We start from the raw sequence: 72089 nt of genomic DNA on the forward strand, positions 1-72089 counted from the left end.
TCTGATGTAACAAGCTGCTCACGCTTAGTCCAGCGCTGTGGGCTTACTGCCCTGCAACCGGCGAGCCAACCGTGGGCCTACCTCAGCTACAGCCAGCCTTCTACCCTAGAGCCCTTGAGTTCGAGCCCAGGGCTGAGCAGCCGCTTAGTCGCCTTCAGATGTGTGGGTGAACTCCTCGCTGGCTGCCTCTGTTCGTGTGGGCAGACACTACTGCTGCTGTGGGGGCCGTGTCACCAGACTGGATCAACGGCGTGATTCTGCGCTCCTTGGCGCGCCCCGTTCTGCGCAGCCAGATTGCCTCTAGTTTGCATCGTGGGCCGCCACTCGCTGCTGTTGTCAGCGTCTTGCCGAGATGCTGCCGTCATTCACTGTAGGCCGTAAGATACTGCACACCGCCGCAGCCACCTGCTGACGGCCGCACCTCTTCGCACACCACCTACCGCATATGTCCATGGGCCGTTGGCCTCTCCGAGTATCATCACGATTGTTGTAGTGTTTCAACAATGATGTTTTCATGACGGAACGTGGGACGACTACCTGGCTTCACCGCATCGCTCCACTGGTGGACTACTGACCTGCTGACCTGCTGACCTTTGCCAAACTGGTTCGACCACCCACCATAGAGGCCAGCCGCACCAGACGTTATATCACACATGAATAGGAGGCTGTTTCAGTTCAGGAATAAACTTCTGAGGTTCCCATCTAGCAGACACTTCGTGAAATTGGAGCACAGGACCATGAAAAGTTAAATGTGACTAATTTTTACAGTTGATACGATGTTCTCGAGCGTCGCTCGGGATTTTCACATCACGACGGCTCCAATGGCTGCAGTATTCCTTGGCGACAAAACACTACGTGGCTGACACGAAAGAAAGCGTAACCCACAGACGTTATATCACGTGTGAACTTCGTGCTTCATTTGTTGATTTAGTATTGCGACAAACTTGCATTCCCATTCTGGATCTTAAACCTGCCTTGAAATTGAATAGGTTTCTCAGCATCAATACGCAGAAAATGAATAACAGAATGCTGACAAGTTGTTAGTCGGGCGGTCACCTCTACACTGTTTCCGTGTCAGTGTTTGCGCATCTGTGCAATGCTGCCACTACTGTACATCCAGCACACCGCTAGGACGATGCTTAGCAACTTATATGCTAGTGCCGCCATTTTATTACACATTGAAGATTTTCGTTTGACTCACTCTCATACATACTGAGCAGGAATTGGTGCACAAATCCTTCACTATAATATATACGTATGTTGTTGATCGTTATTTAAACACTCTTTTACTTTTATTCTTTATCCCGATACCTATTTTGTCATTTTAAAGTCCCATAATATCGTATCTTTTAGTTAACGTTATTGACATACCAACAGTTAACACTGAGGGAAATAGTATACAAATGACCCATAAACAGAAATTTAAGAAGCAATGAAGAGATTGATGTTAATGAAAATACTGTAGTTTCTGACTGGCTAGAGTAGATCTCCTTCTGATTACTTGCTAGCATTTTCCGTACCGGTAGTATACGAGTAGTAGGTGATCGCACCGGCCCAGGTACCTAGGCATGTTAGCTGTTGCAAACGCTGTACCTCCCTGGAGGAAAACCCCAGCTGTTGCGATAATGGGTGATGATTCCTAACATTAGGTACAGCCCCAGTTCGAATGACAGCTTTTAGGAAGCAGCTGATTTTGAAACAGCTCCATAACGACGAAAGTCACCAAGGTCACTTGGGCGTCTCCGAAACACAGGTCAAGCTCTTCTACAGCTCCTAATAACACATGCGTACGGGCGACGCCTTCCAAATTGCTGACAAGGAGATCGCTAGTTGGAAGTCCAGCTACACGACAATTGGCGAGCGCACTTACCTTATGGCGCTTTCTACATATCTTTCGGAAAGCAAATTATACCTAGCAGTGGGATAGTCAAGAATTCATGTCTACGTAGCTTACGGCAGTTTAGTGGATCCGTAAATCACGATTGTATACTTCATTTGCTGGCAAATACGTATCAAGTTTTGATAGGCGAATTTAGAGTCATTTTAGACAGCTCTATCGGTTCCTGTAAATAATCAAGATCTGATTTAGGACTTATCGCTAATGGTATATCACAAAGTTGACTATTAGGCCTCTCTCGTTCTTATTATGCACTGATGTGCAAAACGTAAGGACTAAAGTAACTTTCGCATGATGTGTCACTGCCTAGTAACATAGCTCAATGATACTTGGACAATTCATATAAGAAACTGCTACAGTATAGCACTGAGTGTACCGTGTCCAAAGTGGAGGTAAGTACGTGTGTTCAATGTTATGCCTCCCCACACCATAACTCCTGAACCACCGAAACGATCATGTTCGAAAATATTATACCTGAAAAGAAATACGTAATGAGACGAACAGAAATGAGCATTTTATTCAATGATAATAATTACATTGAGCTCACCGAGGTTCATGGTGGTACCCTGGACATTATAAAAGCTGGGAAATGGGTCTTAATAGAGTCTGTGACCACACGGACAGCAATGCAAGCTCCTCCGCGTGCTTCCGTGCTGGCCACAAAGCTGGTAAGGAGTTCTTGTGGTAGGGAGTTTCATTCTCCAACCAGCGTGGTTCCCAACTTCTGGATGGTCGTTGGTACATATGGACGTGCCACAATATGTGTCCTCAACATATCCCACACCTGCCGGATAGGATTCAAGTCAGGAGATGCTGAGAGGTAGAACTCCAGTTGCTGTGCAGGCTGTACCATCGTGCCCTTACAGCCAAATAACGACCCTCTCTTTCTGATATCACACATGGCCGGCCCTGCCCTGCTCTTCGGGATCCAGTTTTGGTCTCTATAAACCGTCGCCACATCCGAGAAACAACAGAACGATTCAAATTAAGCCATCGGGTCACATCAGTTTGTGACTGTCCAGCTTCCATTCTTCCTATGGCCCTGCACCACAGAGGGTCTGGTAGGTGTCTTTTCTGTGACACACTGCACCGTCTGTGACTGTGTACACAGTTAGATGCCCTGACGCCATCGTTGACGTGGTTGTCCGTTGACTGGAATGCTGTCTTCCGTGCAGAGCATCATCCTACATACATCAATTGACAGTTTGTATGTTTACATCGTGAATTAGACACAGGACAGGAAAAAAGCGGTTTGTTGCTTTAATTTTGGACACCAGTATATTTAAGCAACTAGCATTCTAGCAACAACCTAGTAATATTTTATCTCCTTCTTAATTATGTTTTTCATTGATGTGGTCACAGTCCGAAAACTGATAGGTACTGCCATACTAAACAAACAATTGAATTCATTCTCTCTCTCTCTCTCTCTCGTGTGTGTGTGTGTGTGTGTGTGTGTGTGTGTGTGTGTGTGTGTGTGTGTGTGTGTGTGTGTGTGTGTGTGCGGGTGTGTGTATGAATGAGGGAGTGAGTGAGAGAGAGAGAGAGAGGAGAGAGAGAGAGAGAGAGAGAGAGAGAGAGAGAGGTCAACATATAGACATAACTCCGCTAATAATATCTACACTGAAGAGCCAAAGAAACTGGTACACCTGTCTAATATCGTGCAGGGCCCCAGTGAGCACGCAGAAGTGCCGGAACACGACGTTGCATGGACTCTACTAACGTCTGAAGTAGTGCTCTTCTGAATAGCACGTTGCAAGGCATCCCAGATATGCTCAATAATATTCATGTCTGGGGAGTTTGGTGACTAGCGGAAGCGTTTAAACTCAGGAAAGTGTTTCTGGAGCCAGTATGTAGCACTTCTGGACGTGTGGGGTGTCGCATTGTCCTGCTGGAATTGCCCAAGTTACAACACTGCACCTGCATTTACGTAGCTTATGTAATCAAATACCAAGTTTGGATTATTACGTAGTGTGCCCCAACAGAACAAATAGTCCTGTCACGGAAGAGCCACGTATAACACTACCGTCCGCTACAACTATCCATAACCTTAAAGTTGAAGGCAGGTCGTGAAATAAAGCTATCTTGTTAAAGCAGTTATGGTACAACGCAACAGAGCAGTGTTACCCTCTGAGAGGAATTTTGTTATGTTGACCGTGTTGTACCTAATGGAGGTGGCTTATCGGGAGTGAAAGTCAGAATCACGTAAATGTTTAAACAGTAACAAACAATATTTTACCTATCTGCACCGTTCAAAGAATAAAGTAAACGGTCGCCAGCCTAATTAGGCAAGAGAATGATTGGCATTCTTGTTCAAGAAAATAAGTATGAGTAACTTTAACGGCAATCACAACCTATACTTTGCCACACGCGAGTGCAATGAACTCTGACACCTACATATGTTCACGGTAAGATTGGACCTGACAGATCAGAACAAACTATTTGCATAAATATAACAGATAACAGTACACACTATTACTTTCAGTGATTATTCAAACTGAACGGTCTTTATTACATTACTATTAATATTTACTGTAGAATAATAAATTGGACATAGGTTAAGTATTATTTTGTAAACGCTTCCGTAGTTGACATGAAATTATAAATGTAGTTCACTGAAAAATTATGAACTGGTCACAGGTTAAGTCTCTCTCAGCTAAATATTTTCTACTTAGAATGGAAGTTAAATGTATTTCAATAACAAATTACTGCTCACAGTCCTTTGAATAAAAAAGTTATTGTTTTCGGAAATAGTGGAATTTCTGTTAGTTGTTATTTATCAAGAGCATAAAAGATAACCTGTGGATGCTATTACACTATTACTGTGCACTTTCAATACCAAAGAGAAACAAGTGCTTAGCAAGCATGAGTATATAACTTTCCAATATTGTAGTTTTCCACTTTTACTACAGTGAGACACCTTTTGCGATTTACAACAAGCAACAATGCGATCATTTACTAAGCAAACCTTTATACGCCTCAGTTTTATGAAGTTATAATCTTTAAAAGAAATAGCAAATTGTCTTTATTACCACAGTCTTCTACTTCCAAGTAAATGATTAAATAGGTGACTTTGAAACTCCACAAAACTTTAAATTGGACTGTTTCCATCACTGGGAAGCTTTATCAAAACTACATTTACTAACTCCCACAATTTCACTAAATCCACAATAAATCTGAATACTCCCTTCTTACAAAAGATCAAACAACAGTATTTAATTAATTATTTGGCTTTGAGGCTTTCATTTTTTTCCACAAACTAGGACACTCGGTAATCATAGTTCAAATGGAGAGGAACCTGAGAGGTGTTGTGATAGGGAAAAAATCAAGGTAGGCACATAAATTCAGTTATAAGTTACCTTATATTTGTGCACACTAAAACATCCAATAAGCTGATCCTTCACTGATTACTATAGTGCTCCATTACAGTGACTGCGCAATGTGGTGACGATTGCATGTTGGTAGGTGGAATTGCAGGTAGGATTGCTCGACTCTGTCATTTCTTGGTGGCGATGATAGACATCAAGTCCAAGAATAGCTCCAGTTCTTTATCCAGCCATGCCAGGCATTGGAAAGTAGCACGGAAAGCCTCTCTCAGCACCGGCACAATATGCAGCCGTTACATGAGCAATTGACAGTTTGATAGCTCGTCCCCGACTGATTCTTGTTCCATCTTTTCTACCTAGGCCAACCACAACTTGCGCGCGCTACTAAGTTCCGTTCCCGAGGGGAACCACGTTACCTTTTCCATACAGAATAACTAACAATCCTAAGTGAAGGTCAGCAGTTTACATAACAGCAAACAAACATTTTAAATAACACATAACATTTGCATATATTGGTAGTTCTACTCAAAATTATTTAAATAAAGTTTTCCAGTCTCAAAGATAACCAAAGACATTATACGAGGAAGACAAAAGATCATTACGGAGATCATACTTCATTACAGTATCGAATTAATCGTACACTAATTACAGAAATTCAACGATGGGATGGTGAACGAAACAGAAACCTAAATGAATCAACAAAAAGTATGTAATGTCTAAGCTATGGTGTTAGAAAGTCAGTCGAAACGCACATGGACATGAATCGATGCAGGTGATCAGACAGCGTGCTTACGGATGTGGCACCTATCACCGTCGTATGTAGGCGTATCAGGGACAGTGGCGGAAATAGAAAAACCTCAAGGAGGGGCGCTAAAGATATCTTGAGCTACCTTTACCTTTACCGTGATAAAAAATGATCAACACCAGGTTACATTGCATTCGGAAAGTGGGTGTACTCAGAGACTGTTATGTGACTTATAAATTATAGAGCGCAGCAATCAGTCGTCCTTCTTTTTCATTGATTACTGCGCTCTATAGTTTACAAAAAATAATCAAGTCACATGCAAAGTTTAAGAAAGTTTTATTTAAACTGATTATACGCATACACAAGACAATGCCATCTCATGATATAAAAAAGTTACATTTGTGGTTCTCTTCCTTAAATGATGAATTCTATTCTCCTATTCTTCCTGGCAAATTGGTTAATTACATCGTAAATAGGACGATCAATATCAGGGTGAGTGTTTAACAGAGCTAAGCCATTGTCGACGTCAGCTGAGTCTTAGTACTCCGCAGTGTCGAAAAACTTCTTTCTACTGCAGCAATAGATGCAGGAAGGCAGTCAAATATTTTGTACAGCGTGTGCAAAGTAGGATAAACAGACAACGGGAGCATAACAGAATCACGTTCATTAAGGGCGTTTATGCTCATTTACTTGTATTGAAGAATCTCTCCTATTAGTCTCTTTTTAATCACAAAGAGTGATTCTTCTTCAAACACCGTTAGATCAGTTAAGCACTGATTCAGTTTATGTGCCAGATCATTACCGTCATGTTTCAGTAGTTGTTAGGGCCAAAGTATGTTGAATTTTAAATGATAAATGTTTTCTTCAGCAAAACGTTCTCTTGTGTCAGTCGTAACATGGTCCAATGTTGGAATAAAAACAATTTTTTTCTAATATGTCGTAACATCATAGTCAAGATCGCAGTTTTCCCTGTGTCTTTGTCTGCCTGTAAGACGAGGAAGACTCATCTCCACTTCTACCTCTTCCGTAATTGCCTTTGCCTCTTCAACAATACGAGCAAAGTGGCTAACAGCAGTAGCTCCCATGCCGCCGTACACCTTGAGCGTCGAATCTAATTTTAGCCGCGACTTTTCTCGTAGGTATGTGTTAGCTGTCTACACTCCTGGAAATGGAAAAAAGAACACATTGACACCGGTGTGTCAGACCCACCATACTTGCTCCGGACACTGCGAGAGGGCTGTACAAGCAATGATCACACGCACGGCACAGCGGACACACCAGGAACCGCGGTGTTGGCCGTCGAATGGCGCTAGCTGCGCAGCATTTGTGCACCGCCGCCGTCAGTGTCAGCCAGTTTGCCGTGGCATACGGAGCTCCATCGCAGTCTTTAACACTGGTAGCATGCCGCGACAGCGTGAACGTGAACCGTATGTGCAGTTGACGGACTTTGAGCGAGGGCGTATTGTGGGCATGCGGGAGGCCGGGTGGACGTACCGCCGAATTGCTCAACACGTGGGGCGTGAAGTCTCCACAGTACATCGATGTTGTCGCCAGTGGTCGGCGGAAGGTGCACGTGCCCGTCGACCTGGGACCGGACCGCAGCGACGCACGGATGCACGCCAAGACCGTAGGATCCTACGCAATGCCGTAGGGGACCGCACCGCCACTTCCCAGCAAATTAGGGACACTATTGCTCCTGGGGTATCGACGAGGACCATTCGCAACCGTCTCCATGAAGCTGGGCTACGGTCCCGCACACCGTTAGGCCGTCTTCCGCTCACGCCCCAACATCGTGCAGCCCGCCTCTAGTGGTGCCGCGACAGGCGTGAATGGAGGGACGAATGGAGACGTGTCGTCTTCAGCGATGACAGTCGCTTCTGCCTTGGTGCCAATGACGGTCGTATGCGTGTTTGGCGCCGTGCAGGTGAGCGCCACAATCAGGACTGCATACGACCGAGGCACACAGCGCCAACACCCAGCATCATGGTGTGGGGAGCGATCTCCTACACTGGCCGTACACCTCTGGTGATCGTCGAGGGGACACTGAATAGTGCATGGTACATCCAAACCGTCATCGAACCCATCGTTCTACCATTCCTAGACCGGCAAGGGAACTTGCTGTTCCAACAGGACAATGCACGTCCGCATGTATCCCGTGCCACCCAACGTGCTCTAGAAGGTGTAAGTCAACTACCCTGGCCAGCAAGATCTCCGGATCTGTCCCCCATTGAGCATGTTTCGACTGGATGAAGCGTCGTCTCACGCGGTCTGCACGTCCAGCACGAACGCTGGTCCAACTGAGGCGCCAGGTGGAAATGGCATGGCAAGCCGTTCCACAGGACTACATCCAGCATCTCTACGATAGTCTCCATGGGAGAATAGCAGCCTGCATTGCTGCGAAAGGTGGATATACACTGTACTAGTGCCGACATTGTGCATGCTCTGTTGCCTGTGTCTATGTGCCTGTAGTTCTGTCAGTGTGATCATGTGATGTATCTGACCCCAGGAATGTGTCAATAAAGTTTCTCCTTCCTGGGACAATGAATTCACGGTGTTCTTATTTCAATTTCCAGGAGTGTATGTGCCAGACAGAAACGTATAAAATACGATGACACGGGCGTGCGATCTACATAGGAAAGTACAACTACTCCATAACTCGATTAAATCGAATCAGCTGACGAAAGAAACAAACAAATAGCATGCGGGCTGTCTGGCGAGGGCGGGGCGGGTGACAATGCGGTTGGTCCCGCAAGGGGGGGGGGGGGGGGAGGGGCGACCCTCGCTTCCCCATATGTATCCGCTTCTGATCAGGGGTCCCATATCACTCCAACTGCACACTCCCCACACCATTACAGAACCTCCACCAGCTTCAACAGTCCCCTGCTGACATGCAGTGTCCATTGATTCATGAGTTTGTCTCCATACCCCAACACGTCCATTCGCTCGATACAGTTTGAAACGGGACTCGTAAGACCAGGCAGCGTATTTCCAGTCATAAACAGTCCAATGTCGGTATTGAAGGGCCCAGGCGAGGCGTAAAGCTTTGTGTCGTGCAGTCATCAAGGGTACACGAGCGGACCTTCAGCTCCGAAGGTCCACATTGATGATGTTTCGTTGAATGGTTCGCATGCTGATACTTGTTGATGGCCCAGCATTGAAATCTATCCTTATGAACTGCGTGTGTGATGTTAGTCTCGTCCTGTGAACAGCAAGATACCCAGGTCCGTCCCCAATAGAAGGTTCAAATGGCTCTGAGCACTATGGGACTCAACTGCTGTGGTCATTAGTCCCCTAGAACTTAGAACTACTTAAACCTAACTAACCTAAGGACATCACACACATCCATGCCCGAGGCAGGATTCGAACCTGCGACCGTAGCAGTCGTACGGCTCCGGACTGCGCGCCTAGAACCGCGAGACCACCGCGGGCGGCCCAATAGAAGGTATGTGGGTCTAGTTCGGACGTCAACTCCGACCGAGTACCAGTATCTAGGTCGTGTACAAACAATTGTGGGCCAGCTTGCTTCAGGAGAGGATACAAAGGCTTTATGACACTCTTCCAACCGAGCCAGTGCAAGCATCCAGGTCAGAGGGTGTGCAACTTCATGCTGATAAAGGGGTTAATGCTGCCAAGTTCTTTGTAAATTTGACTCAATTTTCTAATCATTGACGTAACATCAAATACCCTCTCGAGCTTTGAAGTTTCATTTTCTTTCCATCTTTCGTTACGGGTGCTTCATATTTTTGTCCGGCAGTGTATTCCTGAAGTGAGGTTGGGGAACAACAGTCGTAGACAGGAACATGTAGTGCTTTTGCGGCAGGGTTTTATTAAACAGACCTCCCTCCACTACTTTTTAATTTGTAATGGCCTCAATGAGCAGTATTCAGATTACTGATCGATGTTAGTCTTGTCACCCTTTGATATCTGCTATTTACGATCTTCTCTCTGATCTTAGTCGTACTACTTGCTCAGTCGTCTTGCTCAGGGTCCCAAGGGATGTGGATATTCCTGGAAACAAAGTCGCCGACCCTTTCATTAGAGAAGCTATTACTCCCATAATATTCGCTTCGACCATCGCACGATCGGATTAGCGGATGTTGTAAGACATATACCCGCTGCTATTCATTAGGTTTTTAATCTTTTCACTTTTATTATTTCGGAACACCTCTCCATCCGGCTAGAAGGAAATGTTTGTTACGTTACATCAGGGAGACACGAGGTCAGACTTGGGTGTACCATATGAGATCTGAGGGAGACCTAGTCTGCTCTCTAGCCTGCCGAACTGTCCGAATCATTTATCTCTCTTGCTATTATTTCACATTTCTGGTACCAATATTCCTTCCGATGCCTCAGTTCTACCACTCGAACATACTATCACAGTTCCATCAGATCCCTGCGTGAACTTAGTAAATCGACATAGAGTATCTAATCAATGAGACACAGATGAGCTCGCTGTTTAGTCCCATAACCACCACTTCCTCCCCGTCCAATCAACCAAATGAGAGGTAGAAGTTTGTTTGAAATTGGTACATATTGTTTTCCTGCTAGGCAGGTAACGTTCAGATATATATATGAGTACTACATATATTCACAGTTTAGCGGCTTTGTCGCTGTTTACAGGAAAATAAAACTTCTAAAGCTGAAGTTACAAAGCTACTGGAAGGTATAACAAGCCAGAAAGATAGGACGTTTTCTGTAGCATGAGTAACAGCGAACGGAAATATAGTTTTGAGATTTCACGGCAAGTGGCTTAAACATACTTGCAGTTATTCAGATTCCAACATATGTTTCAAATGCTTCAGTACTTACTGATATGATACTTCTGCATGTGTGGATGGGAGGGGGGATCACAATACCAGTTCTGTTTCGAATTCATTTTTTTTCTTTTTTTACATTTGCCTATCCATTCGTCTCAGATGGGTACGCCCTTGGCTGCTAACAAAATTTATCACTTACGATACACGTGTATCATCTGTGGATGATCAGCTTTAATTGCTTTTTTCGATTAACAATGTCAACTGTGGGAACATCGAAACGTCCTCGGATTCAGCCCCGCATTGGCAGAGAACAGTATGTGAAGAAAACTGATCACCGTATTTTGTGCTGTCAAAATACACTACTGGAAATGGAAAAAAGAACACATTGACACCGGTGTGTCAGACCCACCATACTTGCTCCGGACACTGCGAGAGGGCTGTACAAGCAATGATCAAACGCACGGCACAGCGGACACACCAGGAACCGCGGTGTTGGCCGTCGAATGGCGCTAGCTGCGCAGCATTTGTGCACTGCCGCCGTCAGTGTCAGCCAGTTTGCCGTGGCATACGGAGCTCCATCGCACTCTTTAACACTGGTAGCATGCCGCGACAGCGTGGACGTGAACCGTATGTGCAGTTGACGGACTTTGAGCGAGGGCGTATAGTGGGCACGCGGGAGGCGGGGTGGACGTACCGCCGAATTGCTCAACACGTGGGGCGTGAGGTCTCCACAGTACATCGATGTTGTCGCCAGTGGTCGGCGGAAGGTGCACGTGCCCGTCGACCTGGGACCGGACCGCAGCGACGCACGATGCACGCCAAGACCGTAGGATCTTACGCAGTGCCGTAGGGGACCGCACCGCCACTTCCCAGCAAATTAGGGACACTATTGCTCCTGGGGTATCGGCGAGGACCATTCGCAACCGTCTCCATGAAGCTGGGCTACGGTCCCGCACACCGTTAGGCCGTCTTCCGCTCACGCCCCAACATCGTGCAGCCCGCCTCCAGTGGTGTCGCGACAGGCGTGAATGGAGGGACGAATGGAGGCGTGTCGTCTTCAGCGATGAGAGTCGCTTCTGCCTTGGTGCCAATGATGGTCGTATGCGTGTTTGGCGCCGTGCAGGTGAGCGCCACAATCAGGACTGCATACGACCGAGGCACACAGGGCCAACACCCGGCATCATGGTGTGGGGAGCGATCTCCTACACTGGCTGTACACCTCTGGTGATCGTCGAGGGGACACTGAATAGTGCACGGTACATCCAAACCGTCATCGAACCCATCGTTCTACCATTCCTAGACGGGCAAGGGAACTTGCTGTTCCAACAGGACAATGCACGTCCGCATGTATCCCGTGCCACCCAACGTGCTCTAGAAGGTGTAAGTCAATTACCCTGGCCAGCAAGATCTCTGGATCTGTCCCCCATTGAGCATGTTTGGGACTGGATGAAGCGTCGTCTCACGCGGTCTGCACGTCCAGCACGAACGCTGGTCCAACTGAGGAGCCAGGTGGAAATGGCGTGTCAAGCCGTTCCACAGGACTACATCCAGCATCTCTACGATCGTCTTCATGGGAGAATAGCAGCGTGCATTGCTGCGAATGGTGGATATACACTGTACTAGTGCCGACATTGTGCATGCTCTGTTGCCTGTGTCTATGTGCCTGTGGTTCTGTCAGTGTGATCATGTGATGTATCTGACCCCAGGAATGTGTCAATAAAGTTTCCCCTTCCTGGGACAATGAATTCACTGTGTTCTTATTTCAATTTCCAGGAGTGTATTTGACACATTTACATGCAAGTCGAGTTCAAGAAAAAAAATGGTTCAAATGGCTCTGAGCACTATGGGACTCAACTGCTGTGGTCATTAGTGCCCTAGAACTTAGAACTACTTAAACCTAACTAACCTAAGGACATCACACACACCCATGCCCGAGGCAGGATTCGAACCTGCGACCGTAGCAGTCGCACGGTTCCGGACTGCGCGCCTTGAACCGCGAGACCACCGCGGCCGGCTCGAGTTCAAGAAGGTTTACTTCTCCAAAGAAATTCACGAGGCACGTAGTTTTGGATATAAATACATGGCTTGACAGTTGCTAAGGAACGACTGACACATGTTAAGAAACAACTACCAACTGCATAGAACAACCGAAAATTTCTACAGAACACCCAACTAGTGACAGTGAAAGGAAATGTAGAGGGCGGGGCGCGTCAACCGCAGCAAATCCTGTACACGAACTGTCTGTATGAGTTCGAAAGTTCGTGCACTACGGTGTTCAACGAAGGCTATTGTGGACCCGATTAACGCTACATTCCTTGCACTACTGCAATGTGTCTGCAACACACCATTTGAGTGCTTATTATCGTGGGCGTGGAGGTGGACGCCTCGAAAATGTTCAAATGTGTGTGAATTCCTAAGGGACTAAACTGCTGAGGTCATCGGTCCATAAACGTACACATTACTTAAACTAACTTAACGCTAAGGACAACACTCACACCCACGCTCGAGGGAGGAGTCGAACCTCCGGCGGAAGGGTCCGCACGATTAGTGACACGGCGCCTCTAACGGCGCGGCCACTCCTCGCGTGCACGCCTCGAATCCAGCCAAAGTGTCACTACTGGGAGCTTAGTAATGGGTGTGTCCAAAAGCGTGATCTCGCGACTAAAAGGCCGCTGAAGGTGGAAACGCTATGCGAAAGCATGCCGGTGGTCGCAGACGGACTACCACTACACAAGAGGGTCGATACGTAGCCCTAGGTGTGGAAACGAACAGTCATCTCACTCTTAGGCAGATCACTGCGCACCTTGCAACCGCTATCGGTACACGTGTTTTTGCCAGAACCATTTCGCGGCGATTAAATCAGGCTGGTTACTATGCTCGGAACCTTATTAAATGCATCTCACATCAACCACGCCATCGTCGAGAAGGAGTTCGTTGGTGTAGGGAGCATGTTACTTGGGGTGAGCAACAGTGGTCCCAAGTGACCTTCTCTGACGAATCCCGTTTAACTTGGGCAAGTGATTATGACCACCAGTTATTGTGGAGAGATGAGTTGGACATATTAAAAAGCGAAGATACTGAACGTATGGAATGGCGTGCGTTCTCTCTGGACCTAAGCTCAATACAAAAGCTTGGTATACTCTTGGCAGGCGTGTTTCTTAATGGAAGCAGTGGAGCAAAAAGGACGTCACCCCACACTACATTGTTGCCAAATTTATTGAAGATTGAGGATCCAAGATGGCGACGATAGATATGGTACTGTCGCAATGACGACATGCCGGAAACTTCAAATTTTCCTCCATTAGGTCACCCGAATGCCACTTCTTTCTAGGAATTGGCTGGAAAAGGACTGAGCCTGTGCTGGATAGGATGGATGTAAGTCTTTGTTTTATGGGCAGTCCTTATTTAAACAATCTGAGACAGTACGTCCATCCAGTGTGTTCACCACAAGGTTTGGAGTCCAGCAGACCTAGTACACAGTACTGCAACCAGAGGACCCCGTTGTCCCTACCATGATGTAATCCAAGGTGGGAGTATGGGGAGGGGGAACATGGCAGGAAGAGGACTCAATCTGTTCTGGGCTGCTGGAGAGAGAAAGGAGTGTATCTTATTTATTTTGTAACAATTTATTTAGGGACAGACTTCACGTAGTTCATTTATTACACTGATACAAAACACTCCCTCTGTCGTCCTTAGGGTAACAGTACACAGCCTACAGATGCGCCAACAACTTGTAAACTGTCGAAATAATACAGTGCACTGATGTACAGACACACAAGCAACAGACCTGCAAACTTCTCATAAATGACTGAAATAATGCAGTATTCTTATGTGCACAAACGCAAAAACTCGTAAATTCTCAAAAACTAATGAATCTAAAAGGCTCTGCAAACACACTCACAGCACTTAAACAGCTGAAAACAATACACTACACAAATACTCATTGCACGTTAGAAAAACGCTTTCAAACTATTGCCAACCGCAACTATTAGAGGCTCCAACGTGTGCACACACAGACGATGACGCGAGCCACAGCTGGATGCAAGCCAAAGGCCGTTGCCGCCTACAGCAAGCAGGTGAAATTACTGTCTATTTTCGGGTATACAGCTAGAGTTCTTCGAGTGTTATACTGATGTCTCATGTCTACGTCTAATAGAGCCTAGTCGTCCTCTGGGCTGCGTGGGCGTGTTTACTGCTGCTGGCGCAAAACCTCCCTGCCCATGGATACTGACGTCACAGGTCACGCTATAATAAACCGTTAGAATGCTACCCAGAATAGCACAGGCTGCATTGTTCCTAGAGATCCTAATGGGACATGCGAGCTGCGTCTAGCTTTACACGCATTTACCAACCAAGCGTGGCTGATGCATGCCACGAAATGCTCGCGTAACTATACACCATCGCAAGCGTATTTAAAAGGTTCTCAGTGTTATACTGATGTCATATGGCTATCTAAATGAGAGCCAAGAGGACCTCTCAGAAACCTTAAGTCCCACAAGAATAGTTAATGGTCACTTTCGTAGGAACTTTCCTAATGTCTCAGCTTATCTGCATGGAAATTCTTGTCCTAACAAGAGCTGTTTACGAAAATAGCTCAGAACAACATCGAATGCATTTTTCCTGATGGTTTTAACAAGGCACCCCATCCATCACGTGTAACCCTTCCTTGAAATCGTTAAGACCTGCTTTCAACAAACATCACTGAAACACAAACATTTTCCCTGCTATGTACAGGCCGCTATGTCCCAGCAGAAAGGATGTCTTGTGAATGAATGGGCCATTATTATTTCCTGCTACTGAATTTACCTGCCAAACTGCTGATGCCATAGGTGTGTAAGCACTCTCCGCCTTTCTTTTCTGCAGACGAGTCTTTCAGCAGCAAAAAAACTATTTTGTACAGATCGCCATATTTCACTGACAATTAAACCCTGCAAACTGACCTACAGATCGTCAAATACATCCCACGTATTCACTGTGCAGTGCCGACGGAGGAAACTACCACCATAAATTTAGCTCATGCCCGCAGCCACGAAAGAGTGTGTCAGCCAGAGAGTGAGGCCAGCCAGCTGTGCATGACCCTACATCCAGCTAGAAGGCTATCAATTCTTTCAGCACAAACACTCATTGTATTGAATCTTCTCAAATTTCCTCAGAGCATAAAGGAGATACATACGGTCCCGTATGCAGCTCAACGCAAACTGGCTATTAGTTCAATATTTACCAACCCAGGGGAGCCGCAAGCCAAATCGTCATAAGCCATAAGCTTTCTCGGACTCTCTGAACTGATGTACAAAGGATGGGGAAGCCCCATTCCGGAACAAAGCCGTTACTGTTTCCGGCCCTGACCTGCTTGCTGGCTGCTATGCTTTCTAGGGCCATTTCTGGGCTCACAAGAATATTGGGAACCAGTGTAACTACAGTTAAATATTTGGATTGCTGCCGTAGTCTGACACCGAGCAGTGTACTCGGTATGTCTCCTCTTTACAGCCGTGATTCTGGAACGAATCTCAATATCTATAGCTCACATAATTTTCCACATCAAAAAAATCTTTCATTCCCATTATGGCTATTAATGTGCTGGATCTATACCTCCCTCACTATAGGAGACGCAATAGCAACCACCGAACACTCGTACACATACCACAAAGATTGTTGTACGAAGGCTGGGTCGGTTTCCCTCAGCACAACGACGTCACTGCTTGTGGCTCCGACCTATTTGCTTGCTTGCTTGCTTTCTACACACATCTCCAGGCTCTGGGATTACACGAACACATGTACTTTCACATGGTTTCCAGAATAATATACCATTTATGCGATAATTCTCGATATCAAGCACATAGTAGTATCGTACCGAATGCTCGAGCAACATAATTCCGAAGATATAGACTTCAAATTATTTCTCTACAAACCCGAAGCTTTAGCAAGGTGCAGCATGCTGTAAACCATTGAGTAACTATAAAATTATCCCGTCTGTGAAGACCTTTACGTGAAAACTCGAAACAAATTGAGGAAACTGATATTTCCACTCGCAAATACCGATGTCGGTGATATAACAGACTCCAAATCATCATTATAATTTACAAAGTCAACTAAGGTGTTTTTCCATGTCTAGAGGATCAGAAAACGTGTCCTCCACCCATCTTACACCTGCTAGATGCACTCAACACACACCACAATCGATGTTCTCTCAACCAAATAAAGACTCTACATAGTGGTGAGAACTTTTGTGTTTCAGAAATGTTCGTTGAAAGCAGAACTTAACGATTTCAAGGAAGGGTAACACGTATTGGATGGGGTGTCTCGTTAGGACCATAAGGAAGAATGCATTTGCTGTTATTATGAGCTATTTTCGTAAACAGCTCTTGTTAGGACAAGAATTTCCATGCAGGTAAGCTGAGACGTCATGAAAGCTCCTACAAAAGTGACCATTAACTATTTTCATTTTACCTTACTGTTTCCGAGAGGTCGACTTGGCTCTCATTTACATAGCCATGTGACATCAGTACAACATTGCAATCGTGTGTAGCTATGTTAACATTTCATAGCGATTCGTCAACCACGCTCGGCTGGTAAATGTGTACACGGCTAGATGCAGCTCGCATGTCCCATTAGGATTGCTAGGAACAATGCAGACTGTGCTATTCTGGGAAGCATTCTAACGGTTTTTTATAGCGTGACCTGTGACGTCAGTATCCATAGGTAGATAGGTTTCTCCCCAGCAGCAGTAAACACACCTGCGCGGCCCAGAGGGTGACTAGACTCTATTTTACATAGACATGTGACATAAGTATAACACTCGAAAAACTCTAACTGTATACCCGAAAGTAGATAAGACTTTCACCTGCTTGCTGTAGGTGGCAGCGGCGTGAGAGCGATGGCGCTGGCTTCTATCCGGCTGTGGCTCCTGGCTACGTCTGTGCGTGTGCGCTTTGGAGCGTCTGATAGTTGCGGTTGATGATAGTTCGAAAGCATTTTTTCTTACGTGCAACGAGTGTTTGTGCAGTGCATTATTATCGGCTGTTTTAGCATTGTGAGCTTGTTTGCAGAGCCTTTTAGATGCATTATTCTTTGAGAATTTGTGATTTGTTTGCGTGTCTGCACATCAGTGTACTGCATTATTTCGGTGATTTACGGATGTTTGCAGGTCTATATGCTGTGTACTGCATTATTTTGATAATTTACGAGCTGTTTGCATGTCTGTACGTCAGTGCACTGCATTATTTAGACAGTTTACGAGTTGTTTGCGCGTCTGTAAGTTGTGTACTGTGATCCCAAGCATGTCAGAGCGAGTGTTTTGTATCAGTGTAATAAATTAACTACCTTAAGTCCGTCCCTAAATAAATTCTTCCAAAATAAATAAAGTACACTCCTTTCCATCTCCAGCAGCCAGGAACAGGCTGAGTCCTTTTCCTGTCATCCTCCCCCCACCCCCCAGACCGCCATCTTGGATTATGTCATGGGAGGAATGATGGCACCCTCTGGTGTCCGTACTGTGTAGGTCAGTTGGACTCCAGACGTTGTGGTGAACACACTGAATTATCTGGGGGAGAGGAGTGGGTATGGGAGGGGAGGGGGTTATGTTAGTGGAGGTAGCCCAGCTGACCTATCTTCCCACCAAAATCTGAAATTCCCACCATGACGTCATTGTGACATTGCCAGATCTTCGCCGCCATCTTGGATCCGCTATCTTGAATAAATTTGGTAACAGTGTAGAGTTGGGGTGACGTCCTTGTTGCTCCACTACTAACGAAAACTTCCTGCCCGACCCGTGCAATAACAGAAAATCGTCTTGATAGAGGAGTGGGACAATATCTCCCAAGGACTTCTCAACACTTTGGTTGCTAGCGTGAATAACAAGTGCAAAATGTGCATTAGTACTTGAGGGTCTGATATTTACCTGTGTCAAATATGAATAATATTTATGTCCGTTATCTTGCTTTCCTATGTGGTGAAATCCGCACCATTTTTCGTTAGAAATATACCACTCCACCTCTTTTACGTATGTACTGTGTTTCACGTCGTCCATCATTGCCTGTGATTATTCTTGTTTAAGAGTGTCTCTGTTCCCTAGAAACTATTAAGCAATGTACATTGCCTAGTCACTTAGATCGTTGAGAGCGTGAAAATATAACTTTAGACTAACATTTAATGCTAATTGCCCGCGATTTCCAAATAACATTGTGCATATATTATTCCACATGATGTGGCTTCGAGCGCGTCGCATCTCATAATGATCATACTTGAAAGTTGCGGGCAATTATGGTTTTCTTATCTAATAAATTTTATGGCCTATCAAAATATTGACACTGAAGATGATTATTTAGAAATAATTCACCCTGTCTTACAGGATACCCTACTATCTGATTTAAAATTCATTTATTGGTATCCAAATCACAGCAAATGGCTTCAGTGATTTGAGGAAGATTATCATCTGTCTCAATATAAAGTTTATTTTGTTGCAGTAAGAGAAGATAAGCTGCTCTTGCCGAGTTCTTAAAGTGAATTCTTAATTGCTTCGGGCACTTTAAAACATTAACAATTTTTGACTGCTTGTTTGGCTCTCAATCACTCTTAATAATGAAGACCGTAAAATATCTAGCACTGTGAGTTCACAACAGTCTTAAGTGTAATGACCATATGAAACTAATTGTAAGAAAGGGTGGAACCAGACTGAGCAAAAATAACTTCCTGGTACATGTATTATGTGAAATGACTATGTCGGTAAAACACGAAAAAATTAGAACCCATCTGAAGTCTTATGATAGCCCTTCTTCCCGCGACTCTAAGACAGAAAAAAAGAAACATTAGTGATACGTGAAGCACGCTGCGATACTCGGAGTTAAGTTGTCTGTGAGGTACAGATGTTGTTGTAACAAATCATTTTAACTGTTTGACGTTGCTGCAAAAAAAAAGATGGTTGAATATTTTGTGTGTCTGTTACGTAGTACCATATATACGCACGAGAGGAAGCTGCACGTCAGATTATAACAAGCGCAGCGACTAACAATTTATATTTAAATTGCTGTGTACTTCTAGTTTACCCTGCGTCACTTTACGTTCACACACAGTTACAAAGAGAGGCTGACGGCAGAGACGAGACAGCGAAACATGAAAGAAGTCGTAATTGTAAGAACACGTTTAGAAACGTTGTGATTTGCATATAAATTGGTTCCTTGGCATCAGTTTCAAACAAAATAGGTTTCTGTCTACGGGTTGGGCACCGATCAAAACTTGCTATTTGTATTAAGCAATGTCAAAGCCTTTTGTTTGATCTCTCTCTCTCTCTCTCTCTGTCTCTGTCTCTGTCCATGAGTCCGTGTCCGTGTGTGTGTGTGTGTGTGTGTGTGTGTGTGTGTGTGTGTGTGTGTGTGTGTGTGGTGTGGGTGGGTGGATGCGTGGGTGGCTGTGTGGACGTGCGTGAGTACGTCAGAACCGTTAGGGCAAACTGAGGATTCATTGTGACTCGTTGACATGTGAGCAAAAGCATTATGTACATCTGTTTTTACACTGGTAACTGCTGCTGACATATAACAGTATTTATAAACTCAAACAACACATCACTTGATTTTTATTTCCCCAAATAGAATGAAGCTGCATAAGACTTTGATAGAATGGGGCAGAAAATCTACCGCTGTTGTTTTTTTTTTTTTCGTGAAATCAGCCAAGCATTCGACTTAACCTTGGACAATACGAAAAACTTAAATCATGATGGCTAGGCGGTGACTATAAAGCCCACCAAATGTGTGAACCTAGCTCTCTTTTTACCATGTGGCATAAACGACTTAGTTAAGACTTGAACCGAGGTACTATTTAATTCTTTAGAAAATCAAAATTACAATCTCACCACAGTTATTTAAAGGAAATAGGGAGTCCGGGATCACTGGTGATAAACAAGCTTGTGATTGTTTTACAATTTTAATTTGACTCAAACAGACTTTATTATAAACTTCAATTCGGACATTTACCTTCTGACTGATGCAACATACATATCTCCTCTTTGATTGAATTACATAAACACGAATAAGAATCATATTATTTTGCATCCACAACCAAAATCATTGATAGTAGGCACGGTGAATAATCAGTAACAAATAATCGTTCATGTTTAACCATGTCTGAGGCGACTACTAACACTATACACAGCCACATAATACCACAACTTCATAAAGAACAAAAAGATCTTAAAGCTTAATAAAACTGAACTGCCCACATAAAGGTCCACTGTGAAACATGCTTATATTAAAAACACAAGGTGGGCCAACTAAGGTCGCAAGACTGTCACACAGGAACACTAACGAGTTGCAAGTTCATTAAAGATACACAAATCATTAACATAAGTGTTAAATAAGATGGGGTAGTCATAACTCAACCAATAAAATGACTTACAGAAACGCTAATAATAACAAGGTGGCCTCACTTAACTAACAGACATAAAGACTCAGATTGATTCCCAAATTGTATTAACTTTAGAGAATAGCGTTAAGACCCATAGCAGTGTTTGGAAGCAATAACACTACGGCCAGCAGGCAGTATGAGCGTTCACTCCCCACGGCTTGTGCACAGGGTCACATAGCAGGCGGCATATATTTGTATATAATCCGACCAGTCCCACAATGAGCGGTCCTGACAAGAATACATAACCGCGCCGACGCCAGGGAGCGATCAGTCTTAAGAAATTGCCTGCAGCACAAATAGATTGCAACGAAAACAAGGTCAAATCACAGCCATACTTGAATGTATAATAATCACTTCTTAAGAAGCAATACTCTAATATTACCCGTCTCCCAGTAAACTAGAAGGAAACTTAGAGATCACTTCCGGTTGCCTTAAGTCACTTTCAGCATTAAATAAACATAACAAATGCTGCCGTGACAAATGATTAAACCATTAACTCTACGGCTGCCGGGCACGTACACAACCGCAGCCAGTCCCAAAGCGGACAATATGTCCTAAAACACGTTAAAATTTGCATGAAAGTCACTTAAAACAAACACTCCACGGATGCTCAAAAACTGAATGAGAAAATCAGCCTCCTTAAAGCAGTCACTGTGGAGCCAAGTTCAAAACCATCTCAGGCAGCTGCCCACGCCACAATAAGTTTCAACAATCTTCTTACTTAAACACAGAATAAAAGTCATACGTAACTTGGAGCTTGCAAATTACGAGCTGGGAAACCGTTCAGCGTGAGACGACGAACCTGCCACAATTTTGCATTTCAAGGCGCCCATTGATCGGAACCGTACATCCGGCGCGCGCCAAAAGACAAGGGCGGCGACCACGGCGAGGCCCATGCACCACGGTTAGAGACGCGGGCTTGTTTTCAACACTAGTTGGCTCGTTGAACGCCGACCGGAGACTCCTTCTCGCGCGTTCACCCGGAAAACCGCATAGGGCATCAAAGATAGGAAGACAGTTGAATATCGATATCAGCGATGCAAGTGGAGCACCCTAGCGCCAGTCGCCACGGCTCAGTACCTGCTGCCACACATATGTTCCTTATCAGAATAACTGTGGATGCGCGTTGAAACGTTCCTTGTATGCGTCTTAGAAGTTGCCGTGGCGTAGCGCTGAGTATCACTCGCGGCTGCGGTCGTTATAGACGTGATCATATCAATCACAAACTACCGACGTATGACATTCCTGAACCATTAGGAAACATTTGTGGTCGGGACTGGGTCATTTGTCACTCGCGCTACATTACACATATTGTGTTAACAAGTGTGCCAGCATCGTTATAATCAACGAGACCATATTAATAGATCTGACATCGCCAGATGAAGCAGATAGCAGCGATTTGTATTTCTTGTTGAAAATTTTAGTAGTCTTGATCGCAATAAAAATAATAATTACAAATCAACGCCAATTGTCCGTCATAACTCTAACACCAGGGTTGGCCCGGGCAAGCATCCACGGAGGTTACCTCCTGATGGTTTTAAACATTAATAGCCATGCTTTGACTAAGTTTTTGCTATTGACGTGCTACACTTGGTAGCGATTATGTGGCCAACACTGTACGCAGTCGCAAATTTCTTATCAAGCATGACATCTTTTTCAAATGTCTGTGTCTTAACACTTCCATAACTGATGCATGTTTTAAAGATTGATAATTTTTCACATTAAATTTATGGCAATTTTCATTTTACTTCTACAGATCTGGGTTACACTTAGGAAGGATGATATAAAGGCCGACAGTGTCCTTTGGTAGGGTAGTGTTGTACCTTGGTACAATTACCAGACTTATGACTCTAGCCACTTCTGCAACAGAAGTATAATATGTTTTCACATTCCTTACAAATGAAGACATTCACTTCTTATTTCTTGCAGTCTCTTTCTAATATTACAAAATTCGTTCTGCAAAATTAAGGCTTTTCCAAAGGTGAAGACATGTTACAAGTTTTATAAAATGTTAAATATAATTTGAAGAAGGCGGTATTGGAAACTAAAACCAATTTCAGTTTATTAAGACAACAAATAAATTCATTTGATTTGCAAGTATCACATGCTCCAGGGTAGAAGATGGTACACGACCGACGAAGACTGTCCAAACCTTATATTAGTAGTTATAGGCGCAGTCAAATCAACACGAGGCAGATCGGAAAAAGTAAGTAAATTGTTACTATTTCAACAGTAATCGCCATAATTGTTAATTCATTGCTCGTGTTCTGAGGCAAGATGGTTAGTGCTTTCACGGAGAAAAGTTTGTGGTCGTCTATGGAACAATGATTGTACCCAAGCGTACACCTCTTCGTCCTTAGCAAATCGGTTGCCACGAGTTCCTACTTACAGGGGACTATAGGCACAAAGTGTAAGGGCTTCCCAGCCAATCTCGCAACTACTGGAGCAATATGTGAGCAAACATTATCGTACTACGATTGGTGCCATCTGTAAACATTCCTGGACGTGGAAACTTTGCAAGAATTGAAGTGCGCCATCAAGTCCAAACGCACATGGATGTTGACGAACAGCATCATTCTGTTGCAGGATAATGCCCACCCTCATGCTGCAAGGTTGTTTCGACTATGCTGCAGAGGTTTTGCTGGAAAGCCCTTACACAGCACCCATACAGTCCCGATCTGTCCCAGTGCGAATTTTATATTTTTGTAGCCCTGAAGCAAGACACTACCGTTGCGTTGCTTTGGACGAACAGGCGCCCGCCTTTGTGCAATAATGGTCCCGTAGGCAACCGCCAACTTTTTTCCATGAAGGCATTGACCATATTGTCTCACATTGGTATAAATTTATTAACAGCTATGGCGATTACTTTTGAAATAATGAACAGTTTACTAATTTTTATTCCATCTGTCATCTTTTCTTTTAACTGACTCTCATACACTGACGGGAAAAATTTGCAACACCAAAAATTTGTTAATGTAGAGTAATGGAATCTTGGGAATACATTTAGCTAGGTAACATATTTAAATATGTAAGTGATTAACACTGGAAGATCACAGGTTAACGTAAGGGCGAGATAAGCCACTGCAAATGTGAAATGATGGTACGTTAATAACGTGTGTAACCACCAGGATATTGAATGCAAGTATGCAAACGTGCATGCATTGTGTTGTACAGGTGTCAGATGCCATTTCTGAGTGGCTGATTTCCATGCCTGTTGTGGTGTCACCGCCAGACACCACACTTGCTATATGGTAGCCTTTAAATCGGCCGCGGTCCGGTAGTATAAGTCGGACCCGCGTGTCGCCACTATCAGTGATTGCAGACCGAGCGCCGCCACACGGCAGGTCTAGAGAGACTTCCTAGCACTCACCCCATTTGTACAGCCGACTTTGCTAGCGAGGGTTCACTGACTTCTACGCTCTCATTTACCGAGACGATAGTTAGCATAGCCTTCAGCTACGTTATTTGCTACGACCTAGCAAGGCGCCATTATCCGTACTATTGATATTGTGAAATATGTACCGTCCAGACCGACGTTCGTCATTAACAGATTAAAGTTAAGTATTCCACCAGTTACGTCCGTTTTTCTCAATTCTAATTCCCTTGTCATGTTCCAGAGCTCACGCCAGCATGCGTGAGCTAAAACGCGTGCATTTCGGCCTCCTTTAGCAATCCTGTGTTGGCTCTCCTGCCAACCACAACACCTGTAACACTTGGTCGGTCAATACAGGGACGGTTAATGCTGGTTGTGGATGATGCTGGAGCTGTCGTGCGCTGATATCCATTATGTGCCCGGTTGGAGACAGATCCGGTGATCGAACATGCCAAGACTACGTGTCGACACTCTGTAGAACATGTTAGGTTACAAGAGTGGTATGTAGACGAGTGTTATCCTGTTGGAAAACACCCCGTGGACTGCTGTTCATGAATGGCAGCGCACTATGTCGCATCACCAGACAACGAGACTAGAATGAGATTTTCAATCTGCCGCGGAGTGAGCGCTGACAGATTAAAGTTTTGTGCCGGACCGAGACTCGAACTCGGGATCTTTGCCTTTCGTGGGCATGTGCTCTACCCTCTTTGCTATCCAAGCACGTGCTCGATAGCTCAGATGGTAGAGCACATGCCCGTGAAAGGCAAAGATCCCGAGTTCGAGTCTCGGACCGGCACACTGTTTTAATCCACCAGGAAGTTTCTTAACAACGGGACTGCTTCTGGTGTCATACCAAACTGCACCCCAGACCAGAACTCTAGGTGTAGGTCCAGTGTGTCTAGCACACAAACAGGTTGGTTACAGGTCCTCAGCTGGCCTTCTTCTAACCACACTCGGCCATCACTGGCACCAATGTAGAACTATCATCCATCAGAAAACACAACAGACCTCCACCCTGCCCTCCAATAAGCTCTCACTTGACACCACTGAAGCCGCAAATGGTGGTGGTTTAGGGTCAGTGGAATGCACGCTACAGGACGTATGACTTGGACCTGTACCGGCCGGAGTGGCCGAGCGGTTCTAGGCGCTACAGTCGCAGGTTCGAATCCTGTCTCGGGCATGGATGTGTGTGATGTCCTTAGGTTAGTTAGGTTTTAGTAGTTCTAAGTTCTAGGGGACTGATGACCTTAGCAGTTAAGTCCCATAGTGCTCAGAGCCATTTGAACCATTTGAACTTGGACCTGTCTTTAAGGCAACTGACTCGTAATAGTACTGCAGATGCAGTACGATGTGCTAGAGCCACGCGCCGAACACGCTCGTCGTTCCCCTTGTGAGGGGTCCACTTGTACGTGGAGGCCGATTTTGTAACACAATTCATGAAAAATGACCTGAAACGATTCTCATATGTAGAAGAGATTGTATTTTTGACACCACTGTACCGAAGATGTTGCCTGAGTGGCACACTCGACTGTAAGCAGGGGCGCGCGGAGGTCAGTCGAAGTTGCCGTTGCACTCTGTTACAGGTAGGATGTAAGGGGTACAGCTAGTGGCTAGCTGTGAGAATTTAATCGTTGGTATATGGACGCAGCATAATTAATTTTTTTATGAGATGAAGTCATGAATGGTATTGTTTGTGCTCACACAGAGCCCGTAAATGTTAGGTTGTAGTTATTTCTATAAAAGTGTAAAGTGCGCATCATTAATTTGTAAGGCTATAAGATTATCAAGAATTGAGGCGATACTGATCGTTAACAATTCTGACCATTGTCCATGGCAGTTAGAGAATGGTAATGAATTGATACGGTAACTCACAGGTAAAGCAACTGGAACAAATTTGTAAGGTAATGAAATTTTGTATATTTAGTACTAAGTAAGCAGCAACGCAACGTGGCTTTCGATGATTTTACAATGCTGACCCTTGAATGTAGGAACCAAGTGCTTTCCATCAGATTTAATGTATAGGTTGATTAGATATACCCGAATGGGTTTTGTAGTCCAGGTACAGAGAAGTGAAATTTTTGAATGCATTTTGCCTAACGACGTTACACTTTTTGTCATGTAACATTCCAAGTGTTTTTAATTACTTCAGTAAGTGAGAATTGTAGAACAGTTGATAAGATCACTGGTTTTGAAGTTAATGTAAAATGTTTGATATCAGATTTTGTGAAGGAGCTTCAGACTGGAGCGACTTCAGTAATGGGTAGGAACTGTGATTGCTGTGTACAGATGCGAGCTGAGTTGGTGAGCCTTCACTCACAGCACCAGGTGGTGTTGGCTTCCGTCACACAGCTTGAGGCTGCTGCCAAGGGGGCATCGCTGCGGGAGGTCGCACGTGGGGATGCGAGGGACGTCGAGAACGTCCCGCGTGTCCCCCGATCGGTCCACTGCAGTGACAGCCCCGGGTATTGCTTGCACTGGCAGGCAGCGAAAGACTTTCCGGGGGCCCGATCGTAGGGCCTCTCCAGTTCATTTGACTAGAAGGTTTCGGGCATTATTTGTGACTGACGAATCTCTAAGCCGGATGCAGTCGTCCACACCGTTCTAAAGGAAGCTTCTCGGCCCGCAAGGTCTGAGCGTTAACAGAGGGTGGGTTTGCTGGTAGTTGGGAGCTCCAATGTTAGTCACGTAACGGGGCCCCTTAGGAACATGGCTGACGAGGAGGGGGGGAAGCTAGTATGGAGTCCGTGTGCATACCGGGGGAGTCATTCCAGATGTGGAAAAGGTGTTTCCGGATGCCATGAAGAGTACAGTGATAGCCAACTGCAGGTGGTGGCTCATGTCGGTACCAATAATGTGTGTCGCTTTGTATAGGAGGAGATTCTCTCTGGTTTCGGGCGGCTAGCGGAAATGGTAAAGACTGCCAGTCTTCCTTGCGAAATTTAGGAGGAGATCACCATCTGCAGATTCGTCGATAGAACCGACTATGTTCCTTTGGTGCAGAGCCGAGTTTAGGGTATTAATCAGAGGCTCAGGCGGTTCCGTGACCGTGAACGCTGCAGACTCTTTGACTTGAGTCATCGGGTGGTGGGTTTCCGGGTTCCGTTTAATAGGTCAGGAGTCCACTACACACAGGACGCTGCTACACCGATAGCGGTGTCTGTGTGGAAGGGACTGGGCGATTTTTAGTTTCGAGAGTCTCAGGAAACCACGGAAATGGCGTCTGTCTAAAAGGGGGCAGGTATTGTCGTAGCTGTGTTGGTAAAGAACAAGAGCTTCAAGCCCTAATAGAAAGAACTGAAGCTCAAATAGTTATAGGTACGGAAAGCTGGCTTATGCCGGAAATAAGTTCAGCCGAGTTTTTTTTCAAACGACCTAACGGTGTTCAGAAAGGATAGAATAAATACAGTTGATGGGGAGTATTTATTGTAGTCAGAAGTAGTTTACCTTGTAGCGAAATTGAAGTAGATAGTTCCTGCGAAATAGTATGGATAGAGGTTACACTTCACAGTTGGACTAAACTATTATTAATTGGATCGTTTACCGACATCCCCCCCCCACTCAGAAGATATAGTTGCTGAAAAGTTGAAAGAAAACTTGAGTCTCATTTCAAATAGCTATCCCACTCATACATTTATAGTCTGTGGTGACCTCAATCTGCCCTAGATACGCTGGAAAAATTCTATGTTTAAAGCCGGCGGCAGGCGTAAAACGTAATCCGAAATTGTACCGAATACTTTCTCAGAACAACCATAAAAAAGAAACGTAAAGTACATCTATTTAATAAAGCTGATATATATTCTCTTAACGCCTTTTTAAGAGGCAGTCTCCACTCCTTCCGATCTGATAACATAAGTGTAGAAAAGATGTGGAATAATTTCAAAGATATAGTATCGACGACAGTTGACACATCTAAACTGCATAAATTAATAAGTGATGGTACTAATCCCCCATGGTACACAAAACTCGTGAGGTCGCTGTTGCATAAGCAACGAAAAAAGCACGCCAAATTTAAAAGAACACATAATCCCCAAGATTGGCAAACTTTTGCATAAGTTCGAAATAAAGCGCGTGCTTCAATGCGAGATGCTTTTAATAATTTCCACAACGAAACTCTGTCACGCAATCTGGCAGAAAACCTGAAGAGATTCTGGTTATAAGTAAAGCACGCCAGTGGCAAAACGCAATCAATACCTTCACTGCGCGATAACAACGGTGAAGACACTGATGACAGTGCCACTAAAGCAGAATTACTAAACACAGTTTTCCGAATTTCCTTCGCCAAATAAGACGAAGTAAATATTCTTGAATTCCAGTCAAGAATAACTGCCAAAATGAGAAACATAGAAATAGATATCTTCGGTGTAGCAAAGCAGCTTAAATCAGTTGATAAAGGCAAAGCATCCGGTCCAGATGGTATACTAGCCAGGTTGCTTTCAAAGTATGCTGATAAAATAGCTCCATATTTAGCAATTATATACAAACGCTTGCTCATAGAAAGACCCGTGCCTAAAGACTGGAAAATTGCTTAAGTCATATTAATATCCGAAAATGGAAATAGGAGTAATCTGCTGAATTACAGGCCCATATCACAAGCGTCGATTTGATGTAGGGTTTTGGAGCATTCTGAATTACCTCGAAAAAAAAAAAAGATTTATTGACACATAGTCAGCACGGATTCAGAAAATATCGTCCTTGTGAAACACAACTAGCTCTTTACACTCATGAAGTAATGAATGCTGTCGACAGAGCGTGTCAAATTGATTCCATATTTTTAGATTTCCAGAAGGCTTTCGATGCCGTTCCTCACAAGCATCTTCTAACCAAACTGCGTGGCTGTGGAATATCGCCTGAGTTGTGCGACTGTATTCGTGATTTCCTGTTAGAAAGGTCACAGTTCGTAGTAATAGACGGAAAGTCATCGAGTAAAACAGAAGTAATATCCCTAGTTCCGCAAGGATGTGTTATAGGCCCTCTATTGTTCCTGATTTGTATTAACGACATAGGAGACAATCTGAGTAGCCCTCTTAGATTGTTTGGAGATGATGCTGTCATTTACCGTCTTGTAAAGTCATCAGATGACCGAAACGAATTGCAAAATGATTTAGATAAGGTATCTGTATGGTGCGAAGAGTGGCAATTGACCCTGAAAAAAGAAAAGTGTGAAGTTATTCACAAGAGTACTAAAAGAAATCCGCTAAAATTTGATTATGCGGTAAGTCACACAAATCTCAAGGCTGTAAATTCAATTAAATACTTAGGGATTACAATTACAAATAACCTAAATTGGAACGATCACATAGATAATGTTGGGGGTAGAGCAAACCAAAGACTGCGATTCATTGGAAGAACAATTAGAAAGTGCAATAGGTCTACTAAAGAGACTGTTTATACCACGCTTATCCGCCCTATCTTGGAGTATTGCTGTGCCGTGTGGAATCCACATCAGGTGGGACTGACGGATGACATCGAAAAAGTTCAAAGAAGGGCAGCTCGTTTTGTATTATCGTAAAACAGGGGAGATAGTGTCACAGACATATACATGAATTGGAGTGGTAATCATTGAAACAAAGGCGTTTTCCGTTGCGACGGGATCTTCTCATGAAATTTCAATCACCAGTCTTCTCCTCTGATTGCGAAAACATTCGGTTGGTACCCACCTAAATAGGAAGAAATAATCATCACGATAAAATAAGAGAAATCAGGGCTCGCACATAAAACTTTAAGGGCTCGTTTTTCCCGCGCACCGTTTGATTGTGGAACGGTAAAGAGACAGCTTGAAGATGGTTCCTTGAATCCTCCGCCAGGCACTTTATTGTGAATAGCACAGTAATCAAGTAGATGTAGACGCAGATGAATTGCAGAATGTGTACGAATGCTGGTAGTGGCGTATGAACGTCGGCATATGGCAGTTTGTCTGGCCGTGGGTGGTGCACGGATAGCCGAAACCGTTAAGGTGTATTTGCAACTTCGATTACATTACATGTACTTCATGACGGCTATTGTCGCTAGAGTGGCTGTTCATTCGGACATTCATGCATGCCCGAAGGAACATTGCATCTTATGTCTTAAAGAAACATGCACTGCAATATCGTATTAAGTAACTCGCACTCCAAATCTCTTTCTTCCATCAAACATTATTTCCAGCTAACGATAGCCTTACGATTTAATGAGAGGTCTCATTCGCGCAATCACGTCCTAAGCTGTCAATACTCGCTGTCAGAATCAGAATCAGAAAAAGATTAACTAGAATTTCAACGCCGTGAAGGGGAACACATTTTCAAATGCTTACAAGCTTTCCATCCTGAAAGAATAAGATTCTCGATCACTCTGCATCATTGAAACCCGCCTTGAAAAACCAGTAACACTATGAAATGGCTACTCCATCACATAGAGCTCAAGGTTTGCGTCTTACTCTCGGGCGGGCTGCAGGTCGACTCCTAGATTTTGCGAACTCCAAGAAACTAACGAAAATACACAGCAAGAAAAAAAAAAACACAAAAATACGACGCATCACGAAGGAATTATTCGAATGAGACAGAAATCGGTAGCTGTGATGTACATGTGCAGACGAACAAATGATTATAGTTTCAGAAAAATTGGGCGATTCATTCAAAAGAAAGATCTTCGTAAATTGAGCAAGTTAATAACGTGTTGGTCCACCCCTGGCCCTTATGCAAGGAGTTATTCGGCTTGACATTGATTGACTGAGTTGTTGGATGTCCTCCTGAGGGATATGGCGCCAGATTCTGTCCATACGACGCGTTAGATTGTCGAATTCCCGAGGTAGTTGGAGGGCCCTGCCCATAATGCTCCAAAAGTTCTCAGTAGGGGAGTGATCGGGCGATCTTGATGGCCAAGGTTGGGTTTGGCAAGCACGAAGACAAAAAGTAGAGACTCTCGCCGTGTGTGGGCAGACAGTGTATAACTGAAATGTAAGCCCTGAATGGCATGCCATGAAGGGGAAGTAAGCGGTGCGTAGAATATCTTCGACGTAGCGCTGTGTCATAAGGCTCCAGCTGATGAGAACCAAAGGGTTCCTGCCATGAAAAGAAATGGCACGCACACTGTGACTCCTGGTTGTCGGGGCGAATGGCGGGACGGCAGTCAGGTTGATACCGTACCGCTATCCAGGGCGTCTTCAGACGTGTCTTCGTTGATCATCGTGGCTCACTTCGAAGCGGGACTCATCACTCCAGATAATTCTACTCCAGTCAGTGAGGTTCCAGGCTGAATAGATGTCTGGAGACGTCTCGGATAGCGGTGGGGTACCAAACCAATGATACTATAAAGTTACCTGACATCATGACCTTAAGCGAGCCAAGCAGTCGCGGACCACAACGGTCCGTGTACACGGTGTTTTTACTAAACGGGGGCAAACTGTAGGAGATGGTCCCTGAGAAGATAAGGAGCAATAAATGTCAGATAGACATATGACCGAAAAGGAATTTCAAGGGAGGCACACCCACTTGAAGGTGGAGATAGAGGGTGCTGAACACTATATAATATGACCCTTGAGTCAGCACCAGGCAGATGGCCGGCCAGCTTGGGGTAAACCAGACTACCGCGTGGAACATTCTCCTCAAAGACCACTGTCTGTATCAGTTACACCACGTGCAGGCCTTATTACCAACAGACTTGCTTCAGCAGCAATGGTTTTGTCGCTGGCTTGTCGGACAGGCCACGACGGTGATGGGATGTCTGAGATCTGTCCTATTCACAGATTACGCTACATTTACCAGGGACGGTATTTTCAACCTTCACAGCACCCATATGTGGACTACTGAAAATTCCTACGGTGTGGTGGCAACAACCATCAGCCCCAATGTGTGGACGGGAATTATCGTCGACTGACTCCTGAGTGTGGAGCTAAAACGTTAGTATAGACAGAACGTTCGCACTTGCGTGGTGTGTTCTCCTACCTGCATTCAGCCATTGAACCTGACGCTGTCCTGCACCATCAAATGGACGTACTTCACTAAGAACGTATTCCCAGCCTTATGTTCTTTTGCTCCTTATCCTCTCAGAGACAGTTTCTGGCAGTTTGTCACCATTTACCAAAATCACCCTGTATCTTGAGTACTTTGCACATTTTACGTGGATTCGAACATACGACCTTACATGATGGTAGATAAACGGAGCGTCTAACACATGCCAGGAAACGACTCTCACAGAAATACCAATATATCTGAGCTCTTGCGTCTCTACCCGCCGATAATATCTGCTCACGACGTCACTGTCTGTTTGGTCAGACACAAGGAAATAAGATCCCTGTTCCAAGTGAAAACCGAATCGGCTGAATGTTCTTCCTATTCTCGTCGCAAGGGCTCAGGACTCTCAGCCCAACATGTCTGACATACAGAGTTGTAAAAGTAGGTAGGCTATCGTAAACTATCGTAAGTATGTAAAGACTGTCGTAGTTTCTCTAGTAGTCTTGGTCAGTTAAGGTCGTACCCGCGATACAGGTACGTTAGGTGTGTTGCATACCTATCGACCTCTACCTCAGATCAATCGCTTTGTTTATGTAAGTGATCGGTGACCTACTACTATAACCGGAAGCGGTGAATCGTCTAGAAAACGAGTCAGTGTGTATAAAGGGCTGCGAAACGTACGGAAAACTTTGTTCTTCCTAGTTATCCTCCTATCTGATACCAAAAAATAAACAGTATTTATACAAAACTGAAATTGTCATTGATTGATTTAGGTGTATTCGGGAATAAGTGTTGATTTGTAATGTGAAACAGAGGGATGTTGTAGTAAAAGCAAATTAAAAAGGTAGATTCATCACATATTTCTAGAAGACGCAGTATCCTCCGAAGCAAATAAATAAACAGAAAGATAAAATTATATATATATATATATATATATATATATATATATATATATATATATATCGAACATCCCTTCAAGACTTCATCGAGCTTATGTAAAACATCTTTCTATTATTCATAAACATATTTCATACTTATCCATAATAACAGGAAACTCTTGTCTTTGATAGTGGCGAAGAACATTTTATTGACTACAAAATAAGAATAATTATTATACAGATTTTTATGTTTGCGCATGTAAAGTGTACTTTAGGTTACAAAGAAGCGCCAAATTTACATGATCAACTAATTTTTGTTACTTATGAAATACAATTTATATTCTTTAAGGATATAACAAACCATAAAAACGGAAAAATAAAGAATTCCTCCCTTACACATTCATTTATGTATGTTTGCCTAGGAATTCTACCAGTACTTCCATTTAGTACGTCATTTATGTATTGTACCCAAACCAACAAACCGTAGTTTTGGCACAGTGCAGCACTACAGACATCAATCTGTTGTAGAATCTTAGAAAGTATGAGTTATTACTCTGATGATTATCTCGAACAGAATGACCTCTGGATGGTAACGAGCACGGATTCCGGATATACAGACCATGCGAAACCTAGCTCGCGGTTTTCTTACGTGGCATCCCGAAAACTATGGACCAAAACAATTAGATAGTTATGGTAATTCTTGACTTCCGAAAGTCATTTGACTCAGTGTTACACCAACGCTTATTAATGACACTACGATCAGATGGTGAAGTAAACGCAATTTGTGGCGGGATTAAGGATTTCTTGTCAGGGACGGGGCAGCATGTTACCTTGGATGTAGAGTCATCGACAAATATATGTTGTAAATTAATGACCTGGCTGACGATATTAATAGTAACCTCAAACTATTTGTGAATGATGCCGTTATCTGTGGGCAATTACTATTTGAGAACAGCTGCAAAATATCCACTCAGACCGTGATAAGATGAAGAAGTGGTGCAAAGTTTGCCAACTTGCTTTAAGTGTTGTGAAATGTAAAAATGTGTACCTCACGAAACGAAAAGGTGTATTATCCTAAAACATTAATGAGTAACAGTTGTAATCAGTTAATTCATAACAATATCTCGATGAAAAAGTTTGTAGAAACATAAAATGGAATGTCACATTGCATCAATCGTAGGAAAAGCATGGGGGGGGGGGGGGGGGGCAAACTTCAGTTCATCGGTAGGCTACTGACAAAAAGCAATCATTGTACAAAGGAGATTGCTTACAAAACACTCGTGCAACCTATCATAGAACACTGCTCAAGTGGTTGCATCGTATCAAACAGGACTAACAGGCGATATTGTGCATATACAGAGGAGGACAACACTAATGATGGCATTTTGTTTGACCTATTGAGAGTGTCACGGAAAAGCTGAAAAATCTGAATTGGCAAATGCTTGAAGACGGAAGCCAACTATTCCGCGAAAGCACACTCATAAACTTCCAAGAATCGCAGTTAAATGAGGAGTTTAGGAATATACTGAAGTCTCCTCTGTATCGTTTCATAGGGAACGCGAAAATGGTTGGACTAATTACAGCACGTGTAAAGGTATTTAAGCAGTCCTTATGTGAATGGAACAGACAGAAACTCTGATACGCAGTAGACGGGGAGTACTATCTTCCATTCACTTCACAGTAGTGGATAAGGTTGTAGACATATATACGTTAAAATGTAATTGGTTTATTTAAATTTTCTCTGCGTCACGATGTTATAGATGTGTTACTGAGTGAGGTGGCACAGTGGTAAAACACTAGACTCTTATTCGAAAGGATGGTGGTTCAAATCAACGTTTGGTTAAACAGATTTAGGTTTTCTGTACTTTCTCTAAAACGTTTAAGACGAATGCCTGAGTGGTTCTTTTGAAATGGCACGGCCGCTTTCTTTCCTCACCCTCCCCAATCCGAGTTAGCGTCCGATCTCTAACGAACTGTCGTCGACGGGTCGTTAAGCCATAATATTTTTTCCTTATAGATGTGTTATAAGAAATCCTATTTTCTGAGATATTCCACTTTTAAATGTTCTTTCCTGCGAAATCTTCAAAATTTATTTAGAGCTTATAGTCTCTACGACGAGATGTAATCATTCTGCCTTTTACGCTCGGGCATTCCTCTGTGTTTTTCATTTTTTCCACCTATATAGTGTAGAGAGTTATTGGTAATTTGCAGGAGAATTAACTGGCATTCAGAAAATGATTAAAAAGTGGAAGAAATGGAACAGTCAAACTGATAATTAGGAAATCTGTGCTTACTGACATCCACAAATTCCGCAGCACACCTAAAGACGTTTAAGTAATGAACTGTTAGGGAGCGAGATAATCTCTGTATCCTTTTGCATTAGCTGCAAATGTTGCGATACTAGTCATTATGTTCCACGCAAACTACACCGCTGCAAGTAATGGGCATGAAGTTACAAACGTACTCCACATACACCTAAGAGAACAGGATGAGTCTCAAATCCGGCACCGGATCACGAACTGTGCCGACACCACTTGATGTCAGGCATGTCATCCACATGGCTGTCAAGAACTGTGTATCTTCTTGCAAGTGTTTGCATACCTCTAGAGTGCGGCGACAGGTATGGCAATCTCTGTTTCACCGCGTGGATGTCGTCTGCTGGATGTTGTGTTACATTGTCCGTGTGTTACTTTGTGGAGGTTTCACGCTGTTGGGCGGCACTAACGATGTCAATCAACAATACTAGCGGATTCTCTCGGCAGCAACATTTCACTTTAGAGGTTTTGTGAGTGAATTTTTTCTTTAATGTTTAGACTTTTGTTTGGTACAACATGCTTTCATTAAAGCATGGATTTGATTCTGTTTTCAAATTTATTCCAGTTATCGAGACACTCACACGTGTTTATTTTCTTGTGAGGCTTAGTTTCATTCATCATCTGTGCATTCCATTAGATGTTCGCTGGCCAGTCAGAACATTATGAAAACCTACATAATAACCTACGTTTCTAGCATTTGTAGACTTAGAGAAAGCTTTTGAAAATGTTGACTGGAATACTCTCTTTCAAATTCTAAAGGTGGCAGGGGTAAAATACAGGGAGCGAAAGGATATTTACAATTTGTACAGAAACCAGGTGGCAGTTACAAGAGTCGAGGGGCATGAAAGGGAAGCAGCGGTTGGGAAGGGAGTGAGACAGGGTTGTAGCCTGTCCCCGATGTTATTCAGTCTGTATATTGAGCAAGCTGTAAAGGAAACAAAAGAAAAATTTGGAGTAGGTATTAATGTCCATGGAGAAGAAATAAAAACGTTGAGGTTCGCCGATGACATTGTAATTTTGTCAGAGACAGCAAAGGACTTGGAAGAGCAGTTGAACAGAATGGATAGTGTTTTGAAAGGAGGATATAAGATGAACATTAACAAAAGCAAATCGAGGATAATGGAATGTAGTCGAATTAATTAAGGTGATGCTGAGAGAATTACATTAGGAAACGAGACACTTAAAATAGTAAAGGAGTTTTGCTATTTAGGGAGCAAAATAACTGCTGATGGTCGAAGTAGAGAAGATACAAAATGTAGACTGGCAGTGGTAAGGAAAGCGTTTATGAAGAAGAGAAATTTGTTAACATCGAGTATAGATTTAAGTGTCAGGAAGTTGTTTCTGGAAGTATTTGTATGGAGTGTAGCCATGTATGGAAGTGAAACACGGACAATAAATAGTTTGGAAAAGAAGAGAATAGAAGCTTCCGAAATGTGGTGCTACAGAAGAATGCTGAAGATTAGATGGGTAGATCACATAACTAATGAGGAGGTATTGAATAGAATTGGAGAGAAGAGGAGTTGGCACGACTTGGCAAGAAGAAGGGAGCGGTTGGTAGGACATGTTCTGAGGCATCAAGGGATCACAAATTTAGCACTTGAGGGCAGCGTGGAGGGTAAAAATCGTAGAGGGAGACCAAGAGATGAATACATTAAGTAGACTCAGAAGGATGTAGGATGCCGTTAGTACTGGGAGTTGAAGAAGCTTGCACAGGATAGGGTAGCATGGAGAGCTGCTTCAAACCAGTGTCAGGACTGAAGACCACAACAACAACAACAACAACAACAACTTAATAGCCGGTTTGCCGACCTTTGACACTGATAACAGTAGCGACGCATCGTGGCATAGAAGCAATGTGGCCTTGGTAGGTCGCCGGAGGGAGCTGGCAACACATCTGCACAAATAAGTCACCTAATTCTCGTATACTCCGGAAAGGGGGCGATAAGCTCGGACGCCATGTTCAATCATATCGCTGATGTGCCGGCCGGTGTGGCCGTGCGGTTCTAGGCGCTTTAGTCTGGAACCGCGTGACCGCTACGGTCGCATGTTCGAATCCTGCCTCGGGCATGGATGTGTGTGATGTCTTTAACTTAGTTAGGTTTAAGTAGCTCTAAGTTCTAGGGGACTGTTGACCACAGAAGTTAAGTCCCATAGTGCTCAGAGCCATTTTAACCATATCGCTGATGTGTTCGACCGGGTTCATATCTGGCGAGCTGGGGGGCCAACACAACAATTGGAACTCACCACAATGTTCTTCGAGCCACTCTATCACAACCTTGGCTTTGTGACATGGCGCATTGCCTTGTAGGAAAATGCCACTGCCATCGGGGAACATGATCGTCATGTAGGGGTGTACGTGGTCTGCAACTAGTGTACGATACTCCTTGGCCGTTATGGTACCTTGCACGAGCTCCATTGGACCCATGGATCCTCACGTGAATGTTCCCCAGAGCATAATGAAACCGCCACCAGTTTGTATCCGTCCCGCAGTACAGGTGTCAAGGAGCTGTTCTCCGGGAAGACGACGGATCCGCGCCCTCCCATCGGCATGATGAATAATATTCAGCAGACCATGCAAAGCTCTACCAGTGCCGACTTACATGTGCCCACTTCAGTCGTAGTTGCCGATGTCGTGGTGTTAACGATGACAAATGCACGGGTCGTCGGCTGCAGAGGCCCGTCGTTAGGGCTGTTCGGTGCACTATGTGTTCAGACACACTTGTACTGCATTAAAAGCTGATGTTAGTTCCGCCACAGTTCGCGCCCGTCCTGTTTTAGCATTCTGCCCAGCCTAAGACGTAACGAGGGGTGGCCGCCAGTACCACGACGTCTGGACGTGGTTTCACCTTGGTTTCGCCACGTGCTGAAGACGCTCACTACAGCACTCTTCGAACACCCGAACCGTTTCTGAAACGCTCTTGGCGAGCCTCCGGCCATCACAATCTGCCCTAGGTCAAACTCAGGTAGATGTCGCGCCTGCCCCACTCTACACACGGACAGCACGCTCACTGATGCTACAGATACACTCACAGTGCGTGTGTCTGATCAGCACCATTCCTCGCTAAGTGATGCTGCTGTCGCCTGGACGGGTTTATATCTTCAGTAGATCGGTGATCATTATGTTCTGGCTTCTCAGTGTATAATGAATGAGATGTCGAATGCTACTGGTAGAGTCTTGATTCGATTCTTTCTGAGTTTCGTAAAATATAAATAATGTGGTCGGAAGTGTATTCCTTTCCAGTTTGTTGTCAGCCAGTACGTATTTAGCGAGAACGTAGACAATATATCTGTTCAGTGCAGCTGCAGAAAACAGAATATTTAATGTTGGTGCATGTCGAGGAGGATTGGTATTACAAAGTACATAAGCAGCCAACAGCAGTGACACAAAACCAACCCATGCAACGGGCTGTAGTCTTTAAGAAGCCCGACTCTTATCCATGAAAAAAAATAATCTTAACAAATATTCAGATATTTTGTGAAATGACTTCGAGAAATAAGAAACAGAAATGAAATAGATTGGAGAAGCATTAGATACCTCTTTGAATAATACTCGATATCTTGTACAGCAAATGAGGTGCGTCAAATGTTTCTATAATCTATTTTATTTCTTATTTTTTCGTAACTCACGTCACAAAAAATTTGATCGTTTTACTCAGCTTTGTTTTATTTTTAAGTTTTGTTCAGGAATCGTGAAGTACAATATAATTAAATATCGATCGGTGTTCTATTATTAGTAAGATTATGTACATAAAAAGAAAGCAGAAAAGATGTAATGTAGCCTGTATTTTGATATTCCTTATTTTTTAAGATGAAAGAAACAATTCCATAATTTCTACACCAATATAATATTTTTGCGCAAAATATCTAGCCCTTGAAGAGATTAACTTTCTGAAACACCCACTGTTAGTGAAATATTTGTTTCCCCTTAAATAACTAATTACTTTTACTTTTAAGAAATTAAATCTGTTTTTGCAATACTGGTAAATTTTGTATCTTATTTGTCCATTTCCACTGTTCGTTTCACTATGCAAATTTGACAAAAAATTTACCTCTAGTCACTAATTCAGTTTTTATTAGTTACCCATATTACTTTTGAGAGATTAAATCTTTTTCGCAAAAATAGACCTAATCTTGGTCCGTTTCATGCCACATTTTTCCATTTCTCACCGTTCGTTTGGCAAAATTTAGACAAAAAGTAGATTTCGCGATGGTCAGCTTCATATCCCATTTGCCCATTTCGAACGCTTCGCTTGGCTGTAAAAATGTGGACAAAAGTATATTGTGTAATTTTACTTCAAATGACTATTCAAGTTTTTCTTAATTCCCTGATTACTTTCAGTAGTTAAATCTTTTGCTCAAAACTAACCCTCATGTTGGTCAACTTGATATACTATTTGTCCATTTATCAACCTTCGCTTGGTTCAAAAGTTCGCCACGAAATTTCCCTCAAACCACGAATTAAATTCTTCTTAATTATCCTGATCACTTTCAAGTAATTTAATTTTTCTCTGCAAAAGTAGACATCACCCTAGTCAAATGGATATCGCATTTTTCCATTTCACACCCTTCTTTTGGGTATTGAAAATTTGGACAAAAACCCATTGTGTAATTTCTAGGGAGTCTTGTTTTCGCTCTGATTAAACATTTGACCAAATTGAGAACATCAGTCCAGTGTATAGCCATTACGAGTAAGATTTCCTAAATCATTTGAGACATATGCACATATGGATTCTTCATCAGAGTCACCGTCGGATGTTCCCTTAGTCTTAACTGCACAGAGTCAGAACGGCGCCTCGAACGATAGCAGTCGCGGTGTATGTTTGCTTATTTCCCCTGGCAAGATTAGAGGTGTATTCATATTTTATCACTATACACATCATGACTTGCAGGTACATGTTACATTGGTCCTGTATTTAGAGTGATATCAAACGCTTAGAAATAGAAACGACAGAAATGGTGAAAATCAGTATTGGCTGTAACAGGAAAAAAACACAGTTGCTAGTGCCCATTCCAAGAAAGTATGGAAAAATTAAAATAAGTTAAATACAAACTTAAAATATGAAATAAATGTAACTGGGTTGAGAGAATTGAAATCAATATTTTAGCATCTTCCAGAAGTATTAGTTCACCTAAAATGTATATGTAACACAACATTTTCACAATAAATTCTTCCAGAAAAATAGTAAATATGTTATTGTTTGGTACATCTATAAAATAATTAACAGAGCTTAATTATCGATCAGCTTCGCCTTTCTAAGGCTTTAGATTATTTAATGTACACTATTATGTATATTTACAAAAATTAAAAAAAATGGTTCAAATGGCTCTGAGCACTATGGGACTTAACATCTGAGGTCATCAGTCCCCTAGAACTTAGAATTACTTAAACCTAACTAACCTAAGGACAGCATACACATCCATCCCAGGGCAGGATTCGAACCTGCGACCGTAGCGACCACGCGGTTCCAGACTGAAGCGCCTAGAACCGCTCGGCCACACCGCCCGGCCCTAAAAATTTAAATTCTGATCAGGATGCAAGTAGTGGTTAGCACACTGGACTCGCATTCGGGAGGACGACGGTTCAATCCCGTCTCCAACCATCCTGATTTGGTTTTCCGTGATTTCCCTAAATCGTTTCAGGCAAATGCCGGGATGGTTCCTTTCGAAGGGCACGGCCGATTTCCTTCCCAATCCTTCCCTAACCCGAGCTTGCGCTCCGTCTCTAATTACCTCGTTGTCGACGGGACGTTAAACACTAACCACAACAACAACAGCATGCAAGTGTAATTGGCACATCGCGTTGTGCTAGAGTTGTGGCTTGAGTGTATATGCTGAGAGTAGGTGACTATGAGAGATAAGTGAATAGTCTGATATCATCCTTGTGTTGCATGGTAACGAGAGAAGGGAGAGGGTGAAAAACGGTGCCGGCACATAGCTACTCGTTACTTCTCTCGAATATCACTAACCAGCCTGCTGATCTTGCCGTTCCCATTCGACGATCGGACAACCGTTAGCAGCGTCAAATGCACTCACTTCATGAGGCACTGCGGATAGGTTCGGAGTATCTCAGACACTCGCGTGAAGAGTCGTGATGAGTAACTTCACGCCAACAATTCTCCTCTCCTTGCCGGCCATATGCTTGATCCACTACCGGAATTAGAACCGGCTACATTCGTGTCGAGCGCCACCGCAATGCGTGCGTTTGTGACCTCGGCTACGGATACAGATAGTGTTTCCTGAGATTAGACGTCAGTTGTTTAATTCTGACGTTGCGACTGCCCTATATACAGGGTGGTTATAATTAAATTTTCGCTACTTGAGAAGACCCACATGAAAAATAAGTGATCGTAGGACAATGAACGGTTGTGGGAATATTTGAAAGGACACGCGGAAGAGAAACAACGAATAAACCATAGTAAGAAACACGTTCTTATTTACATATGAGACGTTAACATTCACGTTGCAGATTATAAGCAATGCTCAATGAGACGACCACCTGTATCCACAATAGCCTGGAGGAAGGAACGCATCGAGCACTTATGATAACATTTAATCACCTGTTAAGTGCATTATTTGTGCTGAGAACAAAATATAAACAAATCTTGAAACGAACAAAAATCTCTTTTACTTCTTGCCTCGTCTTTCTTGATAAAGAAATACACCGCCTGACAAAAAAATGAAACACCCAGAAGACATGATTGGATGTCAGTATCCACATTACAGCTGTCCTTGTTTATTATTGTTACCAGCCTTGGTAGGATATATGAGGGGCGCGAACAGCGTTAGATTTTGAGCATTTGAGTATGAAGGCCACGGAGATGTCACATACTCGTTATCAGCAACTAACAGAGTTTGGAAGAGGCCACATTGTGATCTCCATTGGGCTGGCTGGTCGAATCGTGCAATATCGAAATTTATAGAGTATTGGAATGTGAGAGAGGCCCGATGCTCCAGTGCATGGGAAAGAGAGTGCAAGCACAATCGTCAAGGTTTCGGTTGACCACTTCTGACAATCACAGGGGAAGATCACAGTACTGCACACCAAGCACATCATTACCACTTCATATCTGTGCCTGTCATCCGATGACAAGTAATGCTCACCCTGCAACATTATGTGTCCTCCCGCACCATTGGTCGTAAATTAGCGTGAGCTTGACTGTGGACTTGCCATGCGTAGGCTGCCGTTAATACCACAACACAAACGGCGGGGTCTGGAGTACTGTCGTGACCGGGAGGCATGCGCTGGTGATGAATGGCGACACAATGTGCTCAGCGATGAATCGGGGTTCTGCACAACCCCGACAATCATCGTATGGCGGCCATCTGGGCAGAGGACCCACTGTTACAATGTTTGGAGAGGCACAGCGGTGTTACTCTTGACATCGTACTGTGGGAAGCCACCAGGCATGACTTCAGGTCACGGCTGATAGTGATTAAGGAAGTTATGACGACACAACAATATGACACGGACATCCTGCGTCCTCATGTGTTGCCTCTCATGCTACAGTATCGTTGGACTATTTTTCAACAGGACAATGATCGCTCACACATGAAACTTGGTTCCATGAACTGTCTGTCCTGAAGGAATCTCACAGATACTATGCCATTTTTTTAATCTTCTTATTGTTTGGATGCGGCCTGCCAAGACTTCCTCTCCTGTGTCAACATTTTCATCTCATTGTTAGAATAGTAGATGCAACCTATGTCCTCAGGTATCTGATAGATGCAGTCCAATCTACATCTACATCTACATTTATACTCCGCAAGGCACCCAACGGTGTGTGGCGGAGGGCACTTTCCTCTTACAGTCGCGTATGGTTCGCGGGAAGAACGACTGCCGGAAAGCCTCGGTGCGCGCTCCAATCTCTCTAATTTAAATTCTTGATCTCCTCGGGAGGTATAAGTAGGAGGAAGCAATATATTCGATACCGCATCCAGAAACGTACCCTCTCGAAACCTGGACAGCAAGCTACACCGCAATGCAGAACGCCTCTCTTGCAGAGTCTGCCACTTGAGTTTGTTAAACGTCTCCGTAGCGCTATCACGCTTACCAGATAACCCTGTGACGAAACGTGCCGCTCTTCTTTGGAGCTTCTCTATCTCCTCTGTCAACCCGACCTGGTACGGATCCCACACTGATGAGCAATATTCAAGTATAGGTCGAACGAGTGTTTTGTAAGCCACCTCCTTTGTTGATGGACTACATTTTCTAAGGACTCTCCCAATGAATCTCAACCTGGCACCCGCCTTACCAACAATTAATTTTATATCTCCGTCTTTCTACAGTTTTTACTCCCTGCAGCTCCCTGTAGTACCATGAAAGTTATTCCATGATGTCTTAGTAGAAGTCCTATCGACATGTTCCTTCTTCTTGTCAGCAAGCAGCCACAGTTGGGGGTGATTACTGCTCTATGTTATAAATACGAAAAAAATAGCATCACTGAGGACTTTTGCGCATAAACAAAATTGATAGGCTTGTTTCTACATCTGGGAGATAATGTTACTTGAAATGTCGCGTCAGTCGTATTACGAGTGACGATAGAAGCGCACCTATGAGGATAAAAATAAGGTTTGCTTTAAATACACGCTGTAACGGTTGTGAGCTTTACTTACTTTTGAGGCTAAACATGGTAAGTTGATGTTGGCCAAGAATGCCTTTAAGGCGACAAAGACGCCATTATCAACACCTCACTGAATTCGAACGAGGTCATGCTATAGGGCTACGAGAAGCTGGATATTCCTTCTGGAATACTGCAGAAAACTTGGAAGGAATTTAGACACATTACATGCCTGCTGATAGGGTAGTCACGAGACTGTACGGTCGCAAGGAGACCGGACTCCTAATGGCCTCGTGGCACTGCCGAGATAGACGACCATCGTGTTCGGCTTTTGGCTTTGGCTCAACGTACTGCATCTGCAGCAGGAGTTTGAGCAGCAGTTGGCACCGCAGTGACACAACCAACTGTTACAAATCGGTTATTACAAGAACAGCTCCGAACCAGACTCTCTGTACCTTGCATTCCACTGACCCCACACTATCGCCATTTGCAACTTCAGTGATGTCAAGCGAGAACTTATTCGAGGGGAAGAGTGGAGGTCTGTTTTGTGTTTTCTGATGATAGCTGGTTCTACCACGGTGCTAGTGGTCGCCGTGTGTTGATTAGAAGGAGACCAGTTAAGAGCGTGCAGCCAACCTGTCTGCATGCTATAACTGCAGTTGTGGGTTGCGGTGCCATTTCTTTTGAGAACAGGAACATTCTGTGGTTAGCCGACGCATCCTGACTTCAAATTAGTACGTCAGTCTGGCAATTCGACCTGTTATACTGCCATTCATGAGCACCATTCCAGGTGGCGTTTTCCAAAGTATAACACTCGCCCTCATACTGCTGTTGTAACCCAAGATGCTCTACAGAATGTCGACATGTTGCCTTGGCCTGCTCAATCATCAGGTCTGTCTCCAATCGACCACATACGAGACATCATCGGACGACAACTCGAGCATCATGCACAAACAGCATTAACCGTCCCTGTACTGACCGGCCAAGTGCAACAGGCATGGAACTGCATCCTGCAAACTGACATCCGGAAAGTGTACAAGACAATGAATGCACATTTGCATGTTTGCATTCTACATTTTGGTGGTTACACCTGTTATAAATGTACCAGCATGGCCGGCCACGGTGGCCGAGCGGTTCTAGGCGCTTCATTCAGGAACCGCCTCACTGCTACGGTCGCAGGTTCGAATCCTGCCTCGGGCATGGATGTGTGTGATGTCCTTAGGTTAGTTAGGTTTAAGTAGCTCTAAGTTCTAGGGGACTGATGACCTAAGATGTTAAGCCCATAGTGCTCAGAGCCATTTTTGTACCAGCATGTAACATTTGCAATGGGGTATGTCGCATTCTCATTAAACTGTGATCTTGCAATGTCAGTCCTTAAATATGTTACCTAGACAAACGTAATTTCGAAATATCATTATTCCGAATTAATTATATTTTTGGTGTTGCGATTTTTGTTTCCGTCAGTGCATCATGGAATTATTTCCACTTAAAGAAACTTAGGGTGATGTTAAAATGGTCCCCATGACGTACCAGATGCGAGGAAATATGATAGGCAACAAATTGGTTACAAATTAATATTCTGAGAAGACTAAGACTAGACTAATAAACAGTTGTTCTACTTGTCTTTCACCTCGAGAGTATGCTTCCACGGACGGTACACTCCTTCATAATGTAACTTATCAGTCCACCTAATTATCAATATTCCTTTATATCACCACATCTCAAGTGCCTCGACTGTCTTCTGTTCGCCGCGCGGGATTAGCCGAGCGGTCTTAGGCCCTGCAGTCATGGACTGTGCGGCTGGTCCCGGCGGAGGTTCGAGTCCTCCCTCGGGCATGGGTGTGTGTGGTTTTACTTAGGATAATTTAAGTTAAGTAGTGCATAAGCCTAGGGGCTGATGACCTTAGCAGTTAAGTCCCATAAGATTTCACACACATTTGAACATTTTGCCTTCTGTTCCGTTCTTTTGTGACGTTTTTTCGATGAGGATACCGCTTCGTGCGTCGTTGTTCCATATTATGAAGGAGTTTACTACCAGTGGGAGCGTACACTGGAGGTGAAGGACATGTAGAACAACTGCAGACTTGTCTTATCAGAATATTTATTAGTCACCAATTTCTCGTCTATCATATTTCATCGCGTCTGGTTCTTCATGGTGATGGTTGTGCCATGGCCCTAAGTTTTATTTTAACGGAAATAAATCCATAATATTTGTAACGCTTAGCAGTAACCAATCGCAGTTGTGGCTCCTCGCTGCTGTAAGACATAAATATTCGGGGCCACAGAAGAAACGCGTTTTTCCAAGAGTGTCGATAACTGAGAAAACGGCAGCAAATATAGAGCTTCCAGGCATATATTATTCCCAAACGAATCAACATTCACGGATCATGGTGCGGTTGATAGATACGTTACTGAAGTTCAATGAATCCACGTTTGTTGCGTGAAGTTGACCACCGTCGTTTTTGACCAGATAACATCTGGTATGAAATAACAGATGTCTGGTCTGTAGGTCCTTATCTTTTTGGGAGGGAGAGGGACATTTTGGACAGACAAACATATGCAGATTTTGTGAAAATAAATTAGCGTTATTGGCTGAAGACTGGTCTTAAATAAAGATGAATTTTGTAGTTCTAGTGTGACAACAGCCTAGCAAATTACTCACGGGAAGTATCTGATCGCAAATTACGCTGATCACTGGATCGGGATATGTGATACTATAAATTCACGTAAGTTACACCTTTCAGTGTGGCTTCTTAAAATAGAATATGTACAAGGAAATGTAAACAGTTGATGACATTTAGAAACAAAAATAGCTGCTTTCCCCCTGAAGTATAAAATTACACAGATAATTCGTTAATGTGTGTGCTTACTTTTCCTTAAAAAGGTTGTTTTGATATTAAAATCTTCCTTCATTTATATTAGAGATATTATTAACGATATACCGTGATTTTGTTAATTAACTTACTCCCTGTGTCGTCTACGCTATAATGACCTTACACATCTGCGATGAAATCAAAATTATGTGGTACAATTCATGCACATCACCACTTATCATGTGTGATGGGTAAGTGAAAAGAAGAGTTGCCCAACAATGAGGGTCATTTCGAACAAGAGATGGAATAATTCCTTTTTGAACAATCATTCCGGATACCGTAAAAAGTCAGCTCGTGTAAAACAAATAGAAAAGCGAAAAATGTTTCACTACAAATTTATTCCTTTTCCCTAGTATAAAATAAATGTGCAGATAAAAATATACATTCCCTTCGAAAATTCGTATTGGTCTCCGTTCACCAACAACAGTGCCATTTAATAGACGGTGGCTTGTATAATCTTGTACACCCCTGTCACTAATGAGAAATTAGTCTTTTTAGTTTCTTAGGAGGCACATATTTCTCGGTACGTTATTAGGTCTCCACTTAAATCACTCACCGTGTTTAGAGTTTCTTTTTTTGTTATTTGCTTCAAGAGAATGTATGTAACTTTTTTATTCGTAATTTTGTTCTCACTGGACGTAGATGTGCAGCCGTTCGCAATGGAGAAGACACAGCTGGTGTACTCGATCTTCTTACACAAGCAAGCGAGCCTTACGTCTCTAACGACCTCGGAGTCCACGAGCGTTAAACTCCACGCTTTCTTTCTCCTTTCTTATTCTTCCATCTCTGAGCAAACAGAACGTGCCGATGTCAGAGAACCTGATGGAACCCCTTAAAGACGTCCGAGGGAGAGACGAGAGGTATCTGAAAAACGGAAAACTTGCAGACTGCGCAGGGAATGTTCCTGGCGGTGACGCAGGGAGGCGGTGCTAAGTGCTTTTCGGCGTCGGGGTCAACTCGGGCTGCGGAGGCTCATTCATTACGCGCCATCGCCTGAGCAGGAAGATTATCGTGTAGCGAGTTCCCGGTTATTAGCCTTACGTATTACCCCATTAAAAGACTGTCGTTCCTAGATCACTTACTAATCAACACTTCTCCTCCGTAATTATCAGCGAAACCCCTCGATACTCAGAAGGAAGTTACCAACGCGCTAATAACTGATTTGACAATTAAATAATAACTCAGCTATTACCACAGCATGTAGACACATAATATCTGTGATAGTTGCGTAAGGTGGTAGAACTTACAATGAGTCAAATGGTGATTACTTTTACTTCGGTAGCTTGTCAGAATATTCTCAATTAACATTAAAACAAATAATGTGTCGGATGTTTTCTTTAGCGAAGTCGAAACGACTACGGTCATGATGTTCGTGTAAAGATGAGACCTCTCGCTCATATTACAGTCTGTTGTGATAATTAGTCGCAGGGCTGCTGTTAAACGACAAGTTAGCTGAGAGTGCGTCTTTGCCGGTCGGCCACACTGAATCTCCTCGGGCACTTTTCTTGACGTAAGTTATTAACAGAATAGTAATGGGATGTGGACGCCGTAATAAATTAGTGTGACTGTACGTTGTTATTTCTTGTTTATGACTGGCCTTGCAGAAGGATACGACGTTTGAGTTATCACTGTATCTATCGTCACGTAACAGTAGTGAAACCCTCGTAATATACAGCTTCATAGCCATGTGTTACTAACGAGCACATAGGACAGACACCAGTAAGATTAGGTAATGAGATGGTACCTCTTTGCGAAAGATTCTGGAGCATTTTTAATATATTAATGATTTACAAGTAATAGTCGGCAACCTGCTTTGTCCTTAGATATATGTAGCTTGTGTTATTGTAGGTAGATCTTTTCAACTAACAAAATGTCGGCCATTGTAAAGCAGTAAGGAATCGCAGGATCGAACTCCGGTCGGACCACCGAATTTTCAGTCTGCTTTTGTCCTCTCAGTGATGTAAAGATTCGTCAAGAACGGCATGTTGTTAGTATTCTACATTGAACTGTGGGTCCCCTTTCCCCGGTAGAATGTTTGGCGTGGATTAGGGACACACAATTCTAGAAGTGACATCTGATTCAAAGACTTTCACCACGCTGTTGAGCCACAAAGAATTATTTATTAACAAACAAAATCAGTCATTAGCATAGTATTTTCTCGAATGACGTCATAAATCTCTTCTACTTCCTCAGATGAGTTGCATCTTAGAGAAACAGAAACCTATTTTTTTTCTTGTAGAAGGGGAACCAGTGATATATGTAGCTTATATGCACTGAAAGTCATCCTTTTTCTCTTTTAACAGTTGCGACGTACTCGAGAAAGATATGCAATGCTACCTTCTTCCAGTGTTGACGCCATACTATGCCTGTTCTTGGATTAGAAGAAATCTAAAATGGCTGTCTTTTCTCCTAGTCCTACAGTCTAGATAAAGGGGGATGAAAAGGAGGGAAGAAACTCTGAAGAACGTGAAAATCTATCTAACCACTCATTTAGTTCACGACACTAAATACAAGGGTGCGTTGAAAAGTAAAGCCTCAGATTCTTTTATATGAAAACTATTACAAATTTTAAAACAAAACAAACGCTATTAACACTCTTCATTTTAAATCTCGATTTCTATATATTTGCAGTCCTACGCCGCTAGAGGGCTCCGATTTATAGCGAGTAACATGGCTGTGTGTGACGTAACTATGTTAATGCGTAAGAAACAGCGTGGCGTAATCGAGTTTCGAATTCGAAAATTTCGTCCACATGTGGAGCACCCTCTCCTTCAGCATGAGAATGCCTGAACACACAAGGGAGCTGCGGCATCTGCAACAAACCGAAGCCTTGGGTTCAGTGTCATCGATCCTCCTCAACACAGCCCCCATCCGATATTTATCTGTTTCGAGAACTTAAAGAACATCTTCGAGGACTTCACTTTGTTAATGATGAAACTGTGCAAGCAGAGGTGAGAATGTTGCTTCGTCAACAAAATCAAACATTCTACAGTGGCGCCACCAACAATCTGGTGTATCGTTGTAAGAAAAATGTTCATCGTCAAGGTGACTATGTTGAGAAATAAATTTGTAGACATTAAGAATGAAGTTGTAGAATGTTAATAGCGTCTGTCTTATTTAAAAAGTCTTAAGAGTCTTCACATAAAAAATTCAGAGGCATTACTTTTCAGCATGCCGTCATAGAAGTTCCATTAAATGTAAAGTTATCACAGTCTATTTATTTGGTCTCTTACGTATGGCACACTTTCAGAGATAATCGATACAAATGTAGTTAAAAAGGGATGTTCTTATGCCTTCGTCACCCACCGGTCTCATTCAGTTGCTGTCACGAGGGTTTACATGACAGTTACACCAGGAAACACGTACGAAACGTTCATTTTGGCCAAGGTACACATAGTTACACACGAAATTCACAGCCCTATGCCCTTACTAATTGGTTGTCAAGTATCTGTGAGAAGTATGAGAACCAGCGTGCATGTGGCTCAAATGAGCGCATTTCTTATGTTGAGCGTAAGGCATATCAACTCATACACTTCATAACGTTCAACATGGAACAACAGGAGGTCTAAAGCACCCTTACGATACCCTGCTCCTATTACTCACTGTTTCTGTAGCAGGGGTGGGCAGAGCCGGATACGAAAACTTTCGGAGATGGTATACGCATATACAGGCAGCGTTCCTCGACCTCCGCTCAGCGCCGCCCGAGAATAAAACAATGGCTCTGAGCACTATGGGACTTAACATCTGAGGTCATCCGTCTCCTGGAACTTAGAACTACTTAAACCTAACTAACCTAAGGACATCACACATACCCATTCCCGAGGTAGGATTCGAATCTGCGACAGTAGCAGTCGCGCGGTTCCGGACTGTAGCTCCTAGAACCGCTCGGCCACCGCGGCCGCTCGAGACCTTCGACAAAATGAAATAAGTAATACAAACAGCTGTATCGAAACTTCATGTAATACACTCGGAAAAATATATACCTACACATATAAGGCAAAACATTACGATCACCTGTCTAATACTTTGCTCGTCCAGTACTGGAACGCAACACATTCTGCATAGTAACGATTAGGAAAGACCTTTGTGGGCTTTTGGAAGTGTGTGGCACGAGATGTCAAGTCACACAATCAACATAAATTACAGGCTAGTATATTGTGTAGGCGGAGCAGGTGTCCAAAAGCGTCTCATATGCTTTCCATCAGGGGTAGGTGAGACAAGTTTGCAAGTTTAATGGCCAAGAAATCAACGCCAGTTCGCTATCATGCTCGTCAGACCACTGTATCACGATTCTGTTGCTGTGATAGTTGCCGTGCTGGAAGATGCCATCGTCGTCTGGGAAGACATCAAGCTTATAGGTATACAAGTGGTGCGCAACAATGTTCACGTAGTCCCCAGCTGTCATGGTACCTTTCACTATCACAGACCATACAGAAGCCCACGCGAAGTCCCTCGTGGTATAATACTGCCTCCGACCCCTTGTCAGTGATAGAAGGCCGTGGTGGGATGCATGTTTTGGGCAGCCGTTCTTCGACTGGATAGCAACGTATTGAGGCACGACCATCGACGTTATGTAGCAATAAACATGATTAACCCGACCACTCGATACGTTCCCATTGATCCATGGTCCAAAGCCGATGATCCCGTGCCCACTGCCGTCGTAACTGACTATGTCGTTGGGTGAACAAAGGAACACTTATGAGTTGCCTGCTGCGGAGCCCCGTTTAAAGAATGTGTAATGAACCATGTACTCTGAAACACTTATGCTTGCGCCAGCATTGTACTCTATGGTCAGATCTGCCACTGATCGCCACCTAATGCTGCTTTACAAAGGGGCAAGCTTCTGGCCAAATTCTGTGATGAGGCGTGAACGCCCAGCACCTTGTCGCCTACACATAGTTTCAATGTCCTTCAACCACTCTCCATAGACGTTCATGATGGTATTACACGAACAGCCGATGAATTTTGCCGTTTCCGAGAAACTAACGTTCATAGGTACCGGGTCATAACGACCTAGCATTAGCCAAAGTTGCTTATATTGGTGGATTTACTCAGCAGCGCCCCGTATTTTCGCTAGGATTGTTCCCCATTCGTCTGTGATCCGCTTACGTACTTTCTTCACAGTGTTATGTGTCAGCAACCCACTAGGCGGCATTCAGTCTCGCGGTGGGCAGTAGTCGTAATGTTTTGGCTCTTCAGTATATTACAAAATAGCACGATAGAATATATTTTTGGGAAACTGCTCCCCGCTTCAACTAAGGCTACCCGTTTAGGAAAAGAAAAAGACGATTTTAACTACATAGTATCTGAGAGATATTACGAAGTACACGGTCCTGTCACGTTAATGCAACCAGCACCTTTGTTCGATGTCAACGTCCAATAAAAAATCACAGGAGGCAGGTGGCTGCACTAGTAGCGGAGGATATATATAGTGTGTCAGGGTAAAGCGGAAAACAGTGCAGTCGCTGTCGTAAAGCGGAAACTGAGCGATTTATGTGGCGTCCAAAAGGGTATACTCACTGGCTTTCGGATCAAGGGTGGAAGAAGCATTTCTGAAACGGCTAAGTGTGTAAACTGTTCGCGTGCCGCTGTGGTTAAAGTAAACGTAGAATGCAAAACGGTGCTATCCAAACCCGGCGCCGAGGCAACTGTGATGCAAAAATGGTTTAAATGGCTTTGAGCACTATGGGACTGAGGTCACCAGTACCCTAGAACTTAAAACTACTTAAACCTAACTAACCTAAGGACATCACACACATCCATGCCCGAGGCAGGATTCGAACCTGCGACCGTAGCGATCGCGAAGCTCCAGACTGTAGCGCCTAGAACCGCTCGGCCACTCTGGCCGGCTGCTACGGACAAAGTGGGTCAAAACAACACACATTTCTCTAATAACTTCATAATCTAACACCCATAATTTAAATCACATTGTCAATACGTTTAAACGCAGAAATAGATTATTGAAATATGAAGCCTAATGCAACGTTTAACTGGAATACACATGAAGAATATCATGTTAGGGGAAAAACTGGTGGTTATTCATGCGTATATTAACTAACGAACACTCATTGTCCATTAGGACATGACAAGTGGAGAAGACAAATGGGAAAGATGTCGATTTAGGTGTTAGTTTAGCGTTCTGAAGTTGTTTCTGGAGCTTCCAGTGGGAGGGATACAAGCTGGACAGAAATATATTGTGTATTATTTCTGCTAGGAGTTTCACTGGGAAGGACGAAGGTAGAAAATATCCAAAAATAATGTAACTCTTGTCTGTTTATTGCCGCATAATCGTCTTGGAAATCTAAGTATTGCTTGGAGTGCAAAAGATCGCCTCCACTAGGAGCAGATTTAGTTCCTTTAAATACACTACTGGCCATTAAAATTACTAAACCAAGAAGAAATGCAGATAATAAAGGGATATTCATTGGACAAATATATTATACTAGAACTGACATGTGATTACATTCTCATGTAATTTGGGTGCATAGATCCTGAGAAATCACTACCCAGAACAACCACCTCTGGCCGTAAGAACGGCCTTGATACGCCTGGACATTGAGTCAAACACAGCTTGGATGGCGTGTACAGGTACAGCTGCCCATGCAGCTTCAACACGATACCACAGTTCATCAAGAGTAGTGACTGGTGTGTTGTGACGAGCCAGTTGCTCGGCCACCATTGACCAGACGTTTTCATTTGGTGAGAGATCTGGAGAATGTGCTGTCCAGGCCAGCAGTCGAACATTTTCTGTATCGAGAAAGGCCCGTACAGGACCTGTAACATGCGGTTGTGCATTATCCTGCTGAAATGTAGGGTTTCGCAGGGATCGAGTGATGGGTAGAGTCACGGGTCGTAACAAATCTGAAATTTAACGTCCACTGTTCAAAGTGACGTCAATGCGAACAAGAGGTGACCGAGACGTGTAACCAATGGCACCCCTTACCATCACGCCGGGTGATACGCCAGTATGGCGATGACGAATACTCGCTCCAACATGCGTTCACCGCAATGGCGCCAAACACGGATGCGATCATCATGATGCTGTAAACAGAACCTGGATTTATCCGAAAAAATGACGTTTTGCCATTCGTGAACCCACGTTCATCGTTGAGTACACCATCGCAGACGCTCCTGTCTGTGATGCAGCATCAAGGGTAACCGCAGCCATGGTCTCCGAACTGATAGTCCATGCTGCTGTAAACGTCGTCGAAGTGTTCGTGCAGATGGTTGTTGCATTGCAAACGTCCCCATCTGCTGACTCAGGGGTCGAGACATGGCTGCACGATCCGTCACAGCCATGCGGATAAGATGCCTGTCATCTCCACTGCTAGTGATACGAGGCCGTTGGGATCCAGCATGGCGTTCCGTATTACCCTCCTGAACCCACCGATTCCATATTCTGCTAACAGTCATTGGATCTCGACCAACGCGAACAGCAATGTCGCGATACGATAAACCGCAATCGCGATAGGCTACAATCCGACCTTTATTAAAGTCGGAAACGTGATGGTACGCATTTCTACTCCTTACACGAGGCATCACAACAACGTTTTACCAGACAACGCCGGTCAACTACTGTTTGTGTACGAGAAGTCGGTTGGAAACTTTTCTCAAATAGTTCAAATGGCTCCGAGCACTATGGGACTTAACTTCTGAGGTCATTAGTGCCCTAGGACTCAGAACTACTTAAACCTAACTAACCTATGGACATCACACACATCCATGCACGAGGCAGCTTTCGAACCTGCGACCGTAGCGGTCGCGCGTTTCCAGACTGTAGCGCCTAGAACCGCTCGGCCACCCCGGCCGGCAAACTTTCCTCATGTCAGCACGTTGTAGGTGTCGCTACCGGCGCTAACCTTGTGTGAATGCTCTGAAAAGCTAATCATTTGCATATCACAGTGTATTCCTCCTGTCGGTTAAATTTCGCGTATGTAGCACGTCATCCTCGTGGTGTAGCAATTTTAATGGCCAGTAGTGTACTTATTGTCCACACGACAGCCTACTCACGCTTAAGAGTAAGCTAAGCTCAAAATAATCGTTGCAATAGCAACTAGTTTTTGATTCTGCTGAAAGTTTATTATATTTATATCTTTGTTTACTGATTTCTGCATTCCTGTAATGGATGAGATGTAGCTCATTCGGTTGTGTGGCAGCAGGAGGACGTGTGTAGTCGATCCAAGCGCTACGCGTCGAAGTAAGTCCACGTGGGAAGGCAGCTTGACCTGTCCTCTCCCGGTTTTCGGAGGTGACTCTATTCGCTAGAAGCGAGGGAACTGTTTTCGCTTTAAGCTGTCGTGACCTCGTAACGGGCAGAATACGTTACGCCCTTCCGGGGTAGTATAACGGGGATTTCTCGTTTTCCCCAGGCGGCGCGACATTTATGTGCGTGGTCAGTTACATGGAGTTAGCCGCAGCCGACCACCGCGCGGCTCTACTGCCGAGAAACGGGACGCGTGTCTGTGTATGGGCAGCCACCTCGCCACAAGAGGCTGCGCAGCGCTGCCTGGGACGGTGCGCACGGCATACTGAGCACTGACGGCGCGTCTTCATCCAGCGCTGCCCCGCGTATCTCTCCGGCTGCTGCGCTCACTGCAAAATGAAATCGAGCGTTACTCACCTGTGACAAACGGAGTTCAGAAGGATAATCTTTGCTATCAAACCGAGCGAGGTGGCGCAGTGTTAAGACACTGGACGTTAGGACGACGGTTCAAAATCCTACCGGCCACCGAGCTTTAGATTTTGCGCCATTTCCCTAAATCGGTTCGAGACTACAATAATCTACGTCTATGTCTATACTCTACGAATCACTATGAAATGCTTGGCTGAGAATTCTTCTTCATTGTACCTCATGTTAAGGATCATGTTAAGGATCCTTCTTGTCCAGTTCGCAGAAGTAACGCCTTTGTTATTTGCAAAATTTTATCTGCTCGACTTCTACGAAACAGATGCACGGGAGACTACAAATATTCCTGCTTTGTGCCCCCCCCCCCACCCCCGCCCAAAAAAAAGAAACAGTTCTTGGAGTTTTCTGTCCAGTTTCTCCCGAGGTGTCAGCCAATTAAGATTTTTTAACATATCTGCTACTCTTTCGCTAGCCAAAGAAGCCCATCACCATTAGCTCTCTTCTTCGTAACCTGCCATTTGCGATACCTACTCTACGTTGTCATTTCAATTCATATTTCCACCTACTGTAACTCTCAGATGACTGCATGACATTACTGGCAAGGGGAGACCACGACGTTTGGAACGCGTATTTTCTGTAAACTTCCTACACTGGTAGTACTCCATGAGAGCAACAAATGTGTAAGCAGTAGCGCATACTTCTCAAGCGTTACTGAGAAAATCGCAAGATAATTTGGGTCGTCAAATATATACCTGTGTGTGGCCATTTTTACCATGAAGCGGCGGCAGGCGAGTGGTTAGCAATCAAGTTCGGTAGTCGCAGGGATCGCTGGACCGAGTCCCGTTCGTAAGTTTTTTTTAAATTTTCAACACAGTCATTTTCTTTACTATTTATATAACAATTGATGTAATGGAAAATATACGTGTAATCGGATGAACTTTTATTAACTTTACAATGTTACTTCGCAGTCTACAAGTTTTTATTATCACAAATAATATAATATTCATAACTATCGACTACTAAACGACCAAAGGCATAAAGTGATACTGAAAACGTATGCTAGTCCGTGTCTTCAAAATTGTTCTTATTTAATCGAAAGAGAAGACTCGATACTGCATTACCAATTATTAGCGCTGATGTTTGAGGAAATACTGCGTTATGCATGGTTTGCTTCCAATTTTCGGCTGAAAGAAAGGTTTTTGAAAATGTTAACGATGTTTGTTTTCCCACGGAAAACTGCAAAAGACCTTGCGTGTACGGAAACATAGCAGTTATTCAATGCATCTGGTGCCGTTTAACTTTATGTTTTCCATGTTTTTACGAACAATACCATCTGCAACTTGTACTCGTAGTGTCGAAAGCGACGTTTAATTGTACATCTTCCGAAAGACGTCTGTGCCGGTCACAACGTGGAGGTAACAAGTCGTTTCAGGCTCCTTCCAGGTATAAGGGATTTCTCAAATCAAGGACAATCATACTTTTTCAGTATCAGTATGCGTTTGGTCGTTTTCTAGTCGATAGTAGTAAATATTATATTATTTGTGATAGTAAAAAGTTGTAGACAGCCAAATAAAACTGTAAATTTAATACAAGTTCATCTGATTACACGTATATTTCCCATTATGTCAATTGTTATATAAATAGTAAAGAAAATGACTCTGCTGAAAATTAAAAAAAAAAAAAACGACGAACGGGACACGGTCCAGCGATCCTGCGACTACGGAGCTTGATTGCTAACCACTTTTTTTTTACTCGTTTTGTTCGATATAGTTCGTTGCGTTTGGTCGGGGCGGACGTCACAAGACATCCGTTCAAATTGATCGTTGGTTCCTTGACTCAGTTTTTTTTTTTTTTTTACAAAGAGCACGACCAATCGGCTGCCGCCGCTTCCTGGTAAAAATGGCCACCCGCAGGTATATATTTGACTACCGAAATTATCTTGTGATTTTCTCAATAACGCTTGAGAAGTACGCGCTACTGCTCACACATTGTGTTGTCCTCATCGAGTGCTACCAATATAGGAAGTTTATAGTAAATCCGTGTTCCAAACGTTGTGGCCTCCTCTTGTGAGTGACTACTCCTTCGGTCAAAGGAAACCACGCTTTTACGTTATGTGGAATACACAACTATGTATTTTTTCTATATTAAGAATAGCTGATACTCTTTGCACCGGTCTGGTATTTTGTTGAGATTTAACTGGATACTGCTGCAATTTCAACCGAAGAGGACTTCCACATAGATAACAACATCCTCTGCAGAAAGCCTGAAATAGCAACTAATACGAGCGTCGATTGAGAAAAGGGCGGAATTTGTTGTAGGACATCGTTGAATATTCTCGCTTCAGTTCTTATAGTTTCACGGAGTTAAGATATGTGGCAGCGCTATACATGGCATTCAAAGGAAGATCTGTAACGGAGGTACGTTCCAAGCAGAGAGCTGTCATTGAGTTTTGGCGGAAAACCAGAGCATCACAGATATTAGTAGTCGCTTGCAGAATGTCTACGGAGACCCGGCAGTGCACAAAAGCACGGTGAATCGTTGAACGACATAGCAACAAACCTGTCTGATCTCCCACTCGGCGGCCGGCCGCACACGGTTGAGATTCCTACAATGCTGCAACGCGCGGAAGATCTCCTTCAAGGTGAGCGACGGATCACCGTCAAACACCTTGCTGCACAACTGAACGCCTGGGGTGCACAAAGGTGTGCGCCCGCTTAGTTCCTCTCAGCCTACGCAAAATCTGACTTCCATCTGTTTGGCCCAATGGCGGATGCACACCGAGGGAAGCAGTACGTGGATTATGGGGAGGTTATTGATGCAGTAGGACGTTGGGCCCGTCGCCGACCATGTGCGGCATAAGGGCCCTACCAGTAAGGCGTCTCACTGAACAGAGATGATGTTGAAAAATAGCGTTTTGTAGCCAAAAGAATGGGGATTAATTATTTGAATCATGAATAAAACTAACCTGCTTTCAGAAAGAAAGTGTTGCATTACTTATTGAATGCCACTGAGACTTACATCTATCGCCATACATCTATCAGCAGGGCTCACCACACACGTTATACTCTTTGCTTTTATCTCATTCGTTTACTTTCGGGTTTGATAAGTATCTCGAAACATGATGTAAATGAGTTGTTACTCATCAAGACAGCATTGCAGGACAGCCTATAATCTAGCCCCTCGCCGGAGTAATGAAGATCTATCAGTCACAGTACGGATATTCTTAATGTTCAAGGTCATGAAGAAAATAACGTTTGCTTGTACACAAATAGAAGGCAGGCAGTTGTCTCAGATGGCCTGACTATAGGTACTTAGTGTAACTTTGTATTATTACACAGACGAACGCATTTTTGCACTCCATTAATAACAAATTTTATTTTTGTTCCACTTGTTAACTCATTTTCTAGTACAGCAAGACAACAAGCAAATATTTGTAATGCGAACATTTTCGGCACGCAGTTTCTCTTTATACCAAAAAGTGATTTTTTAGGAAAAGTAGCTTGTGACAATGAATGACACTACTACAAGTTGTTCAGAAATTCGTGTACACAAATAACGTATGTAATGACGTTGATGGGTACATAATCTTCCAAAATGTGTAGGGGAATGCTAAATAAAATTGAATGCTTGCAGTGATTTACAGGGCTTTATTAAAGGAAGTCCTCTTCCTACAAAAGCTCTTACTTAATTTGTAAAAAAAAATACTTTATTTCATTATTTAGCAATTACCTAATTTCTCCGCCTGGAGTATTATCAAGCTACATCACAAGACTTTTTTTTACGTTTACAGCATGTTATGTAACCTACTAACGTCTCCAATGTGAATTTCGCGCAACCGTAGTAACGCACGGTCACAGTTATTCTAGATATAAATTCCATATGTAAAATGGAAAAAGTGCAACCCTCATGCAAGCTTTGGCACTGTGACAGTATACAAAACGCACAAAAATACGACAGCGTTAACTGTTGTAGTGAAAACACACAGGGTGTGGTCTGCGTCTTGAAATCAAATGGGGTGCATGTCAACGAACTTAGCAGCATAACTTAACAGTCAATAATATTCAAGGGGAGAAATCAGCTTGGTGTTATATAATGAAGAGTTCATTTAAAAATCAATTAACAGTCTACGCAGTAAAACGATTTCTTTTAGAATATTTACAGCGATTGTGGACCCACGCGTAAGAAAGAGTATTGATTTATGTGTTTCACTACATAAAGGAAAATTTTGTTCCAGACAGTAGCGCCTAGAACCGCTCGAAAATCTAAATTACACTCTTTGAAAAGAACACAAGCACATCCCTCAGGATAAGGAAGCAGAATGGAACCACAGAACCAGCAACCTATGCCTCCAACACCGGTCTGTAGCAGAATCCTACAGTATATTCCAAGTTCAAATCTTACTACATGATACAAAGTAATTTTCCTTGTAACAATAAATATGGTTTCCGAAAGCTCTAAAAAGGTACAGTGATGAAGGAACTTACAAACTTAAAGCAAATAAAGAAAACTTATAAGTATACCAATATTTATTCAGATATTTAGAGAACCACTCTTTAAAATTCAATGGCTGATTAAAAGAATGGAACCAACTTTAATAACTAGATAAGTGGTGGATTTCAACGAAAGTTAAAGTAAAGCAAAAATTCACCCGGTGCAATGAATAACAGCTGTAGAAGAAAGCCTGAGAGAACCACTTATTCCTCCACAATAAATGCAGAATAAAAAAGTTGGAAGAGAATATACGACTGGAAAGGTGGTTAGTTAGGTAGAAAAACACAAGACTATAGGAACCACTTGGTCTGAAGATAGGAAAGAGCCCATTATGAGAGAATGAAAGTAATATGGCTCCAAAGGAAGTCTAAAACAAAATGACAAAACGTGAATAATAATACGTAAAAAAATAAAAAAAGAAGAAGTATCACTCTCCTGCACTGACATGATATGACGAAACATGCTCTATTACGTAGCGGCTATGGGGCTCAGCTAAGACTGCACAATATGACCAATATTAATTGCATTTGTAGACTTAGAGAAAGCTTTTGACAATGTTGACTGGAATACTCTCTTTCAAATTCTGAAGGTGGCAGGGGTAAAATACAGGGAGCGAAAGGCTATTTACAATTTGTACAGAAACCAGATGGCAGTCATAAGAGTCGAGGGGCATGAAAGGGAAGCAGTGGTTGGGAAAGGAGTGAGACAGGGTTGTAGCCTCTCCCCGATGTTATTCAATCTGTATATTGAGCAAGCAGTAAAGGAAACAAAAGAAAACTTTGAGGTTCGCCGATGACATTGTAATTCTGTCAGAGACAGCAAAGGACTTGGAAGAGCAGTTGAACGGAATGGACAGTGTCTTGAAAGGAGGATATAAGATGAACATCAACAAAAGCAAAGCGAGGATAATGGAATGTAGTCAAATTAAATCGGGTGAGGCTGAGGAAATTAAATTAGGAAATGAGACACTTAAAGTAGTAAAGGAGTTTTGCTATTTAGGAAGTAAAATAACTGATGATGGTCGAAGTAGAGAGGATATAAAATGTAGACTGGCAATGGCAAGGAAAGCGTTTCTGAAGAAGAGAAATTTGTTAACATCGAGTATAGATTTAAGTGTCAGGAAGTCGTTTCTGAAAGTATTTGTTTGGAGTGTAGCCATGTATGGAAGTGAAACATGGACGATAACTAATTTGGACAAGAAGAGAATAGAAGCTTTCGAAATGTGGTGCTACAGAAGAATGCTGAAGATTAGATGGGTAGATCACGTAACTAATGAGGAGGTATTGAATAGGATTGGGGAGAAGAGAAGTTTGTGGCACAACTTGACTAGAAGAAGGGATCGGTTGGTAGGACATGTTTTGAGGCATCAAGGGATCACAAATTTAGCATTGGAGGGCAGCGTGGAGGGTAAAAATCGTAGAGGGAGACAAAGAGATGAATACACTAAGCAGATTCAGAAGGATGTAGGTTGCAGTAGGTACTGGGAGATGAAGCGGCTTGCACAGGATAGAGTAGCATGGAGAGCTGCATCAAACCAGTCTCAGGACTGAAGACAACAACAACAACACCATGTGAAAGATTATCCCTCTTTGGTTTGCTCCGTCACTCCATTTTCCGAGTCCGTTGCATTAGGGTGAAATCATAAACATGGGATAAAGGATCGTTATTCTAACTTCGCTCAACGGAATAAAGTTTGAAAAAAGACTTGAGGTGGAAAGTGGCCCAACAAACATACAACATTCGCACCTGTCTCACATATTTCAGTTTCGACGGGATTGGACGCCGGAAGGACTCTTTCTTATCATACAAGTTGTCGTACGACAAAAATGTCGGGAATATGCGCGCCATATTTTGTAGGTAATTAGTGAAATACCTCTGTAATTTTGAATGGTAAATATATATTTCTCTTTTTTTTTAAGACAGGAACAAGTGGTTCAACACCATCTTTGCGTTAAAAATCAGAACATTCACAGTTAACATTAAATGGTTCCCTAATACACTGTGGTATAAATGTAATAGGACAGTAAATGCACTCATCGACGAGGGACTGAGGTAGTCGTTTGTGACAAAGGAAAGGGTGCTTATTCTCTTGCATTAATGTAAGATACATATGGAGAACATGATATACTATTATCCACTTTTTATTACGGCAATCGAATGGTGACAAAGTGGGGAGTGAGCACTGCTGGGTGGCAAACAGGCATTTCACGAAACACTTAAAAATTTCGAAAATTGCTTTTATACCGAAATCCTTTCTACAAATAGGTACTCACTAGGTTCGGTATCACGAGTTTCAAGTACAGCAATGTGGTAGTAACTACTCGTAGCTGCGTGAGAAATGCCAACATACACTGGGTACTTACACCAAAAAAGAAACTAGTCACAGAGAACAGCAGAAAAACCACTGAAAGGAAATCAGAGTAAGGCTCTTCACGTGCGAGATTTATTAATTTTAGCAGAAACTGCAATGAGGGATCTCAGACAATAAGCAGCTGCAAGAGAGTTACCCATTAATAAGTAGCTACTGTGGTCAGATTTCACCTCACTACATCTACCTAAGCACGTCAAAATACCGCAAAAACGGAATAAGTAACAAAAAACTCTTCCCTATCATAACACTGATCGACCATGAAAACGTAAAATGAATAATTCCTCCTGATTCACAAGTACTTGCATCTGCCAAATCCGAAAAATGAAGTCAGAAATGTTCCATTATCTACCAGTTTGTTTTCAATATTAATGAAACTGTTTACCATGTATATTAGCATCCAGTGCTAAATGCAGTGATTAAAAGAATATAATTTTAGTTAACTGGGTCAACAACTGGCATTTTCTTCAGGTGCCTGTAGTCAATGACTCCAGGAGTGACAACATTGTTCAATAGTGAACTTTCCCTCACAAATAATGGCTTTCCTATCATGGTCAGAGTTCGAGCAAACAACAGATAAGTTCTGTGACAAACAGAAAGTGTTCTTCTTAGTTGCCACAGGAGGAGAATCTTTATTTAATGAAATAATCTAAACCTGTGTGTTCTTTGACTGTGAAATGGCAAGTTTAATCTCAGCTAACAGTGTGTTTTCTTAAGCATTGTGTTTGATAAAGAGGAACATGTTTCGCGAATGTGTAATCGATAAAAACAATTTTTGTAGCGTTTGTGGCGAATTCATTTTAAAAGCGCAAAGACGAAATTCGGCTTCTCGAATTAAAGGAGCTTAAAGCTGTTGTTTGACATTTAAATAGATCAGAATAAGTTTTGAGGTCCATAAATCTGTTGGGCCATATGTATTACTTTATTAACTGGCTGACTAAAAGGGTCCCGTCATATGCTTTTTGGAGTTCTTATGATATTGTGGGAACCAAAGGATCATGTATCAGACTACTCATTCTGCTTGACAAATATATCTGGAAGTAGTTCAAACTGCAAACATACTGTAAATATTCGACTTTAGAATCAGCAATTCCAGCGATGCCTCGTGAATCAGGCCCTGACATACAGATTCCACCAAAAATGTGACTGAAGATTTTGAAAGTGTTGATAACATTAGTGAATGACAACGACAGTGTGACTCAGATTTCGTGGAAGGAGTTACAGCAAATGCACCTCATTTTCTAAGAGAGTATCTAAATGACTTCGTTTGTGATCTCGGGTTACCTAAAAGTAAAGCAGAGTTACTTGCTTCAAGATTGCAAGGCTGGCATCTCCTTCAGGACGCCACGAGATAAGTTCTTTTGTTCAAACCTAAAAGGAATTGGAGCATTTATTTTCTAAACATGAGCACAAAGTTTTCTGTAATAAATTGATTCTTTGATGGAGTCACTGGGTGTTGAGCGTAAACTAGAAGATTAAGAATGGCGTTATTCATTGTCTCCTCGAAAACCAGGATGGGAGGGGTGTTACTTCATAATGGGAATAAGTTCCCATCAAATCCTACAGCACAAGATGTTGGTATAAAGGGAAGTTACACGAATATGCATCGCTTGCTAATGAGTATTCGATGTGATGACTATTCATGGGAAGAATGTTCAGTTTTAAAGTAATACTATTCTACTTGGATTACAACTTAGCCATATGATATTTCACTACTTATTTTGCATGTGCGATAGCAGAGATAGAACCAATCACTATATTAAGAAATACTGGGTAAAGAGAGATTCATTCAACCCAGGAAAGGTAACGTAGTTAATCAACCACATGTAAGTGATTACGAAATCTTATTGCTTCCTTTAAATATCAGACTAGCTTTAATTGAGAATTTGGTGAAATCGTAAAAACCAAGTACCGAAGAATCAATGAAGCGAAACTAAAAGATGAAATATTTGTTGTCCCTAAAATTAGGGAACTTACACAACATTCGCAGTTTGAAATCCAGTTAAATACCTATCAATCTGCTGCAAGGTTCATTTTCAAAAACATTGTCATAAACTTTCCAGGCACCTACAGGTGTGAACATTATAGAGAATTACTCAGTGAGTTGATTCAAAATACTTCAGATAATGGGATGTAACAATGAAAATACACAGAATATACTCCCATCCTGATTTGATCAACCTCGGCGCTGTCAGTGATGGAAATGGAGGGCGTTTCCAACAGGCCATCACTGAAATCGAAAAACGCTGCCAAGGAATATGGACACTAAATGTGTGGACAGAAAGACTAGTGTCGTACACTCAAGAGAGATATTCCTCAAGCAAAGTATATTCGAAAATCTACTTCAGATACATTTTAGATAGATAAAATTAATTCTAGCTAAGGTTTTAATGTACTCAAATGTATAATTACCAGAAATGTTATTAATATGATTATTCACAGTATGTAAGTGATGGAAAAGTTTTGTACAAAGATTTGAAATCAGCACAAAAAACTCAGTAAGAATCGCCGATTATACTTATTTTAACATTAAAAAGCTTAAAGTATGTTGACCTGTATAATTAGTCTAAAGTAAAAGCAATTGAAAACGATAAATAACAAAACTAACACAATCTGATACTTTCCTCCCAAGACTTGACAGGACGTTTCATATGCACGTGGTTGTGTAGTAGTCATGCTTCTCCTGTACTGCTGAAATTTAAATAAGTGTTCTACCGATGTTAGCACATAATTCCTGATTTTATTGCAAAATCCTTGTATGTATAAGCATCTGGCTACTGTATTAACATATTTAGTTGTAATGCTGTTATACTAGAAAATGTGCTAATATCAAAATTCTGAAGCATTTAAAAATAAATGTTGTGGTCGGTAGAATAAAGGAAAGGTTGTCTAATTGTAATCAGACCAATGTTTAATAAATTGAATCATGTTTTCTCGAAATTCAGAGTAGATTTCGTCCCCCAGTATGCCTGTCACATGTACCATTGACACTGGTCATGAACTGTGGGGCTTACTCAAGTCTTAGTTTCTTTTTGTTAAATGCTATACATTTTCTCTGCCTAACATCAAACGCACCGGAAAAAAGCTATTTTCATTTCATATCCGGTTTATGTTCCATGCTTTTCAGCAGCTGTTATTCTTGCATTTCCACTGGTGCCTATAGGAAACAACGTCTGCGCGCGATTTCTAACTGTTGCCGTACCTGAAGACCTCGTGTGGCATGCGAGACAATGGCACGACGGCACACCTCTGTGGTTATGTGGTCAGCATCACGCATCGCTGCCACAAGGAGACACCACTGAACATCACGCTGACAGCGGACACGCGGATTAAAATCCCACGCATGCCCGAGTGGAAATTCAAACCTGCGATCCTTTGGTTGCTGTATACTCTTTACAGCGATCACGAATCGCCAGTCTGTTCTTATAGCACACATAAGACGAAAATCCGACGCTAGTAGCATTCTACTGCCACAGTAGAAAAACATCTGTTTACCAAAGTGGTATATAACGTAAATCGAAGATTTCTTTGCAAACGGAATTCAATTTCTTGTTCTCAACGGGGCGGGGGATCGTAAAAGAAATAGCAGAAAACGAAAAGTGTCTAGTGTGTCTCAAGGAACAGAAAGGGAAGAGGTTGTGTAGAACAGATATTTATCCTGAAGCAACTGATAGAACATAGGGCCTTAAAAAACAAAAAGACAGTAATAACCTTCGTGGACTTCACAAAGGCATATGACTCCATCGACAGACAAACTCTTGGTAGGATCCTGAAGAACAGAGGACTTGACGGAACTACACAAGAACTCATAAAACAAATTCTGACAGACACAGAAGCAAGGGTGAGATTCAGAGGAGCACTGTCTGAAGAATTTGAGATCAAGACTGGTGTTAAACAGGGAGTTGGATTGTCACCATTGTTGCTCAGTATAGCACTGGACGAAATGATCAGGCAGTGGAGAGCAATAAACGAGGAAATGGGAATACCAGAGATCCATGTGGGGAACAAAAAGGACAACAGGGCTCAAGTGGACTGCCTAGCCTTTGCAGATGACATAGCAATAGTGAGCCGAAAGAAGGCGCAAAGACACAACTCGACAACTTAAGTAAGGTAGCCAGAAAGGTGGGACTGAGGATCGCCTACAACAAGACAAAGACATTAAACACCACTGTAAACTGGGAAACACCGGAAGGCACTGTGCAAATGGTGGACAAATTTAAATACCTGGGAGAATTTATAATAGGAAGGAACAGGAGCAAGGAGGGAATAACAGAGAGGATGATGACGAGAGAGGTATATAATAAAGAGAATATATCCACAGAGGGAAAGGTAAGCCACTACAAGGCAACAGTGACGAATGCACTACTATATGCTGCTGAGACGATGACACTAGGAAGAAATGGGGCAGAGCAACTAGAGAAATAAGAGAGGAAAATACTGAAAAAAATACTAGGTCCCAAAAGAGGTGGAGAGAGGTGGATGCGAAGACCTAGGAAAGAATTGTACCGGAACATTAGAACAATATCCGGAGAAATCAGACTCAAAAGGGCAAGGTTTTCTGGGCATGAAGATAGGACGAGTATGGACAGAATGACGAAGAGAGTGTGGGAAACAACAGGGAGGACAAGGGGAAAGACAGGAACCAAGTGGATTGCTGAACTTCGGAAGGACTGGTTCGAATTGGGGATCAAGGTCGAAGGAAAGGAAAATTGGAGGAACAAATATACACCGACAAACATGCCGGAGATCAACGACAGAGAAGAATACAGGAAAAGATTAGAATGTCACCAGGGGAGCCGCCTGGAGAAACGGAAACTGAAGATCTCGGAAGAAGAGCGGGAGACGAGAAGAGAAAGAATGAAGAGATTATGGGAGAAAAAGAGGAAAATGCAGTCCACGAAGGGGCTACCCGTGGTCCTACAGATGCCGTAACGCAAGAAGAAAAAGAATAAGAAGACAAGGAACTGTTCTAGAATCGCTACTGTTCATGATATGGGTAAATCATGTCACAGATAACATGGGTACAGCTCTGACATTGTTTATTCAGTGGGTATTACTTTGAAAAATAGATTTCTGAATGTAGCACAATCAGTGGCGAATAAAAGCATCGTGGGAACTGTAGGTGTACAAATGTTAAGTTTCTTTTCAAAAATTATGATACAACTCACGTACGAGAAATTCTGTAACGCAAACTTTCCATGGTTTATTTATGTGTTTGCTCACCTGCGAAGATTATGTCGATGACATTATCTCTTATAGCTAAACAGACATTCTTCATGATTCTCCTCCACATGACTAATAACTTACTGACGTAATGTACGTTAAATTAAACTGAATGCAGCTGTAAGGCAGATTATTCACGGGCAACACAATTGTGTGCTGCAGACAGCATCAATACAAAATTGTTGAGGAATACTAACAAACCTAAATACTGGGATAAAGACGCTCAACATAAGAAAACATACTGCGATGTACTTAAATACGCAATAAGACCTAATGTTGGTTGATTATAGCATTATTTGAGAATTATTATAACCAGTTATAACTGTTAAATACGCAGGAGCATCAATCTGCATCGATTTAAGGTGGAATGACCACATAAATCTGGGTTTATGGGGAGTCAGATTAAAGACGAGATTTTTAATTACTTTTGGTCGCTTATGAACTCCATTTGCAGGTTCATTATTGTCCTCTTGTGATGTTAGCTACCTCCTGTTTGTTTCCGCCTCAGCCATTTCCTGTAAAAGAATAGAAATGGAGAATAATACGCTGTCAAACAGAAGTTTCATCGAAGATTATCGAAAGGCACTTATATAGAATGTAGCAAAAAGATACGATCACACATTTAGCCCACATTCTTAAAACACAAAAGAAGAAAATGTATTACAAGTACATGTATTCAGGAATGCTTTATTTCTATGTTAGATTTTTTTTTTTTTGCTACAACTCTTCACAGTCGTTAATCGCACAAAACATAGAAGAGTAGGACGCAATAGTATACCACATGAAACTCTTTCTTAAATAAATATTGAAAATGTCATTTGCTTGGGCTGATGTATGCATTTACCCGCCGTCCGTTTGGATCAGAGTCACGTTGACATACTCGTACCTACGGACCATTTTGCCGGACTTCACTAACTCCCACAAAACTGCCACGAAGATTAACGAAAAATGACAAAGAAGACGTTAGCAAAGACCCACTTGTCACTGTGAATGAAATCCCAACAAAACTTGTAATGAAACATAACGCAGAGCCGGAAAAGATTGTATCCATTAGGGCTCACGCTAATTTACTGAGACCACGAAGTTCAGAGAAGATCCTCACCGAAAGTCTTCTTCATACATTTGAAAATGAAGAATACGATTTTTTGATAAGTAGTGTGACAGGCTATGACAGCTGATTCAATCTTCGTAAGTCTGCAACAATACGCCATTTTACGGAATGGCCATTGGATTCGCCATCAAAAAAGAAAGTAAGGACAGTGCGATATACTGGAAAAATCATGAACAGCGTCCTATGGCATGTAGATTTCTATCTTATTGATTTTCTTGAACTTGAACAGAACATAACTGCCTTCTGCTATATCCACTTTTGAAGCTCCGTCATGCATAGGACGATAAACCCCATGGATAGATCATCCTGGAACACAAAAATGTGGCCGGCCGCGGTGGCCGAGCTGTTCTAGACGCTTCAGTCCGGAACCACGCGACTGCTACGGTCGCAGGTTCGAATCCTGCCTGGGGCATGGATGTGTGTGATGTCCTTACGTTCGTTAGGTTTACGTAGTTCTAAGTGCTAGCGGACTGATGACCTCAGATGTTAAGTCCCATAATGCTCAGAGCCATTTAAACCATTTGAACCACGAAAATGTGCTACCTCACACTGCCAGTGTCGCTGTAGAATTCTTAAGACATTTAGACTGGAACACTTCAGCAGCCTCCCTGCAGTCGTAAACTGCCACCCTTCAACTTCATTCATTCCGATAATATACATTATCATGGGAGACTGAACTGATTAATCAAGACTTATGAAAAGTTAAACTTCTTGTAAAAAATTTGAAGATGATCGTTACGAGAACGAAACTAGTAATCGTTTGTGACAATTTGGAACTTAGACAGTTAAAATAAAAGAAATTACAACATTTCCGTTCTGTGAAAACAGCTGCGAGGTCAGTGCTACGGGGGATGGTTCCTTTGAAATGGCACGGCCTTTTTCCTTTCTCATCCTTTGCTAATCCGTGCTTCGTCTCTAACGATCTTGTTGTAGATGTAAAAAACTAATCCTCCTCTCTTCCCATAACGCGAAGCGGCGCTAGAGGACATCTAGAAAGTTGTGCGTCTGTATCATCGTGCACGCAATTTCGAGACATACTGAATAGTGGGAAAAATGTGTGCAAAGAAAATGGTTTGTATAAAATATAAAAATTAGTCTTCATAAGAATGGACAGCTCATAACTTTGGCCACACGGGGTAGCCGTGCGGTCTCGGGCACCTTGCCACGGTCCGCGCGGCTCCCCCCCCCCCCCCCCCCCCCCCCCTATCGGAAGTTCGAGTCCTCCCTCTGGCATGGGTGTGTGTGTTCTCCTCAGCGTAAGTTAATTTAAATTAGATTAAGCAGTGCTTAAGCTTAAGGACCTATGACCGCAACAGTTTGGTCCCATAAGACCTTACCACAAATTTCCCAAAATGTTTCATAACTTTCAATAGGGCCCTCTTATGTCTAGGATTTTTCTGAGTTTATCTGCGTGGTAACATGTAATGGATGAAAAGTCAGTTACTTGTAGTTTCCGCATATCGTGCGACTTCATGAAACGTTTTGGGAAACAAGTCTGTAGAGGACTGTTCAGTGCTGGGACACCGGAGTTTGAAGAAGAGATGCTTGGGTGGCTCAGGAAAGGGCACTCAGTTTGAATGCCTTACAGTGCCCACGCTTCGGGCTTAACTCAAACACGGGCGCACGGAGTGTTGTGAATACAAAACCTACGCACATTTCACCCAAGGAAGTTCAAGGACTGTCGCCGGATTACTTTGCAGTTTGTTCTGCGATTTCTGCGACGACATATCACTGGTCTCGCATATACCAGAGGCGCCTTATTAAGTGAAGAGGTTTTGTGCATCAGAGGTGATGGTGTTTTGTTCGTTTGAGTGCACCAGACTTGTTTCCGCGATCGTCTGGACCTACACTACTACTGCACGTTTCCTCTACTCGTGCAGAACAGACCCCTCCCCATTACAAGGTACGCGTCTCTCTGGCTTTATGATCTCATCTGCTCTACCTCAACGATAACTGGAGTTCAGGGAAGGCACTACATGTCCAGTAAGGTCACCCACGTCAAATCTTTTAATTTTGTTACTGGTGTATCCCACAACATAAACGGTAGGCGTGCTCCTGCGATTCTTCGGCAACGACTCAAATACTAATAAGTGCTCAACGATTCTGTCTTCAGCTCATTATGTTTTTTATTAGGCACTTCTTCTCGTTGAATTGTTGCAGGATGTCTTCATTCCACGCTCGATTAATTCATCTGATCTTCTACACCTTTCTGGAACACTACATTTCAAAAACATCTAATCGTTTAATTTCTGCCTGGTTATCACGTTCCGTAGGACAATGCGATCCAAAGATACTTATTTATGGAACGGGTCAGTAGATAGTTAACAGAACATGAAAATTAAATAATTAATAAAATACGAGGAAATAACGAGGGAGTATAGGAATAAGTACTTTGCATGGAACATTTCTCAATTACTGTGAACAACTCCTGTACAGAATGTGTGTGCTCCACAAGGAACCCTTTCAATTTAAATTTCAATAATTGGAGTTTATAACACAGTTTTTTCGCTTTTGCTGAAAGCCAGTTGAAAATGAAAGCTGCTGAATAGTGCACACTTTTCTGCACAAGGAAGTGTTATCCAACTGCATATTACTTTTTCCATCTACTGTTCACTGAATAACTGTTTCAATTTATTCTGCATGAATCAATATTGTCAACAACGAATCCCGTGATAGAATACACGCAGAGGGAGGACTGAATCGAACTGCCAGACATCTGAACAACGGCCTACACGAAGTTCACGAACTGGCACCACAGATCGGTCTCGCCGCCCTTCTCTGGACTAAGATTAGTCTTGGTGGGTGCACAGAGCTGCTCCAAAATGTAACACCATACGAGATAATGAGTGGCGTCACTTACAATGAAAAAGGAAAAGCTTTGCGCCGGGAAGACGTTTTGAGTAATACCAAAGGAATTTTCAACCATGGAATCAAGTCAATAGGGACTCAAGGATTCAATTGAATAGATTTGGAAATAAATCGCAAGGGAATCTAAACTAATCTCGAGAAGGCAAAAGCTATTATACCAACCAACCTCAGTCATGGACACGTCGAGATTCACAACAAAATAACATGCAGAGGAAGAGCAATGACCATATTCAGAAAAGTGATCCGAGGATACGAACAAGAAAGGGATTAATAAAACGAACTTGCTGTGGACTGGGAATGGATATACGGAAACAGTTGAAGATACACAGAGACATGGAAAGAAGAGAACAGATCAGTCAC

Source organism: Schistocerca gregaria, chromosome X, assembly GCF_023897955.1.
Source record: "Schistocerca gregaria isolate iqSchGreg1 chromosome X, iqSchGreg1.2, whole genome shotgun sequence".
Lineage (NCBI taxonomy): Eukaryota > Metazoa > Arthropoda > Insecta > Orthoptera > Acrididae > Schistocerca > Schistocerca gregaria.